At 45.8% G+C, this 72,089-nt stretch overlaps 2 protein-coding genes and 2 pseudogenes across 2 annotated transcripts; 3 read left to right on the top strand and 1 right to left on the bottom strand.

The window, feature by feature from the left end:
* The first annotated feature begins 19,982 nt into the window (after positions 1 to 19,982).
* LOC139262497 (ferritin heavy chain-like) lies at positions 19,983 to 22,616 on the top strand. The gene is made up of 4 exons (XM_070877676.1): positions 19,983 to 20,084; positions 20,908 to 21,054; positions 21,423 to 21,548; positions 22,569 to 22,616. The coding sequence occupies exons 1-4, from the start codon at positions 19,983 to 19,985 to the stop codon at positions 22,614 to 22,616; spliced, it is 423 nt and encodes a 140-aa protein (XP_070733777.1).
* Positions 22,617 to 29,800: 7,184 nt separating this feature from the next.
* On the top strand, positions 29,801 to 32,495 carry LOC139262172 (ferritin heavy chain, oocyte isoform-like; annotated as a pseudogene).
* A 5,047-nt stretch (positions 32,496 to 37,542) lies between these two features.
* Positions 37,543 to 39,728, top strand: LOC139262171 (ferritin heavy chain, oocyte isoform-like; annotated as a pseudogene).
* A 26,364-nt stretch (positions 39,729 to 66,092) lies between these two features.
* On the bottom strand, positions 66,093 to 69,952 carry LOC139262498 (ferritin heavy chain-like). The gene is made up of 5 exons (XM_070877678.1): positions 69,930 to 69,952; positions 68,262 to 68,370; positions 67,064 to 67,210; positions 66,538 to 66,660; positions 66,093 to 66,197 (listed from the first exon to the last, which is right to left on the bottom strand). Exons 1-5 carry the CDS (start codon positions 69,950 to 69,952, stop codon positions 66,093 to 66,095), a joined length of 507 nt encoding a protein of 168 aa, XP_070733779.1.
* Positions 69,953 to 72,089: the final 2,137 nt, after the last annotated feature.

Below are 72,089 nucleotides of genomic sequence, written 5' to 3' on the forward strand. Positions count from 1 at the left end.
CCAATGTCCCCAGCATCGAAGCACTGACCATGCTTGATCAGCTTCGTTGGGCGGGTCACATCGTACATATGCCTGACACGAGACTCCCAAAGCAACCGCTCTACTCGGAGCTTCATCACGGCAGGCAAGCTCCAGGTGGGCCGAGGGAATCCTTCAAGGACACCCTCAAAGCCTCTTTGATAAAGTGCAACATCCCCACCGGTACCTGGGAATCTCTGGCCTAAGACCGTCCTAAGTGGAGGAAGAGCATCCAGGAGGGCGCTGAGCACCTCAAGTCTCATCGCCGAGAGCAAGCAGAAACCAAGCGCTGACAGCGGAAGGAGCGTGCGTCAACCCAGGCTCCCCACATGCCTTTCCTTCAACCACCGTTTGCCCCACCTATGACAGAGACTATAGGTCCTGCATTGGTCTCTTCAGCCACCTGAGAAATCACTTTTAGAGTGGAAGCAAGTCATCCTCGACTCCGAGGAACTGCCTATGATGATGATGATGGTCTTAGAGCCAGACCAGGTAAGGACGGCAGATTTCCTTCGCTAATGGAGATTAGTGAACCAGGTGGGTTTTTATGACAATCCGCTAGTTTCATGATCACCAGTACTGAAACTTACTTTTTACTCCAGATTTATTTAATTAATTAACTGAAGTAAATTTCTGCCGCTCCCATGGTGGGATTTTGACTCTGGATCATTAGTCCAAGCCTCTGGATTACTTATTGTTATGTATGTAAACATTGTAACTGTGTAAAACTTGCCACCAGAGGGCGCAACTGTTGGAGGCCCAAGGGTCACCTGCACACCTCGTGCAAGGGAGTATCAAAGGTTGTCTGCCATGCTGCTTAGGCACTCTGGAGTTGTATTAAAGAGGTGAAGGTCACATCAGTTTTAGCTCACGGTACTCAGTCTTGTGGAGTTCTTCTACACTTAACAATTGGCGACGAGTAACAGATTACGAACTTTCACGCGGTCATGGCTGCTGTTGGTATTTTAGAGAGATTTGTAGAGAGAGATGATTGGGAAGCCTTCGTTGAGCGTCTCGACCAGTACTTCATGGCCAACGAGCTGGATGGGGATGATAAAGCGATCAAGTGCAGGGCAATTCTCCTCCCTGTGTGTGGGTCCACAATATACGGCCTCATCAAGAATCTGCTAGCACCGGAGAAACCAGCGGAGAAGACATGTACAGAGTTGTGTACGCTGGTTCGGAACCACATCAAACCGAAGGAGAGGGTCTTAATGGCCAGGTATTGCTTCTACACGCACCACAGCTCCGAGGGCCAGGACGTGGCGAGCTACGTCACTGACCTGAGACGCCTTGCGGGAACTTGTGAATTTGCTGGATTTTTGGGGGAAACTCTGTGGGATTTTTTTGTGCTTGGCATCGGCCACGAGGTCATTCTTTGCAAGCTGCTGTCTGCGGAATCCTTAGACCTGAGCAAGGCCATCACGATAGCCCAGGCATTCATATCCATGATCGATAATATCAGACAGATATCTGCCCAGCATTGTAGCTCACCGGCAAGTAGTGTGCATAAAATAATGTTGCTAGCAGGCAGAACTGCATAGGGCAAGGCCTACACGTCTGCAGTTGCAAGACCGAGGATGACTCAGAGTCCGCCATCGGGCGTGAATGCAAATCCATTAGCACCATGTTGGTGCTGCGGGGGTAATCATCAAGCCCATCAATGTTGATTCAAGCACTACATGTGCAAAGGCTGCGAGACAATGGGGCACCTCCAGCGAATGTGCAAGAGTGCTGCGACTCACCGTGGCAGAGACGGCAGAGGATGATCGATTCGGCACGGACCACGCGGAACAAACAAGAGAGGCAAATCAACCCGAGGAAGAAGTTTATGGGGTACACCCCACTTCATCTGACATTAGCATATCCTTCTATACCTTTCTCCCTCATGTGTGTATCTAGCTTCCCCTTAAATACATCTGTGCACTTTGCTTTCAGAGCTATTACTGTGGGTAGCTCAGTAAGCTAAATGCACCACTGCTGCTATAGACTTTCTGTTGAGCTGTGTGGGCAAAGAAGCAAGTAACTGCGATACAGACCAGCAATGTCTGAGCTCAAGGCCAGCATTTATTGCCCATCCCTAATTGCCCTTGATGGTGAACAGCCTTGTAGCACTGAGTGCCTTGCTGGGCCATTTTAGAGGGCAGTTGATAGTGAACCACTTTGCTGTGGGCCTGGAGTCACATATAGGCCAGACTGGGTAAGGACGGCAGATTTCTTTCCCTAAAGGAGATTGGAGAACAACATGGGTTTTAATGACAATCTGCTAGTTCCATGATCACCAGTACTGATACTAGCTTTTTATTCCAGATTTACTTAATTAATTAACTGAATTTAAATTCTGCAGCACCCGTGGTGGGATTTTGTCTCTGAATCATTAGTCAGGTTTCTGGATTACTTATCCAGTAACATAACCACTATCCTTCCGTACACCACGATTGGGCTTGGTTCTGGGACCCATCCCACCCCACCTCATGGTTGACTAACTTGTGAACACTCATTGACTAGGCTCCCACATGAATAAGGAATTGGGCAAGGAATATGTGTGGGACTGTACTCCAACAAAGTATAATCCTCCTGGAATGAGTAAATGTATTTCACTAAATGCATAAAGGGGAACACACAAGTCAAATCGATACTTCTCCTGAAACTTTCACACCCCCCATTCTCCGTCCCCGCCATGTCTGTTCCATCAATTTATAAATCCAATACCAGCAGCTCCTCCATAAATATATCCATTTGTATTTCGTCCCATTGTGCATTTCGTACTAAATAGCAATCATCCTTTCCAATCCTACTGAATATCTGTTTGTCCCCTTCTCGTCCATGAATGGATTCCAATATTGTTGATGCTGAAGCTCCAATAATCCAGTGTTTACAAGTTAATTTAGAAACTATGCCAAGAACTGCACTGGGTGCAATTAAATGTTCTCCTTTGGTCTATCCATGTTAATGTATTTTTTATTCTTTCTGGGCTGTGGGTGTCACTGGCAAGGATAGCATTTATTGCCCATCCCTAAATTCACTTGAGAAGATGGTGGTGAGCCACTTTCTTGAACCGCTGCAATCCTTGTGATGAAGGTACTCCCACAGTGCTGTTATAGAGGGAGTTCCATGATTTTTACCCAGTGTTGATGAAGGAATGGCGATATATTTCCATGTCAGGATGGTACTTAACTTGGAGGGGAAATTGCAGGTGATGGTGTTCCCTGCACCTGCTGCTCTTGTCCTTCTAGTTGGTGGAGGTCACGGATTGGTAAATGCTGCCAAAGAAGCCTTGGCCAGTTGATTCAGTACATCTTGTCGATGGTACACACTGCAGCCATGGTGAAGGCAGTGAATGTTGAAGATGGTGGATGGGATGCCAATCAAGTGGGCTGATTTATCCTGGATGCTGTCGAACTTCTTGAGTATTGTTCGAGCTGCACTCATCCAAGCAAGTTCAGATTATTCCATCACACTCCTGACTTGTGCCTTGCAGTTGGTGAAAAGGCTTTGGGGAGTCAGGAGGTGAGAAACTCGCTGCAGAATACCCGGCCTCTGACCCACTCTTGTTACCACAGTATTTATGAGAGTGGTCCATTTATGTTTCTGGTCAATGGTGACCCCCAGGTATTAATAGTAGGAGATTCGGCAATGGTAATGCTGTTGAAAGCAAGAGCAGGCGGTTAGACTCTCACTTGTTGGAGATAGTCATTGCCTGGCACTTGTGTGGCACAAATGTTACTTGCCACTTATCAGTCCAAGCCTGAATGTTGTCCAAGTCTTGCTGCATGTGGCGTGGACTGCTTCATTTTCTGAGGAGTTGCAAATCCAATTGAACACTGTGCAATCATCAGTGAACATCCCCACTTCTGACCTTATGATGAAGAGAAGGTCATTAATGAAGCAGCTGAAGATGGTTGGGCCTAGAACACTGCCCTGAGGAATTCCTGCAGCTATGCCCCGTGGCATAAACTTAGAATAAGGGGATGCCCATTTAAAACTGAGATGAGGACAAATTTCTTCTCTGAGTGTTGTAAGTCTGTAGAATTCACTGCCTCAGAGAGCTGTGGAAGCTAGATCATTGAAAAAATTTAAGACAGAGATAGAAATTTTCTTAACCAATAAGGGAATAAGGGGTTATGTGGTGTGGGCATGGAAGTGGACCTGAGTTCATGATCAGATCAGCCATGATCGTCTTGAATGGCGGAGCAGGCTCGAGGGGCCGTATGGCCTACTCCTGTTCCTATGTCTTATGTTTTTATGTTTTTATGTTCTTATGTCCTGTGGCTGAGATGATTGACCTCCAACAACCACAACCATCTTCCTTTGTGCAAGGTATGACTCCAGCCAGTGGAGAGTTTCCCCTCTGATTCCTATTGACTTCAATTTTACCAGGGCTACTTGATGCCACACTTGGTCAAATGTTCCCTTGATGTCAACGGCAATCACTCTCAACTTATCTTTGGAATTCAGCTCTTTTGTCCATGTTTGGATCAAGTCTGTAATGAGGTCTGTAGCTGAGTGGTCCTGGCCGAACCCAAACTGAGCATCTGTGAACAGATTATTGATAAGTAAGTGGCATTTGATAGCATTGTTAATGCCACCTTCCATCACTTTGCTGATGGTTGAGAATAGACTGATGGGGCAGTAATTGGCTGATTGGATTTAAGAACATAAGAACATAAGAAATAGGAACAGGATTAGACCATTTGGCCAATCGAGCCTGCTCCGCCATTCAATAAGGTCATGGCTGATCTGATCATGGACTATGCTCCACTTCCCTGCCCACTCCCCTAAACCTTTATTCCATTATCGCTCAAAAATCTGTCTAGCGCCACCTTAAATATATTAATGACCCAGCCTCCACAGCTCTCTGGGGCAGGGAATTCCACAGATTTACAACCCTCCAAGAGAAGAAATTTCTCCTCATCTCAGTTTTAAATGGGCGGCCCCTTATTCAGAGACTATTTCCCCTAGTTTTAGTTTCCCCTATGAGTGGAAATATAATCTCTGCATCCACCTTTTCGAGACCCCTCAGTATCTTATATGTTTCAATAAGATCACCTCTCATTCTTCTGAACTCCAATGTGTATTGGCCCAACCTACTTAACCTATCCTCATAAGTCAACCCCCTCATCTCTGGAATCAACCCAGTGAACCTATTCTGAACAGCCTCCAATGCAAGTATATCCTTCCTTAAATACGGAGACCAAAACTGTAGGCAGTACCCCAGGTGTGACCTCACCAATACCCTGTACAATTGTAGCAGGACTTCTCTGCTTTTATACTCTATCCCCCTTGCAATAAAGGCCAACATTCCATTTTGCCTTCCTGATTACTTGATGTACCTGCATACTAGCTTTTTGTGTTTCATGCTCAAGGACCCCCAGGTCTCTCTCTACTGCAGCATTTGCAATTTTTCTCCATTTAAATTATAATTTGCTTTTCTATTAATTCTGCCAAAGTGTTTATACTCCATCTGCCAAATTTTTTCCCATTCACTTAGCCAGTCTATATCCCCAGCATCAAAGCAGTGACCTCGCTCGATCAGCTCCGCTGGACAGGCTACATCGTTCGCATGTCTGACACGAGACTCTCAAAACAAGAGATCTACTCAGAGTTCTGACACAGCAAGTGAGCCTCAGGTGGGCAGAAGGAGCACTTCATGGACACAATCAAAGCTTCCCTGAAAAAGTGCAACATCCACATAGATACCTGAGAATCCCTGGCCCAAGACTGCCTGAAGTGGAGGAAAAGCATCTGAGAAGGCGCTGAAAACCTCGAATCTCTTCGCTGAGAGCAAGCTGAAGCCAAGCATTGACAGCAGAAAGAGTGCACGGCAACCCAGGCACCCCACCTCCTGTTCCTCCAATCACTGTCTGCCCTACCTGTCATGTATGTAACCTCTATGTAACACCACTGCAATACTGTATATACTTAAGCAATGCACACCTTGACCACAGGGGGTGAACTTGTGGGAGACACTCCTTACCTGGTCATCCAGGTATATAAAGGGAGGTCACACGCAGGGTCATGACTTCTTCTTGGACCTGTGAATAAAGGTTCAGGTCATAGAGTGACCTTGTCCATAGAATGTGCCTCGTGTGGGTTTTGTGCCATTGAGTAAGGACTTTACATTGGCGACGAGAAACGGGTATCAACGACCCACGAGAATGGCCACCGGTAGCACAGAAGAACGGTACTGTGTTGGTGAGGACTGGGACGATTTCATTGAGAGGCTGCAGCAAAGCTTTGTCATGAAAGAATGGCTGGGAGATGCAGTGGCCGACAAGTGAAGGGCGCATCAGCTGACCAGCTGCAGACCTAAGACTTACGCGCTCATGAAGGACCTACTAGCACCCGAAAAGTCGGCGGACAAAACCTTTGAAGAGCTCAGCAAACTAATCGGTGAGCACCTCAAACCGGAGAGCAGCATACACATGGCCCGACACAGATTCTATACCCACTGGCGTTGTGAAGGACAGAGCATACCGGACTTCGTTGCGGACCTCCGGCATTTGGCCAGCTTCTGTAAGTTCACAGATGCCTGCAGGGGGGAGATGGTAAGGGATTTCTTTATTGAGGGCATCGGTCATGCGGGGATTTTCCGAAAGTTAATTGAGACCAAGGACTTGACTTTGCAAGCGGTGGCATTGATGGCTCAGACTTTCATGGCAGGGGAGGAGGAAACCAAAATAACATACGGCACAATTCTGCCTCCAACGCGGCGGGGGATCAGGGAGTCAATATCATAAATGCGACTCAGAGCCCCGCAGGCAGGCAAGGGCAGTTCAACACACACCAGGCAACAATAGACCCCAGAGTAGGTTTTCACCAGAGACAATGGCAGGCTGAATGGACAATTACGCCATCACAGTGGACAATGCGGTCCAGGATGGGACCATTGACACCCACTAACATGGTACTCAAAGGGACAATCAGCGAGGAATGCCAGGTCATAGCTCCTTTGTTCACAACAATGGGAATCTCAGCTCATGCTGGAGGTGTGGGGGCAAACACTCTGCCAGGACTTGCAGGTTTCAACAATTTGTCTGCAGAAATTGCAACCTCAGTGGCCATTTAACTCGAATGTGCAGGAAGCCTGTAACCAGATTAATTTACAAGGCGGATTGACCAGAAGAGGATGACTCTTGGGGCAAATCAATGGATGCTGAAGTTCAGCGGGTTCATGTGGCAAACATTCACAGCTCATATACCAAAACGCCACCAATGATGATGAAGGTTTTATTAAACGGCATTCCTGTACGCATGGAGCTGGACATGGGGGCCAGCCAGTCACTCATGAGCGTTCAACAATTCAAAAAGCTATGGCCACTCAAAGCCAGTGGATCCAAACTAGAACGCATTGAGACACAACTACGGACGTATACCAAAATAAATCATTCCAGTACTAGGCAGTGCAATGTTGGCGGTCACACGCAATGGATCAGTGAACCGGCTGCTGCTCTGGAATGTCCCGGGCAATGGTCCCACACTGTTGGGAAGGTGCTGGTTAGCTGAGATGAACTGGAAATGGGGGGATGTGCATGCAATGTCATCTGTGGAGCGAAGTTCGTGCTCACAAGTCCTACAACAATTTGAGTCACTATTCCAACCTGGCGTCGGGACGTTCAAAGGTACCAAAGCCAGTGATACGCATCACCCCGGATGCCAGACCAGTATACCACAAAGCCAGAGCGGTTGATGTGAGAGATAATTGAGAGCGAATTGGACCGTTTGCTGAGAGAAGGCATCATCTTGCCTGTTGAATCAGCGACTGGGCAGCCCCATCGTTCCCGTCCTAAAAGCGGATGGTTCTGTCAGGATCTGTGGCGACTACAAGGCCACCATCAGTCGGGTGTCCCTACAAGACCAATACCCACTCCCGAGAGCGGAGGATCTTTTCACCACACTGGCAGGCGGCAAGCTGTTTACCTAGTTGGATCTCACTTCAGCCTACATGAACCAAGAACTGGCTGACGAATCTAAACTACTGACCACCATCACTACGCACAATGGACTGTTCGTTTACAACAGGTGCCAGTTTGGCATTCGATCAGCGGCCGCGATTTTTCAAAGAAACATGGAAAGCCTGCTTAAAAGCATTCCTGGAACAATTGTATTCCAGAACAACATCCTCATCACGGGTCGTGACACCGAGGAACATCTCCACAACCTAGAAGAGGTGCTACGCCGACTGGACCGGGTAGGCCTGCGACTCAAGAAGTCTAAATGTGTGTTTTTGGCTCCTGAGGTTGAGTTCCTGGGCAGGAGGGTTGCTGCAGATGGGTTTCGGCCCACCGAATCCAAAACAGAGGCGATTCGACGAGCACCCAGGCCCAGCAATACATTGGAGTTGCGTTCATTTCTGGGACTCTTGAACTATTTCGGGAACTTTCTGCCAAACTTAAGCTCGTTGTTGGAGCCGCTTCACGTGCTCCTGCATAAGGGTTGCGATCGGTTTTGGGGGAACTGTCAAGAATGGGCTTTCAATCGGGTGCGGAACCTACTTTGTTCAAATAAGTTATTGACCCTGTACAACCCCTGTAAGAAATTGGTTCTGACATGTGATGCATCAACCTATGGGGTTGGGTGCAGGTTGCAGCAGAGTAATGATGAGAGCCAACTACAACCAGTGGCTTATGCTCCCAGGTCGCTCTCTCAAGCAGAACAGGGATATGGGATGGTTGAGAAGGAGGCACTCGCGTGTATCTATGGTGTAAAAAAAATGGATCAGTACTTTTTTGGCAGGAGGTTCGAATTTGAAATGGACCACAAGCTGTTAACATCCCTATTGTCAGTCAGCAAGGCTATCAATGCCAATGCGTCAGCTCGCATACAGCGATGGGTACTCACGCTGGCTGCTTATGACTAATCCATCCGGCACCAGCCTGTCACCGAAAATTGCGCTGACGCGCTCAGCAGTCTTCCACTGGCCACCACCGAGGGGGCAGCGGAACAAAGCGCTGAGGTGGTCAGGCCGTTGATGCCTTTGACAGCGCAGGCTCCTCTATCACAGCCCGCCAGATCAAAATCTGGACAAGCAGAGATCCCCTCCTATCTCTGATTAAGAAATGTGTCCTGACTGGGGATTGGGCGCCCTCACATGGAGCATGCCCTGAGGAGGTCAGACCGTTTCACAGGCGGATAGATGAGCTCTCCATCCAAGCTGACTGTTACTACTACGGGTCAGCCGGGTAGTCATGCCCCAGAGGGGCAGGGAGGCATTCATCAGGGAACTCCACAGTGAGCATCCAGGCATCGTTCTGATGAAGGCCATTGCCCGGTCACATGTTTGGTGACCGGGAATTGATTCAGACCTGGAACACTGTGTTCGCAGGTGCACGACGTGTGCCCAGCTAGGTAATGAAACCAGGGAGGCCCCGCTCAGCCCATGGCCCTGGCCCACCAGGCCATGGTCACGTATTCATGTAGACTACGCAGGCCCATTCATGGGAAAAATGTTTCTCATTGTGGTAGATGCGTACTCAAAATGGATCGAGTGCATCATTTTGAATTCGTGCACGACATCCACCACTGTGGAGAATCTACGTGCGGTCTTTGCAACCCATGGCTTGCCGGACATCCTTGTTAGCGATAATGGCCCATATTTCATGAGCTACAAATTCCGGGAGTTCATGTCGTGCAATGGCATCAATCATGTCAGGACAGCACCGTTCAAACCGGCCTCCAATGGCCAGGCGGAACGTGCGGTCCAAATCATTAAACAAGGCATGCTCAGGATTCAAGGACCCTCCCTTCAACGCCACCTATCGCGCCTCCTGCTGGCCTATAGGTCCCGATCGCACTCGTTCATGGGGGTCCTGCCCGCAGAGCTACTTATGAAACGAACACTCAAAACTCGGTTGTCCCTCATTGACCCAGTCCTGACCGACATAGCTGAGGACAAGCAGCAGTCCCAAAACAAGTACCATGACCGAAATTCAAGGGGGAGATGTATAGAAATAAATGACCCGGTATTTGTCCTCAATCACGCCATGGAGCCCAAATGGCTTGAGGATATTTAATAGACAAAGAGGGGAACAGGTTCATCGTGGTTAAACTTAACAATGGGCAGATATGAAGTAAGCATCTGGACCAAGTAAAAAAAAGGTTCAGCATAGACACTGAGGAGCCCGAGGAAGATCATGAGATGGTGCTCACACCACCGCCAGTGAACGAGCAACAAGAACATTCAGCAGCATGCACAGTCCCGGCGGTCAGCCCGGATAGGCCAGAATCACCACAGGTGACAGACACTCACGGCAAGGCTCAACAATCAGAGCCACAACTGCGGTGCTCCACAAGGGAGCGTAGACCACCTGAAAGAATTAATCTATGATCCCAATAAGACTTTGGGGGGGAGGTGATGTCATGTATTTAACCTTCATGTAACACCATTGCAATACTGTATATACTTAAGCAATGCACACCTTGACCACAGGAGGTGAACTTGTGAGAGACACTCCTTACCAGGTCATCCAGGTATATAAAGGGAGGTCCCACGCAGGGTCATCACTTCTTGGTCCTGTGAATACAGGTTCAGATCATAGAGTGACCTTGTCCATAGAATGTACCTCGTGTGGGTTTTGTGCCATTGAGTAAGGACTTAACACTACCTGTGACAGAGATGGTAGGTCCCACATTGGACTCTTCAGTCACCTGAGAACTCATCTTTAGTGTGGAAGCAAGTCATCCTCAGCTCTGAGGGACTGCTTATGATGATGATGATGAGTCCAATTCATCCATAACCCCTTTGTTTAAGGACCTACATTGTCTCCAGTAGTCACAGTGATCTGAGTTTGGAAAATACAAAAGTTTGGATCTCGTTGGCAAGGCCGACAGTTATTGCCTATGCCTAGTTGCCCTGAGAAGGCGCTGGTGAGACTCCTTCTTGAACCATGTTCAGGTGGTCAATGGTTGAGAGACGAATTTAAGGAGCTAGGAGCTAAATTAAAAAGTAGAACCTCAAAAGTAGTAATCTCGGCATTGCTACCAGTGCCACGTGCTAGTCAGAGTAGGAATCGCAGGATAGCGCAGATGAATACGTGGCTTGAGCAGTGGTGCAGCAAGGAGGGATTCAAATTCCTGGGGCATTGGAACCGGTTCTGGGGGAGGTGGGACCAGTACAAACCGGACAGTCTGCACCTGGGCAGGACCGGAACCAATGTCCTAGGGGGAGTGTTTGCTAGTGCTGTTGGGGAGGAGTTAAACTAATATGGCAGGGGGATAGGAACCAATGCAGGGAGACAGAGGGAAACAAAAAGGAGACAAAAGCAAAAGACAGAAAGGAGATGAGGAAAAGTGGAGGGCAGAGAAAGCCAAGGCAAAGAATAAAAAGGGCCACTGTGCAGCAAAATTCTAAAAGGACAAAGGGTGTTAAAAAAAACAAGCCTGAAGGCTTTGTGTCTTAATGCAAGGAGTATCCGTAATAAGGTGGATGAATTAACTGTGCAAATTGATGTTAACAAATATGATGTGATTGGGATTACGGAGACGTGGCTCCAGGATGATCAGGGCTGGGAACTCAAATTTGTCTGCATTGTGCTTCGTCTGCCATGCATTTGCCCACTCACCTGGCCTGTCCGGGTCGCTCTGCAGCCTCGTGGCGTCCTCCTCGCAGCTCGCGCTGCCGCCCAGCTTGGTGTCGTCCGCAGGTTTGGAGATGCTGCATTTAGTCCCATCGTCTAAATCATTGATGTGCAGTGTGGACAGCTGGGGCCCCGGCGCGGAGCATTGCGGTACCCCACTGGTCACCGCCTGCCATTCTGGTCGGTACCCATTTACTCCTATAACGAGCATGGTGGATAGAGGTGTACCGATAGATGTGGTGTATTTAGATTTCCAAAGGCATTCGATAAGGTGCCACACAAAAAGTAACTGCAGAAGATAATGGTACGCGGAGTCAGAGGAAATGTATTGGCATGGATCGAGAATTGGCTGGCAAACAGAAAGCAGAGAGTCGGGATAAATGGGTCCTTTTTGGGTTGGAAATCGGTGGTTAGTGGTGTGCCACAGGGATCGGTGCTGGGACCACAACTGTTTACAATATACATAGATGACCTGGAAGAGGGGACAGAGTGTAGTGTAACAAAATTTGCAAATGACACTAGGATTAGTGGGAAAGCGGGTTGTGTAGAGGACACAGAGAGGCTGCAAAGAGATTTGGATAGGTTAAGCGAATGGGCTAAGGTTTGGCAGATGGAATACAATGTCGGAAAGTGTGAGGTTATCCACCTTGGGAAAATAACAGTAAAAGGGAATATTATTTGAATGGGGAGAAATTACAACATGCTGAGGTGCAGAGGGACCTGGGGGTCCTTGTGCATGAATCCCAAAAAGTTAGTTTGCAGGTGCAGCAGGTAATCAGGAAGGCGAATGGAATGTTGGCCTTCATTGCGAGAGGGATGGAGTACAAAAGCAGGGAGGTCCTGCTGCAACTGTATCGGGTATTGGTAAGGCCGCACTTGGAGTACTGCGTGCAGTTTTGGTCACCTTACTTAAGGAAGGATATACTGGCTTTGGAAGGGGTACAGAGACGATTCACTAGGCTGATTCCGGAGATGAGGGGGTTACCTTATGATGATAGATTGAGTAGATTGGGTCTTTACTTGTTGGAGTTCAGAAGAATGAGGGGTGATCTTACAGAAACATTTAAAATCATGAAAGGGATAGACAAGATAGAGGCAGAAAGGTTTTTTTTAACTGGTAGGGGAGACTAGAACTAGGGGGCACAGCCTCAAAATATGGGGGAGCCAATTTAAAACCGAGTTGAGAAGGAATTTCTTCTCCCAGAGGGTTGTGAATCTGTGGAATTCTCTGCCCAAGGAAGCAGTTGAGGCTATCTCATTGAATGTATTCAAGTCACAGATAGATAGATTTTTAACCAATAAGGGAATTAAGGGTTACGGAGAGAGGGCGGGTAAGTGGAGCTGAGTCCACGGCCAGATCAGCCATGATCTTATTGAATGGTGGAGCAGGCTCGAGGGATCCGATGGCCTACTCCTGTTCCTAATTCTTATGTTCTTATGTTCTTATGTTCTTATGTTCATCCAGGGGTATTCAACATTCAGGAAGCATAGAATAAAAGGAAAAGAAGATGGGGTAGCATTGCTGGTTAAGGAGGAGATTAATGCAATAGTTAGGAAGGACATTAGCTTGGATGATGTGGAATCTATATGGGTAGAGCTGCAGAACACCAAAGGGCAAAAAACGTTAGTGGGAGTTGTGTACAGGCCTCCAAACAGTAGTAGTGATGTTGGGTAGGGCATCAAACAGGAAATTAGGGGTGCATGCAATAAAGGTGCAGCAGTTATAATGGGTGACTTTAATATGCACATAGATTGGGCTAGCCAAACTGGAGGAGGATTACCTGGAGTGCATAAGGGATGGTTTTCTAGACCAATATGTCGAGGAACCAACTAGCGGGGAGGCCATCTTAGACTGGGTGTTGTGTAATGAGAGAGGATTAATTAGCAATCTCGTTGTGCGAGGCCCCTTGGGGAAGAGTGAACATAATATGGTGGAATTCTGCATTAGGATGGAGAATGAAACAGTTAATTCAGAGACCATGGTCCAGAACTTAAAGAAGGGTAACTTTGAAGGTATGAGGCGTGAATTGGCTAGGATAGATTGGCAAATGATACTTAAGGGGTTGACTGTGGATGGGCAATGGCAGACATTTAGAGTCCGCATGGATGAACTACAGCAATTGTACATTCCTGTCTGGCGTAAAAATAAAAAAGGGAAGGTGGCTCAACCGTGGCTATCAAGGGAAATCAGGGATAGTATTAAAGCCAAGGAAGTGGCATACAAATTGGCCAGAAATAGCAGCGAACCCGGGAAGAAATTTAGAACTCAGCAGAGGAGGACAAAGGGTTTGATTAGGGCAGGGAAAATGGAATACGAGAAGAAGCTTGCAGGGAACATTAAGACGGATTGCAAAAGTTTCTATGGATATGTAAAGAGAAAAAGGTTAGTAAAGACAAACGTAGGTCCCCTGCAGTGAGAATCAGGGGAAGTCATAACGGGGAACAAAGAAATGGCGGACCAATTGAACAAGTACTTTGGTTCGGTATTCACTAAGGAGGACACAAACAACCTTCCGGATATAAAAGGGGTCAGAAGGTCGAGTAAGGAGGAGGAACTGAGGGAAATCCTTATGAGTCGGGAAATTGTGTTGGGGAAATTGATGGGATTGAAGGCCGATAAATCCCCAGGGCCTGATGGACTACATCCCAGAGTACTTAAGGAGGTGGCCTTGGAAATAGCGGATGCATTGACAGTCATTTTCCAACATTCCATTGACTCTGGATCAGTTCCTATGTGGAGGTAGCCAATGTAACCCCACTTTTTAAAAAAGGAGGGAGAGAGAAAACAGGGAATTATAGACCGGTCAGCCTGACATCGGTAGTGGGTAAAATGATGGAATCAATTATTAAGGATGTCATAGCAGCGCATTTGGAAAGAGGTGACATGATAGGGTCCAAGTCAGCATGGATTTGTGAAAGGGAAATCATGCTTGACAAATCTTCTGGAATTTTTTGAGGATGTTTCTAGTAAAGTGGACAAGGGAGAACCAGTTGACGTGGTATATTTGGACTTTCAGAAGACTTTCGACAAGGTCCTACACCAGAGATTAATGTGCAAAGTTAAAGCACATGGGATTGGGGGTAGTGTGCTGACATGGATAGAGTACTGGTTGTCAGACAGGAAGCAAAGAGTAGGAGTAAATGGGTACTTTTCAGAATGGCAGGTAGTGACTAGTGGGGTACTGCAAGGTTCTGTGCTGGGGCCCCAGCTGTTTACACTATACATTAATGATTTAGACGAGGGGATTAAATGTAGTATCTCCAAATTTGCGGATGACACTAAGTTGGGTGGCAGTGTGAGCTGCGAGGAGGATGCTATGAGGTTGCAGAGCGACTTGGATAGTTTAGGTGAGTGGGCAAATGCATGGCAGATGAAGTACAATGTGGATAAATGTGAGGTTATCCACTTTGGTGGTAAAAACAGAGAGACAGACTATTTTCTGAATGGTGACAGATTAGGAAAAGGGGAGGTGCAATGAGACCTGGGTGTCATGGTACATCAGTCATTGAAGGTTGGCATGCAGGTACAGCAGGCGGTTACGAAAGCAAATGGCATGTTGGGCCTTCATAGCGATGGAATTTGAGTACAGGGGCAGGGAGGTGTTGCTACAGTTGTACAGGACCTTGGTGAGGCCACACCTGGAGTATTGTGTACAGTTTTGGTCTCCTAACCTGAGGAAGAACATTCTTGCTATTGAGGGAGTGCAGCGAAGGTGCAGACTGATTCCCGGGATGGTGGGACTGACCAATCAAGAAAGACTGGATCAACTGGGCTTATATTCACTGGAGTTCAGAAGAATGAGAGGGGACCTCATAGAAACGTTTAAAATTCTGATGGGTTTAGACAGGTTGGATGCAGGAAGAATGTTCCCAATGTTGGGGAAGTCCAGAACCAGGGGTCACAGTCTAAGGATAAGGGGTAAGCCACTTAGGACCGAGATGAGGAGAAACTTCTTCACCCAGAGAGTGGTGAACCTGTGGAATTCTCTACCACAGAAAGTTGTTGAGGCCAATTCACTAAATATATTCAAAAAGGAGTTAGATGAAGTCCTTACTATTAGGGGGATCAAGGGGTATGGCGAGAAAGCAGGAATGGGGTACTGAAGTTGCATGTTCAGCCATGAACTCATTGAATGGCGGTGTAGGCTAGAAGGGCCGAATGGCCTACTCCTGCACCTATTTTCTATGTTTCTATGTTTCTATGACTTGCTTGGTCACTACACAGGGCAGGTAGGAATGAACCACATTATTGTACAAATGGAGTCACATATAAGCCAGACTGGGTAAGGACGGCAGGTTTCTTTCCTAAAAGAAAATTTGTGCGCTAATTGGACTTTTACCACAATCCTAAAAGTTCATGGTTACTGATAGCAATTCGTTTTAAATTTTAAACTGAATCCAAATTGTCAAGGTGAGATATGATTTCCAGTAGTTCCTCCTATCGTTACCTGGCTGCTTTCTCCATCTCTTCAGCCTGTCTTCCCCTTGCTGTGCAGCACTTGGCCCAAGTTGCTGCTGTTTGTATCATTCTTGTTTTATATTTCCCAGCCTCTCTCTGTGCTCAGCTCTGACATGTGTTCCAGCCCGGACCCTACAGGCTTCAAAATGCTTCCAGTTTCAGTTGCTATCTTGGAAACCCCATAGGTCTCCCTTGCTGATTTCTAGTCTCTCACTAGAATGTTCTTGCTCTGCGTCCCATGACCTCCTGAATACTCTCTTCATGGAGTCCCATTGGCCTAGAACAATATTGCACTAGATCCCAACTTCCAAAGCTGTTACTTATTGGCCTAATGAAGAGTTGGATAATAGAGACAAGTATCTATCGGATAAACAATTGGAGACTTGGTCACGGTGTTTTGAGTTTCATCTGAGTTTTGTCCATCCTGAAATTCAGAGGTTATTCGCAACTTGCCTGTAACACATGAACACGGGCATGTCAGTCCATCTTTTCCCTACTTCTTCCTTCAATAGTGTTCCACCTTTGATGTGCTTTCTTAGCCTGTTGCTTCCTGTTGATCCCACAGTGTTCTGATCCGATGAGGAACGGAAGATATCCATGGAGCCCCAGCACCATCCTTCCCTGACCAGATTTGTGGAAACATCAGTAACTCTCAGCTCAGAAATATTTACTGGACATCGTGTTCTAACAGAAAACATTCACCACTCTCCTCGCCTCTTTCCATTTGTGCTTTTCCCATGGACAGTCAAACATCAAGAGAGATTAATCATTAGCAAACACAGGAAAAAACAGATATTCTCTTCACACCAGTGGGACAATGTCTACACAACCAAAACTATACACAGTGTTTCTCTCTCTCTTCCCACAATCCCCCCAATCCCTTCAGCTTGACACAAACGTCCTGCCCTTTAACCTCTGCGGATAGACCAGATTACCACAGCACATGTAAAATACATGGAATGTACTGGTACAAATAGGTGACTCCTCAGATATTTAAGACATTAAAGAAAACACACTCAGTTAACCAGCATTTCAAGTTTGCATAAATCTAATAATAGGATTGATGCAAAACCAATATAAAGGGACCTGGATAGGTGTGCTGCTGGTGGAAAATGGCATTTTATGTGGGAAAAAGCAAGAGAATGAGACTAGGGAAGGGAAATCAACAGTGGGAACATAAACTTAATTGTTCTAGGCCACAAGCCACCAACACGGTAGATGAGTCTGGGGATCTTGGAAGTGGATAGCGTGGAGATTTTACACATGATTGAGATAGATATAGATGGACTGGGTGACTGAGAACTTTTAGTATCAGGGATCAGTCAGATGGACTCAGTGGGGAGCACTCTCATTTCACAGTCACAAAATTATGGGTTCTAGTCCCACTCCAGAGAATTGAGCACAAAATCTCGGCTGACACGACAGTGCAGAAATGAGGGAATGCTGCACTGTTGGAGATGCCATCTTTTGGATGAGATGTTCAACTGAGGTTCCGTCTGCCCTCTCAGGTGGACAGAAAAGATCCCATGGTCCCATGGCACTATATCGAGGAAGAGCAGGGGAGTTATCCCCGATGTCCTGGCCAATATTTATTCCTCAACCAACATCACTGAAAATAGATTATGTGTTCATGATCACATTGCTATTTGTGGGACCTTGCTGTCTGCAAATTGGCTCTGCATTTCCTATAATAGTGACTGCACATCAAAACGTGCTTCATTGACTGTAAAGTGCTTTGGAACACCCTGAGATCATAAACGGCGCTATATAAATGCAAGGCTTTCTTTCTAGACTGCAGTCTATCTCATTACTTCTACATTTTCATGGTAATAAAACATGACCTGTACATCCCATGGTCCCCTCCACATCTAGCTGATGTGTGTATAGATGCTCACTAAACTTGGAAGTGATGGAGTATTTGAGAACTTGTGTTTGACACATTGATCACGAGCACTTTCCATTCACCTGACACACTGTTGGTTGCTTTGCAGACTCACTGAAGCACGGTTTTAGGTGGCAGGCAGACAAGAGGGCTGTGTTTGGCAAGGTGACCAGAGCCAGGGACCTACTGGATGGCGGAGGAGCGGGCTGGATGGCGCCAGAGGAGCTGGCATGGTGCCTATCCTGTGCTGACATCTGGCGCGTGGCCAATGCCATCGAGTCGCTAAAAGCAGCACTGCACCCTGACTCCGTTAGTTGTGTCGAGGAGGCCCAAGCACGTGGGGCGATCCCATCCGAACTGATCCCCGTCCTGACGGAATTCCTCATCAGCGGCAAGCCCCGAAACCTCCCTCGGGAACTGGCACCTCACAACTTGAGCCTCCTTCAGGAAATCCCCTCCGAGTCTTTCAGTTCTGCGCGGAGGGGATTCCTGTACGGGCTGCTCTGGCACACTCTCCACTTTGACATCCTCATCTGCCGTCCGGACGCGCCATGGCGCACCATCTTGCCACTGGTGGAGGCGGGGGTTCCCAATGGAGTGCTCTCTATGTCGGAGTCCTCCCTTTATTTATTGGGGACTTGGCGTGGAGGGTATTTATGGGGCAGTCCCGTACAATCGATTTTTAAGTCGGTTCATGGACTCCCAGGCCGCCTGTAATTTCTGCGGTCTGGAGGAATCCGTGTTCCATATCTATGATGAATGTATGATGTTGCAGCCCCTCTTTCAATATTTGAAAGGGCTGCTCTTCAAATTCGGTTGCTCGTCTGTGCAACGCTCCTGATCTTTGGCATCTGTGTGGCAGGGAGTGGGCAGGTCGAAAGGCCTCCTCATAGGACTGGTCCTGGGCATGGCCAAGGTGGCCATTAACCGGTCCAGGCAGCGGACGGTTGAGAGGGTCATTCAGCCTGACTGCCTGCCTCTCTTCCGCGGTTACATTCGAGTGAGGGGTGTCCCTGAAAATGGAGCAAGCGGTGTCCACCAATACGGTCGTGGCCTTCCGCGAGAGGTGGGCAGCGGAGTGACTGAATGCATCATCACCCCAGCAACCAATTTTAATTTGACCTTTTATTGTTTAGAAAGTTTTAATGGTTAATTTTTCGGTTCTAGTGCCCCTTTAAAGGAGGCACTTGATTTATTGTTTTACAAAAATAGTTGCAGACTCACTGATCTGTTTGAATGTTGCATCAAACCCGCAGATACCTGCAAATGACCAACCCACAAAACCATTCAGAACTATTGAAAAGATACTGACTCGCAAACAATAGAGGATGTCAAGGTGGCCATTATCTGGTCCGATCAGAGCGCGGTCGATGGGGTGATCTCTCCGTCTGCCTGCCTCCCTTCCGGGGCTATGTTCATACATAGGTGTCCCTGGAGAGGGAGCACGCGGTGTCTGCTGGTATGCTGGAGGCTTTCCGTGATCAGTGGGCACCAGGGGGACTGGAATGCAGCATGGATACAGGGAACTAAAAGGTTTTATGTTAGTATTGTCATAATTTGGACTTATTATATATTCCCACTGATAAAGAGGGCAATTATGATTTAAATTTTTCCGATAGCTGATTTAATCATCCCAATTAGAGCAGTGGGCCTATCTGCAAGTTGGCACAGGCTCGATGGGCCGAATGGCTTTCTTCCGTGCTGCAACCATTCAATGATTCTATGAATTGATTAGCCGAAAGAGCAGAGGATTCAATTAAACTTGTGATTCTGGATATTTGAACTGTGTTCAGGGCAATTGAGATCCTTATTGAGTTGTCAATCAATGATGCTCATTCTTCAAAGATCTGACTGGCTCTGGGAGTCCATCCCGCTCCTCCCTTTACTTCATTGGTGCTCTTAGAGGCTGCAACTTCTGATTGGACATTTATCTAGGCTGCCGCGCCCTGGATTATCCAGCAGTATAAATACAAAGGTTTGAGGTTTGCTAAATTTTAGTTTGGTACTTCATCAAAGTTTAGACTTCAAACATTAAAAAGAAAATAAGATGGCTTCTCAAGTGCGTCAGAACTACCACCAGGACTGTGAGAATGCTATCAACAAGCAGATCAACATGGAGCTCTATTCCTCCTATGTTTATCTCTCTATGGTGAATGTTGTATATTTGACCACTTCACAATGGCGGCTATGTAATGTGAATTGACTAAATTCTATGACTTCTGATAACTTCTATTCCTTGCTATCTGGTTCTCCTCTGAAATGCCTTGTCTAGTGTGGAAGGTGCCAACTTAATGCTGCTTGTGGTAGATTTGGTTCCTTGGGATGAATGTAGCCAGTAAAACTGGGCCAGTTTTTCTCCTCTTTTATACTATGTGAACTGTGTACTATGACCACATCTCCTACTTTAAGGGGTCTGCTTACAGTTCTAATAGTTCCCCTTAACTAGCCTGTAGAAAATATAGCTGGGTTAATAAACAATGATTGTGATTCTGGTGACCAGAAGGGTATAAATCTAGTAGTTCCTTCACTAATTTCCAGAGCTACAATGAATATTGGGTGCCAAGATGAAGGTTCCAATTTTGAGCATGTTCAATCAAAGCTGAATTGGTGATCATGGAATGATGCAGCACAGGAGGCCATTCAGTCCATTGTGCCTCGCTGACTGTTGGGTGGAGCGATACAACTTGTCCACTCCCTGCATGTTCCCATAGCCCTGTCCAGTATTTATCCAATTTTCTTTTGGCTGTTGGCATTTAATCTGCTTCCATCACCCTTTCATGCCCTGTATGCATCCTTAATAAAAAAAAAAATAGTAATTCCACTGGTTCTTTTGCAAATCACTAAGTTTCCAGATTGAGTTGTGAAATTATCCACTGTCTGTACTAGGTTAGCTAAGTTGGTAGTTGCCATTATAAGGCCCAGGATAGTGGTCTGCCATGCAATATCCAACTACTCTTCTGATCTCTCCGCAGTCCTTCTACTTTGACCGGGATGATGTTGCCCTGCGTCACTTTGCAGAGTTCTTCAAGGAGCAGTCACATGAGGAACGTGAGCATGCTGAGAAACTGATGAAATTCCAGAATCGGCGTGGAGGATGGATCATCTTGGCGGACATCAAGGTTGGATTTAATAAATGTGTGGCCTTCTGTCTGGCTCCCCTTGGACTGATTGGAACCAAACAATATGCAGGATAAACAAGCCATTTGGCCAAGCTGGTCTTTGCCGGTGTTTAAACTCCAGCGGGCTCATCCCACCTTGCTTCATCTCTCCGTCAGCATATTGTTCTATTCCTTTCTCCCCATGCACTTGCCTTGTTTCCCTTTTAAATTCCCCCTCCATATAGTTCCAGTGGTGATGATGGCCTAGGCCATCACATTGGTTCATGGTAATGTAGACTTTTTTGATTGTAGCCCTAATTTTGTTCCATACATTCTCATGTTTGTTTAATCCTGTGTAAGTGAACTGTTAAAATGTTGTTTCTTTCCAGAAACCAGAGCAGGATGAGTGGAGCAATGGTCTGGTTGTGATGCAGAGAGCTCTGCAGATGGAGAAGAATGTGAACCAGAGTCTGCTGGATCTGCACAAACTCTCCACTGAGAGGACAGACCCTCGTGTAAGTTTTTTTTTAAATGATGTGGGCTTAGGTTGAGGAAACTTGTCCTTGAGCCTAATTAAAAGTTCTCTGTGCACAATAGCTTTTGGTTGGTACTTTTTGTTTGTTGGGTGTTGGGGGTGGGGGAAGAGGAAGAGATGGGTAAAGTTGGCCTACTGTGGGCAGTAACTAGTAAATGTGTCCCAGGATCTGAGAACTTATTGTGCAGTAAGTTTAATCGAATGATCCAGTAATTCCATCAATCTCTATTGCATCACTTGACTATCCTCCAGTTCAAAGGATTAAAATCCAAACTCTGAAGGGGAAGCTGACATTCCTTGATATCTGCTGCTGCACATAACTAGTTTCCCTCTTTCAGTTGTGTGACTTCCTGGAGACCCACTACTTGGATGAACAAGTGAAGATGATCAAGCAGCTTGGAGATCACATCACCAACCTGAAGAGACTGGGAGCCCCTGAGAATGGCCTGGGAGAGTACCTGTTTGACAAGCTCTCCCTGGGGGAGAGTGACTAAACAAATTGGGATCAAGCTTATTGTGTTTAGTACTTCCAATTAATTGGGACCCCTGTGCTGTCGGGAATGATGGCTTGTGACTTGTACAAAGAGCTGTGAGACCTGGGCTCCTGATGATGTGAAATGTAACATAACTAAATAAACTGTTCAACATTGGACTGGATTTTGTCTCTTTTTTTTGTATGTTTGAGCAGTTACTTATTTTTTGATTAATGTAACTTGGCTTATATCAAAGCATTGCCTAAGGATTTAGTTTGAAATTTCATAATTAATGAGCCACGAGTCGGCCTGGGATTGTGTGCTGCTGTGATTGATAGCTAACTATTTACAAAATTGTGTTTGGCTCTCACTATCAAAAACTTTACATCTGCCTGTGTTTTCAGAATTGCACAGAAAAATACCATTTGGTCCAACTGGTCTATGCTGGTGGTTGTTTTGGATCTATTAGCATATCTTTCTATTCCTTTCTGCCTCCTGTGTTTATTTAACTTACCTTTTGCATTCAGCGTGAGAACTGCGGAAAGCTCAGTAAACTAAACGCACTGCTGCTATAGACTGCCTCTTCAACTATGCGGTACAAAGGGCAAGTGACTTCATACAGATCAGCAATGTCTGAGCTCAAGGCCAGCATTTATTTCTATCTCCAATTGCCCTTGAGCGTGAGTCACCTGGTACAACCTGAGTGGTTTGCTCGGGCAGTTAAGCGTCAACCACCTGGCTATGGGTCTGGAGTCACATATAGGCCTGCTAGCATAAGTCGGCAGATTTCCTTTCCTAAACATTACTCATATGGGTTTCATGATCACTGGTACTGATACTAGCTTTTATTTTTAGATGTTTTTATTTAACAAAATTTAAATTATGCAGCTGCCAGGGTAGGTTTTGTCTCTTTGATCAGTGGATATATCAAAATAGGATCCTTCTGGAAGGAGTAAATCTATGAAGAAAAACACCGACATTAAAATAGATACCTGTTCCATCAACTTATAACCCAATACTAGCAGCTCCTCTATATTTGCATTTAGTCCCGTTGTGCAATTCATACCAAACAACAATCATCCTTTCCAAATCCCCTTGGCTCTCCATTTGTCCCCTTCTCATCCTTCAATGGATTCAAATGTTGTTGATGCTGGGGCTGCAATATTTCAGTGGTTGCAAGTTATTTGAGCAACTTTGCTGAGAATTGTACTGGTTGCAATTATATTGAAATCTTTAGTCTATCCATGTTAACGTCTTTTTAAAAAAAAAAAAAAAAATTGTTGTGGGGTGTGGGCATCAGCAGAACGGCTAGCATTTATTGCCCCTCCCTAATTGCCCATGAAAACATGGTGGTAAGCCGCCACCTTGCAGTCCTGTGGTGAAGGTACACCCACAGTGCTGTTACGGAGGGAGTTCCATGATTTTGACCCAATGGCGATATATTTACAAGTCAGGATGGTGGGGAACTTGCAGGTGATAGTGTTCCCATGCACCTGCTGCCTGTGTCCTTCTAATTGGGAGAGCTCACGGGTTGGCAGGTGTTGCTGAAGAAGCCTTAATGAGTTGCTGCAGTGCATCCTGTCGATGGTACACACTGCAACCATGGTACGTCGGTGGTGGGGGCAATGAATTTTGGAGGTGATGGATGGGGTGCCAATCAAGTGGCCTGCTTTGTCAGGGATGGCGTTGAGCTTCTGGGGAATTGTTGGAGCTGCATTCATCTAGGCAAGTGGAGAGTATTTCATTGCACTCCTGACTTGTGCCTTGTCGATGGTGGAAAGGCTTTGGGTTATCAGGAGGTGAGACACTCAACACAAAATACCCAGACTCTGACCGGTCTTGTTGCCATTGTATTTATGTGGCTGGTCCAGTTAAATTTCTGGTCTTCAGTCCCACGCTACTGATCTTTGGGCATCCTGTGCGAAGACGAGTGGGTAGGTCGGAAGGCTTCCTTGTAGGACAGCTGCTGGGCATTGCTAAGGTGACCATTAACCGGTCCAGGCAGCAGGCGGTCGAGTGTGTTGTTCAGCCCTACTGCCTGCCTCTCTTCCATGGTTACATTCAAGTCAGGGTGTCCCTGGAGAGGGACCACGCGGTGTCCACCGGTATGCTCACGGCCTTCCGTGAGAGGTGGGCGCCAGAGGGACTGGAGTGCACCATCACCCCCAGGAACAGAGTTTATACTAGGTATGTCTAACCTCCTAATGCCCCATGGTTTAGTGAGTGTTAGTATTCTAGAATATGATGTCACAACAGGTCAATCTCTTGCACTATTCTGTAATATTTCTAGAGTATCATCAGCTACACAACAAACTTTGTTATATCCATTCAATAAAAGTATTACAACACAAATCAGATATTTATTTTTAAATAAACTTCCCCGCCACAAACTCCGTTCCCCAGCCACAGACTCCATCCCTCTTCCTGGCCACTAGCTGAGGCTGAACCACACTATCCAATTTGACCCTGAGCTGAGGTTTCAACTCCATATCCTCTCCGTGATGGACATGGCCCTTGATCATGTCTGTCCATTTCCCGCAGCTCTGCTCTCACCCCTTCCCACCCTCCCAGAACCACAATACTGTTCCCCTTGTCCACAACTTTTACCCCACCAGCCATCACATTCAATGGATAATCGTCCACCATTTCCGCCACTTACCATCCCCTCCCCTTTCAGCATTCCTAAGGGAACTCTTCCCTCCGTGACACCCTGGTCCACTCCTCAATCACCTCCAACACTCCCTCCCATTTCTGTAACACATTCCTGTGAAGGAGATGCAACACCTGCCCTTTTACCTCCTCCCATCCCACTGTTCAGATCCCCAAACACTCCTTCCAAGTAAAACAGCGATTTACTTGTACTTCATTTCAATTTAGTATACTCTATTCGCAGCTCACGATGTGGTCTCCTCTACACTGGGAAGAGCAAATGTAGATTGGTTGACCACTTTGCGAAATACCTCTGTTCAGTCCGTAATTGTGACCCAGATTTTCCAATCGTCTGTAAAGTTAATTCTCCATTCCACTCTCAATCTGACCTCTCTGTCCTCGGCCTCTTGCACTGTTCTAGTGAAGCTCAACATAAGCTCCTCAGCTTTCTATTAGGCACATTACAACCTTCTGGACTCAACATCGAGTTCAACAATTACAGATCATAACTTCTGTCCCTATTTTTTTCAGATGGCAGCTGTTGATGATCCTGCTGCACCCATTTACATCTTTTCTCTACCCATCTTTAGGTCCTTTACTTGTCCCATTGCCATCTACTTTTGCTTTGTACTATTATTCTTTTTGTCATTTAATCACTCCGGCCTTCCACCCTATCACAGACCTTCCCTTTTGTTCTTTCCTCCCCTCCCCCACCCCTTTCCCTGCCCCTGCACTTGCTTAAAATCTGTTACATCACTAACCTTTTCCAATTCTGGTGAAATGTCACCGACCTGAAACGTTAACTCTGTTTCTCTCTCCACAGATGCTGCCTGACCTGTTGAGTATTTCCAGCATTTTCTGTTTTTCTTTCAGTTTTCCAGCACCCGCAGTATTTTGCTTTTGTTCCTTTTCTTCTTTTAAGTAACTGAGCGCATTTTCGGATTAATGTTGTGTGACCTTGCATTAAACAAGAATGGCTTCTGCTGAGAAATAGGTTGTGATCTTGATCAAACCTGATTTGCTTGGGCATGTGGCTGTTTTAATCTCTTCCCCTCCAGAATATTGCCTTTGGTTCAGTGGTGGCCGAAGATGTTCATAGCTACAAGTCTAATCTTAGCCATTAACTGGTTTTAAAGTTGGGTGAACTGGAGAAAGAGATTTCAGTGTAATCTGGTCACAGTAAGACCTTGTCCCTCATGTTTGAACCACTTTGCCAAGGGCGTGCTGTTACAGTACAGAGTCTGCACCTTCTGAATAGACAACCCCCAAGAATTACTGCTGAGAGTTTTTCTATTTTGGGAACACCAGGAACGTGTTCGCTGAAACAGGTATCGATCCAAAGCGAAAGGAACGCTGGATGAGGCCTCACTAAATACACGTATCATATGGAAAGGAAGAATTGGTAACATAGTTAGATATCTTAATGTAAACTGCTAATCTATATACTACCAGCCTCTGTGAACTAGGCCAATGATCACGGAGAATGATTTAACATAGTGCAATTTTCTCTTCAAGTCATATTCATCCAAATGTAATTGTTGACTATAATGAACCAAAATAGTTAATTTGTAATTAATGGATATGAGTCTTTCCCATCAGTTATGAATTAACTAAACTGTTGTTTGAATTCAAATACCGGTGGTTACCAGGATGTAATAGGTGCGGAATTACCTCAGTCTCATTGCAGCCTTTAAACTGTCCTGACTCAAAGAGGGAAAGAGGAGATTCAGCCTTTGTTCAAGCTATATGTTTGGGGTACAATAGTGCAGTGGTTATGTTACTGGACTATTAATCCAGAGGCCTGGACCAATAATGTGAGTTTAAATCCCACCATCATTTGGATTCAGTTTAAAATGTAAAACAACCTGATATCAGTAACCATGGACTTTTCGGATTGTTGTAAAAATCCAACTGGCTCACTAATTTCCTTTTAGAGAAGGAGACCTGCCGTTCTCACCCAGTCTGGCTTATATGTGACTCCATTTGCACAGTAATGAGGTTGATTTTTACATAAGAACATAAGAAATAGGAACAGGAGTGGACCATATGGCCCCACGAGCCTGCTCCACCATTCAATAAGATCATGGCTGATCTGATCATGGACTCAGCTCCACTTTCCTGCCCGCTCCCCATAACCCCTTATCCACTTATCGTTTAAGAAACTGTCTATTTCTGTCTTAAGTTTATTCAATGTCCCAGCTTCCACAGCTCTCTGAGGCAGCAAATTCCTCAGATTTACAACTCTCTGAGAGAAGAAATTTCTCCTCATGTCAGTTTTAAATGGGCGGCCCCTTATTCTAAGATCATGCCCCCTAGTTCTAGTCTCCCCCATCAGTGGAAACATCCCTTCTGCATCCACCTTGTCAAGCCCCCTCATAATCTTATATGTTTCGAAAAGATCACCACTCATTCTTCTGAATTCCAATGAGTAGAGGCACAACCTTCTCAACCTTTCCTCACATGTCAACCCCCTCATCTCTGGAATCAACCTAGTGAACTGCCTCCAAAGCAAGTACACCCTTTCGTAAATATGGAAACCAAAACTGCACGCAGTATTCTAGGTGTGGCCTCAGCAATACCCTGTATAGCTGTAGTAAGACTTCCCTGCTTTTATACTCCATCCCCTTTGCAATAAAGGCCAAGATTCCATTGATCTTCCTAATCACGTGCTGTACCTGCATACTATCCTTTTGTGTTTCATGCACAAATATCCCCAGATCCCGCTATACTGAAGCACTTTGCAATCTTTTTCCATTTAAATAATATATTGCTCTTTGATTTTTCTCTGCCAAAGTACATGACCTCACACTTTCCAACATTATACTCCATCAGCCAAATGTTCCCCATTAACTTAGCCTGTCTATGTATTTTTGTGTCCTCCTCACACATTGCTTTTCCTCCCATCTTTGTATCGTCAGCAAACTTGGCTACATTACACTCAGTCCCTTCTTCCAAGTCGTTAATATAGATTGTAAATAGTTGGGGTCCCAGCACTGATCACTGCGACACCCCACTAGTTATTGATTGCCAACCAGAGAATGAACCATTTATCCCGACTCTCTGTTTTCTGTTCGTTAGCCAATCCTCTATGCATGCTAATATATTACCCCCAACCCTGTGAACTTTTATCTTGTGCAATAACCTTTTGTGTGGCACCTTATCAAATACCTTCTGGAATTCCAAATACTCCATATCCACTGGTTCCCCTTTATCCATCCTGTTTGTTACAGTCTCAAAGAATTCCAGCAAACGCTCTCTGAAGTGACCGAGCAAGGTGTCTCTCAACCATTGAGTACCTGAACATGGTTCAAAGAAGGAATCTCACCAGCACCTTCTCAGGGCAACTAGGGATGGGCAATGAATGTTGGCCTTGCCAGCGACATCCAAACTTGGGCATGTTCCAAACTCAGACGAAGTTCCAAGCAATGAGAACAAATCTCCAGTAGTTCCTCCTACAGTTACCTGGCTGCGTTCTCCATCTCTTCAGCCTGTCTTACCCTTGCTGTGCAGCACTTGGCTCAAGCTCCTGCTGTTTGTTTTATATTTCCCAACCTCTCTCTGCGCTCAGCTCTAACACGTGTTCTACTCTGGGAGATGAGAATGCGATCACCGGAGGCAGATAAATTGGAGATTTCACAGATGATTGAGTTAGTTATTGGTAGAGTGGGTAACTGAGAGCTTTTAGTTTTGGGGATCAGTCAGATGGACTCAGTGGGTAGCAGCCTCGTCTCTGAGTCAGAAGGTTGTGGGTTCAAGTCCGCACTCCAGAGATGTGAACACAGAATCTCGGCTGACACTACAGTGCTGTAACGAGGGAGTGCTGCTCTGTCGGAGTTGTCATTTTTCAGATGAGATGTTCAACCGTGGTCCTGACTGCCCTCTGAGCAGGACACAACAGATCCCATAGCAATACTTTGGAGAAGAACAGGGGAGTTATCCCTGGTGACCTGGCCAATATTTATTCCTCAACCAATGTCACTGAAAACAGATAATGTGGTCATGTTCACCTTGCTGTTTGTGGGGCCTTGCTGCGTCAAATTGGCTGCCATATTTCCTACATTACAACAGTCACTGTGCTTCAAAACGTAATTCATTGTGAAGCCTGAGATTGTGAAAGGCGCTATATAAATGCAAGTCTTCCTTTTTGGCCTGCAGTCTATTTCATTGCTTCTAAAATGTAATGATAAAAAACACGAACTGAACATTCTATGGTCCCTTCCACATTCTAGCTGATGTATGTACAGGTGCTCACTAAATTTGGAAGTGATGGAGTATCTGAGCACTCGTGTTTGACACATTGATCAGGAGCACTTTGAATTCATCTGACCCATTGCTGGTTCCTTTGCACACTCACTGATCTGTGTGGATGTTGCAGCAAATCCGCAGATACCTGCAAATGACCAACCCACAGAACCATCCAGAACTATTAAAAAGACATTAAATTGCAAACAACAGAGGATTCAATGAACCTTTCAAGGTGGCCATTAACTGGTCCAGATAGAGTACGGTCGATGGGGTGTTCTCTCCGTCTGCCTGCTTCCCTTCTGCGGCTATGTCCATGCCCGGGTGTCCCTGGAGAGGGAGCACGCGGTGTCTGCCGGTATGCTGGAGACTTTCCATGAACGGTGGACACCAGAGGGACTGGAGTGCAGCGTGGATACAGGGAACTAAATTATAATTTGAAAAGTGCTTGTTAGTTTTGTCATATCTGGAACTTATTGTTTATTAATCCTTATAAAGGGGACACATGGTTTAATTTTTTCCTAATTGATTAGCCTAAAAAGAGTAGAGGATTCCTTCAAACCTGTGGTTCTGAATATTTGAACTGTGTTTGAGGAAAATGAGGACAATTGAGATCCTCATTGAGTTGTCAGCCAATGATGCTCATTCTTCAAAGATCTGACTGGCTCTGGGAGTCCAGCTCCCCTCCTCCCTTTAGTTGATTGGTGCTCTGAGAGGCTGCAACTTCTGATTGGGTAATGAGGAATGTCACTCATCATCTAACCTGCCACACCCTGGATTATCCAGCAGTTTCAATACAGGAGTTTGCAGTTGGTTAAATCTTAGCTTGTTGCTTCAACAAACTTTAGATTTGGGAAAAAGAATCAAGATGGTTTCTCAAGTGCGTCAGAACTACCACCAGGATTGTGAGGATGCTGTCAAAAGCAGATCAACGTGGAGCTCTATTCCTCCTATGTTTATCTCTCTATGGTGTGTTTTGCCTTTTAGACTAATTCACAATGGAGACTATGTTATGTGAATTTATTAAATTGTGTTGTATCCAGTCCACTTATTGGGCCCAATTTTGGCCAACCCATTTTTACGGCGCACTGACCCATTATACGCTGGAAAGGGTGCCAAAAAACTCACTTGGTATCTTGGACCCTCAGCCGAGTGTCTTTGGTGTCCAGGAGCGGTGTCTATGGTGGAGTGTGGCGGGGGGGTGGTGAGTTAAAGCTCTGCACTGAAAACACTGCTGACAGCTGTCGCATGCGCAGTGGAGTCTGCGCACATGCTCCTTGTTCTCCCAGCGTGTCCTGCAAGCTGATAGCATGCCCTAATATCTTCCGCCCTGCCCCCCCACCAGCCGTGATCGAATGGTCGCCGCATCTGAGTGCAGCCCAGGTGCAGAACCCAATCTGAGATGCTGCCCACACCAGCCTTTCATCTTCCCAAAGCCCCCCCCCCCCCAGCTTTCCAATGCGTCTTTGCCGGCTGCCCCATCCCACGCCGAATAGCCTGCTGTACAGGCTGGCCCGCTACCTTTCCTGGCCCAAGCTAGAATTTACTTCAAATATTTAATTGTTGTTCAATTGTTTACCTGAATTCTTTATTTTTATTTCGTTATTTTAACTTCTTTTTATTTGTAATGTTTGGTGCTTGCGTGCAGGTCCTTACTTACTTACCTGTGCCGATTTCTTAACTGCCTGCAACGTTTTTCATAGCTGGCCACATACACTGACCTAAGTCTATTTTGGTTTAAATGTTAGCTGGCCAAAGAGCCATAAATGGCCAAAACTGGTGTCCGTGTCGAGGCTGCCCCCCACTTTGGGGGCAAAAAAAAATCGTACCTTACTAAGTTACTCTGGAGCAAGTTTATTGGGGAAAATCGGGTGTTTTAACTTGCGTCAGAAAAACCAACTTACTCCAAAAAAAATTGAAGTGAGTCATGGCCAAAAGTGGGCCCATTCTGAATATCCTGGGAACTTTTGAGCTTGAAGTGTATGTGGAGAATATTCTGCACTCCATTCATGGCATTCAGAATTTATATCCTCATTTTAAATCACTGCGGGTCTTTCTCTACCTTTGCAATGAGGGGATGTAATCTTAAAATGAGTTGGACCATGTAGGAGGGAAGTCAGGAAGTATTTGTTCCTGCAAGGATGGTGGAAATCTAGAATACATTCCTTTGCATCCAGCCTGCCCCCCACCCCAAACCCCCCTGTCCACATGTAAAAATCAAGGCTTTGATGCTGTGCTGTGGTTTTTCATTGGGTTAAAAGTTCAGTGTAATTGTGCACCCTTGAAAGAAAGCAAAATATTGAGGTTGAATTACTGTACATGATTCTGCAATATAATTCCAAACTACTCTTCTGATTCCCCCCCCCCATAGTCCTATTACTTTGACCGGGATGATGTTGCCCTGCGTCACTTTGCTGAGTTCTTCAAGGAGCAGTCACATGAGGAACGTGAGCATGCTGAGAAACTGATGGAATTCCAGAATCGCCGTGGAGGACGGATCATCTTGGCGGACATCAAGGTTGGATACAATAAAGGAGTGGCTTTCTGTCCGGCTCCCCTTAGACTGAATGTTCCAAATACATTGTAAAGCAATTATTTTCCATTTACAGGAGTCAGGCCATTTGGCCAAACTGGTCTTTGCTGCTGTTTATACTTCAGCGAGCCTCCTCCCATATTGCTTTATCTAACCCTATATCAGCATGTTATCGTTCTGTTCCTTTCTCCCCATGCACCTGCCTAGCTTTCCCTTAAATAATCTATGCTTTTTACTTGACCAATATGATTCCAGTGGTTGTTAGAATATAAAATTACTTTTAAGCTAACACATAGATTCATGTTAATGTATACTTTTCATTGCATCTCTAATTTCCTTCAATAATTTCTAATGTTTGCACTTGCAACAGATTAAACAATGTTTGAATTTTTTTTTCCAGAAACCAGAACAGGATGAGTGGAGGAATGGTCTGGAGGCGATGCAGAGAGCTCTGCAGATGGAGAAGAATGTGAACCAGAGTCTGCTGGATCTGCACAAACTCTCCACTGAGAGGACAGACCCTCATGTAAGTTCCTAATGATTTAATGTGGGCTTTTGGGTAAGTTGGAGGTTGTGGAACCTTGCTGTTTTGGTGCCTACTTATAAGATCTCCATGCTTAATAGCTTTGTGCAGGTGTCTTTTTTTTTTGTTTGGGAAGGGACTGTGGAAGTTGGCCGACTGAACAGTGACTAGTAAATGTGTCCCAGGATCTGAGCATCTATTGTGCAGCATGTTTAATGTAATGATGCTGTAATTCCATCAATCTCAATTGCACCACTTGACTATCCTCCAGTTCAAAGGATCAAAATCCAAACTCTGAAGGGGAAGTTGACAGTCCTTGATATCTGCTGCTGGACATAACTAGTTTCCTTCTTTCAGTTGTGTGACTTCCTGGAGACCCACTACTTGGATGAACAAGTGAAGATGATCAAGAAGCTTGGAGGTCACATCACCAACCTGAAGAGACTGGGAGCCCCTGAGAATGGCCTGGGAGAGTACCTGTTTGACAAGCACACCCTGGGAGAGTGACTAAACTGTCTGACTGGATCAAGCTTATTGTGTTTAGGACTTGTATGTATAATAACTGGGACCCCTATTCTGTAGGGAATGATGGCTTGTGATGTTGGACACTGATCTGTGAGACCGAGGCTCTTCGTGTGAAATGTAACATAACTGTAAATAAACTGTTCAACATTGGACTGGGTTTTGTCTCCTTGTATGTTTGAGTGGTTGTTAAATTAAAAATAACATGACTGACATCAGACAAGAATTACACTGAGTTGTGCAACAGTGTTATGGGTTTCAGTCATATGAAATTTGTTTTTCCTCTTGGATTTGAGTTGCATATTCAGACACTTGTTGCAGGGTGTGAAATGGACGAGGGTGTGTTCAAACCATTAAGAGCCACATGAGATATTGACTGAAGGACAAAGCATGGTCACAGGTAGGTTTTAAGGATTGTCTTATATAGGTTCAGAAATGGAATGGCAGAGCGTGGTATCTGGTCAGTGGATTAAAAATACCTGTTCCCACTAGTGAACATTCTCTCTGCCATTACATAACTGATAACTCCATACAACAAAATAAAAGTTGCCGTAACATGTGTTAAACACCGACAACGTTTCCCACTCAATCAGTCTTACCATTTCAGATCAGTGAAGAAAAAATCCTGGATTAGCATTCTATTTTAATAAGTGTATTGGCCCTGGAATTAACAGTTTGTATTCAGTCACTGCTGCAGATCCTGTTCAGTTGTTATTGCAGGTTGTTCAGTAACTGAACTCACCACTGCTGTTGTAGACTTCCTGCTATGCTTTGTAGGCAGAGCAGCAACTGCTGCACAGACCAGCAGTGTCCGAGTGCATTGAACCATGGGGACAACAATTGGGTGAGGAGGGAAAGCAATAATTATCAGCTTGCTGTCACAGCTTCATTGGTTAGTGTTGATAGCCTAGTGTGGTGGTTCTGGGACAGCTTCTCTTCCGGCCGCTCCGATCGTGATCGAATAACTTGGCAACCTGATCAATGCTCACATGAATAAGGTATTGAAGGACTGCCAGTGCAGTTGGACTCCATTTCCCACTGTTGTACTCTAACCCATTTCCCTCACTCGCAGATCCACGATGCAGTTCCCCTTGTCCTCACCTTCCCTACCACGAGCGTCCACATTCAACGAATCATCCTCTGCCTTTTCTGCCACCTCGCGCAATCCTACTCGCTAACACATCTTCCCTTTCCCTCCCCTTTCAGCATTGTGAAGTGACCTGTCAGGCCATTACACTCTGGTCCTCAATCACCCAAAAGACCCCCTCCCTTTCCCACGGTACATTCCCGTGAAAGTGCAGGAGATGCAACACCTGTCCTTTTACCTCATCTCTTCCCAATGTTCAGAGCACCAAAAACTCCATCCAGTTCAAACAGCGAATTAATTTTACTCCTTGCAATTTAGTGTACTGTTTACGCTGCTCACGATGCAGTCTCCTCTACATTGGGGAGACCAAATCCTCTTTTCTTCTTCGACAGTCCCTCCGAGTTGAGGATGACTTGCTTCCACACTCAAAATGAGTTCTCTGGTGACTGAAGAGTTCAAGGTGACATGTAAATTCTCAAACACAGGTGGGGCAGATGGTGGTGTGCTGGAACAAGGGGGTGGGTTGCCGTGCGCTCCTTCCGCTGTCGATGCTTGGCTTGAGCTTGCTCTCAGCGAGAAACTTGAGGTGTTCAGCGCCTTCCAGGATGTGTTTCCTCCACCTTGGGCAGTCTTGGGCCAGGCATTAGCAGGTGTCGATGAGAATGTTACACTTTTCAAGGAGGCTTTGAGGGTATCCTTGAAGCATTTCTTGTGCCAACCTGGGGCTCACTTTCCGTGTAGGAGCTCCAAGTGTTTTGGGAGTCTCGTGTCAGACATATGGACGATGTGTCCCGTCCAGCGGAGCTGATTAAGTGTGGTCACTGCTTCGATGCTGGGGATGTTGGCCTGAGTGAGGACACTGATGTTGATGTGCCTATCCTGCCAATGAATTTGCAGAATCTTGCGCATTCAACATTGGTGGTACTTCTCCAGTGTTTTGAGATGCCTGTACATAGTCCATGTCTCTGACAAACCCCAAGAATTACTGCTGCTAGTCTTTCTATTTTAGGAACACTAGGAACGTGTTCGCTGAAGCAGGTTCCGATCCAAAGCACAAGGAACGTCCGATGAGGCCTCACTAAATTTATCTATCGTGTGGAAAGGAAAAATTGGTAACATAATTGGGTATCTTATCGTAAACTGCTCATATATATACACTGGACATAACTACCAGCCTCTGGGAACTAGGCCAATGTTCATGGAGAATGAAAAAGGAGTCAGCTTTTTTTTCAAGCTGTATGTTAGGGATACAATTGTGCAGTGGTTATGTTACTGGACTAGTAATCCAGAGGCCTGGACCAATATTACACAGAATGTGAGTTCAAATCCCACCATCATTTGAATTCAGTTTAAAATTTAAAACAAACTGATATCAGTAACCATGGACTTTTAGGATTGTTGTAAAAATCCAATTGGCTCACTAATTTCCTTTTGGGAAGGAAACCTGCTATCCTTACCCAGTCTGGCTTACATGTGACTCTATTTGCAAAGTAATGTGGTTGATTCTTACCTGCCCTCTGAAGTGACCGAGAAAATCGTCTCTCAATCATTGAGCACCTGAACATGGTTCAAGAAGGAGTCTCACCAGCACCTTCTCAGGGCAACTAGGGATGGGCAATAAATGTCGGCCTTGCCAGCGACATCCAAACTTGGGCATGTTACAAACTCAGATGAAGCGCTAAGCAATGAGACCAAATCTCCAGCAGTTCCTCCTATAGTTACCTGGCTACTTTCTCCATCTCTTCAGCTTGTCTTCCCCTTGCTGTGCAGCACTTGGCTCAAGCTCCTGCTGTTTGTTTTAATTCTTTTTTAAAATTCCCAGCCCCTCTCTGCACTCAGCTCTAACACGTGTTCTAACATGGGAGATAAGAGTGGAAACACCGGAGGCAGATAACGTGGAGTTTTCACAGATGATTGAGGATCCTCATCTCTGAGTCAGAAGGTTGTGGGTTCAAGTCCTCACTCCAGAGACATGAGCACAGAATCTCGGCTGACACTACAGTGCAGTAATGAGAGTGCTGCACTGTCAGAGTTGTCGTCTTTCGGATGAGATGTAAAACCGTTGCCCCGTCTATCCTCCGAGCTGGACATAAATGATCCCGTGGCACTACTTTGAAGAGGAGCAGGGGAATTATCCCAGGTGACCTGGTCAATATTTATTCCTCAAACAATGTCACTGAAAACAGATAATGTGGTCATGTTCACCTTGCTGTTTGTGGAGCCTTGCTGTGTGCAAATTGGCTGCCACATTTCCTACATTACAACAGTGACTGTGCTTCAAAAAGTACTTCATTGGCTGTAAAGCACTCAGGGATATCCTGAGTTTGTGAAAGGCGCGATATAAACACACGTCTTTCTTTTTGGCCTGTAGTCTATTTCATTGTTTCCAAAATTTCATGATAAAAGACATGAACTAAACATGACATGGTCCCCTCCACAACTCTTTTGTGGGGAGACAAATAAACATTAAAACAAGTGCCCCCTAATCTGGGAAACCCTCCAGCCACTTTTCAACTGCCCTATTTTTTTTTTTGTTTCTTTTTATTACTTTTTTGGGGTTTTTTTGGGCAATAAAATCATAAAGTTTACAAGTGCCCCCTATAAAAGGGGAGGGGGAACACTACGGTCCCCTCCACAACTATTTTAATTGGAGACAAAATGAACCAGTTATGTCAAGTGCCCCCCGGGGACACTTCAAACATTTTTTTGTGTTTTTTTTATTTTTATTTTTATTTTTTTTACTTTTTTTGTTTTTTTTTTGTGATTTTTTTTGGGGCAATAAAATCATAAATTTTACAAGTGCCCCCTATAAAAGGGAGGGGGACACTATGGTCCCCATCCACAATTCTTTTGGAGTTAACAATAAACATGTAAATCATAAACTTTAAATTGTGCCCCCCGATCTGGGGGATACTCCAAACATTTCCCAAGGCCCTTTTTTTTTGTGTTTTTGTAAGTTTTTTTTTGGGCTGTAGAACCATAATGTACAAGTGCCCCTATAAAAGGGGAGGGGGACACTATGGTCCCCTTCACATTCTAGCTGATGTGTGTACAGGTGCTCACTAAACTTGGAAGTGATGGAGTATCTGAGTATTTGTGTTTGACACATTGATCACAAGCAATTTGCATTCATCTGACCCACTTTTGGTTGCTTTGCATGCTCACCGATCCGTTTGGATGTTGCATCAAACCCGCAGATACCTTCAAATGACCAACCCACTGAACCATCCAGAACTATTAAAAAGACACTGACTCGCAAACAACAGAGAATTCAATTAACCTTTCAAGGTGAACATTAACTGGTCCAGGCAGGGCACGTTCGATGGGGTGTTCTCTCCGTCTGCCTGCCTCTCTTCCGCGGCTATATCCGTGCCCGGGTATCCCTGGAGAGGGAGCACGCGGTGTCTGCTGGTATGCTGGAGGCTTTCCGTGACCGGTGGGTACCAGAGGGACTGGAGTGCAGCGTGGATACAGGGAACTAAATTATAAATTGAAAAGTGCTTATGTTAGTTTTGTCATGTTTGGAACTTATTGTTTATTCCCCCTTATAAAGGGGACACTTATGGTTTAAGTTTTTCCCAATGCCTAAAGAATAGAGGATTCATTGAAACCTGTGATTCTGGATATCTGAACTGTGGTTGAGGAAAGTTGGCACAATTCAGATCCTCATTAAGTTGTCAGCCAATGATATTCCTTCTTCAAAGATCTGACTGGCTCTGGGAGTCCATCTCCCCTCCTCCCATTCCTTGATTGGTGCTCTGAGAGGCTGCAAGTTCTGAGTGGGTATTGAGGACTATCACTCATCCTGCAGTGTGCCACACCCTGGGTTGTTCAGCAGTATAAATACTGGCATTTGCGGTTGGTTGAATTTCTACAGGTGTTTGAGGTTGGCTATGTTTCAGTTTGTTGCTTCCCCAAAGTTTAGATTTGTGAAAAAGAATCTAGATGGTTTCCCAAGTGTGTCAGAACTACCACCAGGGCTGTGAGGATGCTGTCAACAAGTAGATCAACATGGAGCTCTATTCCTCCTATGTTTATTTCTCTATGGTGAGTTTTGCATTTTAGAGCACTTCACAATGGAGACTATGTAATGTGAATTTACTAAATTCTGTGCTGTATCCAACCCACCTATTCTGAATATCTTGAATGTTCATGACTCACTTTCCTGGGCTCTTTTGAACTTGTTGAAGTTTATTTGGAATACATTCGGCACTCAATGCATGGAATTCAGAATTTGTATCCTCATTTTAAATCACTCCATGAACTTTCTCTACCTTGCCTTTTTTGCAATGAGTGGATGTAATAAAATTAGTCAGGCCATTTAGGAGGGAAGTCGGGAAGTATTCTTTCCTACAAGGATGTTGGAAATCTGGAACACTTTTTTTTCCTCTCTGTCTCTGTCTCTCTCTTCCACACACACCAAGGCTTTGATGCTGGGCCAAGGTTTTTCATTGGGTAAGGCTATCAAAAGATTGTTTCCATGAAAATGTCCATCAATGGCAGTCCCTTGGAATAGAGGAAGACTTGCTTCCACTCTTAAAATGAGTCCTTGGGTGGCTGAACAGTTCCAAAATGAGAACCACGAACTGTCACAGGTGGGACACATAGTTGTTGAGGGAAAGGGTGGGTAAGACTAGTTTGCTGTACGCTTTTTTTCGTTGCCTGCTCTTGGTGGTGAGACTCTAGGTGCTCAGCGCCCTCCCGGATGCCCTTCCACTTGGGGCGATCTCTGGCCAGGGATTCCCAGGTGTCAGTAGGGATGTTACAATTTTTCAGGGAGGCTTTGAGGGTGTTCCTGTAACGTTGCCTCTAACCACCTTTGGCTTGTTTGCCATTAAGGAGTTCCATGTTCAGTAAGGTTTTAAACCCTTGAAAGAAAGCAAAATATTGAGGTTGAAGTTATGTGCTGTACCCGTTTGCGATATAGTACTCTTCTGATCTCTCCATAGTCCTTCTACTTTGACCGGGATGATGTTGCCCTGCGTCACTTTGCTGAGTTCTTCAAGGAGCAGTCACATGAGGAACGTGAGCATGCTGAGAAACTGATGGAATTCCAGAATCAGCGTGGAGGCCGAATCATCTTGTCTGATATCAAGGTTTGGTTCAATAAAAGTGGCCTTCTGTCTGGCTCCCCTTAGACTGAATGTTCCCATATATGATAAAGCCATTATTTCCAATTTACAGCACCGGCCATTTGGCCAAGCTGGACTTTGCTGGTGTTTATACTCTACATGAGATTCCTCACATTTTGCTTTATCTCGCCCTGTCATCATATCATTCTTTTCTCTTCTCCCCATGCACTTGCATTGTTTCCCTTTAAATACATCCAAGCTGTTTGCCTTATCAATATAACTTGAGCAGTTGTGATAGCTTAATAGCAATTTTTTATTCTAACAAATGGTAAAGTAGACTTTTGATTGCACCTCAATTTCAGTTTAATCCATTGTAAGAGAACTTAGAACTTTCTTTCCAGAAACCAGAGCAGGATGAGTGGAGCAATGGTCTGGAGGTGATGCAGAGAGCTCTGCAGATGGAGAAGAATGTGAACCAGAGTCTGCTGGATCTGCACAAACTCTCCTCTGGGAGCACTGACCCTCACGTAAGTTCTTAATAATTTAATGTGGGCTTTTTGGTAAGTTAGAGTTTGTGGAACCTTGCTGTCCTTGGGCCTAATTCAAAGATCTCCATGCCTAATAGCTTTGTGTTGGTGTCTCTGTTTCTGTTTCTGTTTGGTGAGCAGTGGGAAGGGACAGGAGGCTGGCCTACTGTGGACAGTAACTAGTACATGTGTCCCAGTGACTTCAGGATCTGAGCACCTATTGTGCATTAAATTTAATCTAATACAGTAATGCCATCAATCTCAATTGCATCACTTGACTATCTTCCAGTTCAAGTGGATTAAAATCCAAATTCTCAAGGGACAGCTGCCATTCCTTGATGTCTGCTGCTGGACATAATTAGTTTCCCTCTTTCAGTTGTGTGACTTCCTGGAGACCCACTACTTGGATGAAAAAGTGAAGATGATCAAGAAGCTGGGAGATCACATCACCAACCTGAAGAGACTGGGAGCCCCTGAGAATGGCACGGGAGTGTACCTTTTTGACAAGCACACCCTGGGGGAGAGTGATTAAACTGACTGGTTCAAGCTTATTGTATTTGCCTACAGGACCGGGGTCCTAATTATATAATAATGGCTTATGACTTTGTACAAAGAGCTAAGATGTGAAATGTAACATAACTGTAAATGAACTGTTCAACATTGGACGGGGGTTTGTCTCCTTGTATGCGTGAGTGATTGCTTATCTTTCAATTAAGCAGAATTACACTGGGTTATGGAACAATGTTATGGGATTCAGTCAAATCAAGTTTGGTTTCCTCTGACATATCGAAGTATTGAGTTTGATTATTCAGAAATGTGTTGCAAGTCCTAAAATGTTCAAGGGGATATTAATGGTCTGAACACATCCATGAGATATTGACTGAGGGATAAAGCATGGTCAGAGGTAGTTTTTAGGGAGTGTCTTAAATAGGTTTAGAGCGAGAATGGCAGAACTTAGGCTTCAGGGTTGTATAAAAATAGTGTTCCCTCGAGTGAACATTCTCTTGGCTATTCCATAAATGAAAATTCAATGTAACAAAATACAAGTTGTTGTAACATGTTAAACATGGGCAGCATTTGCGAATAACCAGAGTTTCATTATTTCAGTCTATGGAAGAAAATGACCTGGATTTGTATTCTTGTTAATATTAGCCCTGGAATTCGCAGTTTATATTCAATATTTGTAGCAGATCCTGTTCAGTTATTATTGCAGTTTGTTCAGTAAATCAACTGACCAGTGCTGCTGTAGACTCTGTTAAGCTTTGTATGCAAAGCAGCAATTACTGCACAGACCAGTAATGTTTGAGTGCCAGGAACTACAATTGGGTGAGGAGGGAAACAGGTGGTATCAGCTTGCTGTCACAGCTTCATTGTTTAGTGTGGATACCCGAATGTGGTGGTTCTGGGACAGATTCTCTTCTGCCTGCTTCTCATTGTGACCGAATAACTTGCCAACCTGATCAATGCTCACATGAATAAGGTACTGAAGGAGTACCTGTGCAACTACACTTCAACAAAATATAACCCTGCTGGAAGGGAGAGTAAATGTATTTCTTCAAATGCCCAAAGCAATAGGGCCCAAGATTTTAAACACAAGGCTCTGGAAAAACATTTGCCCATCCTGAGCCCCCAATGCCAAATACCTGAATTCATCAACCCAATGTATCCAGTTGCATTTGCTCCCATTGTGCATTTCATGCCAAATAGCAATCATCCTGTCCAAATCACATTGGATCTCCATTTCATTGCTTCACCCGTGTGAATGGATTCAAATGTGAATGCTGAGCTCCAAGCCATCGTCAACACCATCACCGAGATGTATGAAAACATAGGCCTTAAACTAAACATCCGTAAGTTAAAGATCCTCCACCAACCTAACCCCGCCACACAGCACTGTCCCCGGTCATCAAAATCGACGGCACGGCCTGGAACAACATGGACCATTTTCCTTATCTCGCGAGCCTACTGTTAGCAAGGGCAGACATCGATGATGCGGTCCAACACCGGCTCCAGTGGACCAGCGCATCCTTCGGTCATCTGAGGAAAGGAATGTTTGAAGAGCAGGACTTCAAAACTGGCATCAGGCTTGTGGTCTACAGGGCTGTAATGATACCCACCCTCCTATGTGGTGCAGAGACGTGGATTATATACAGCAAACCAGCTCTAAACACTGGAGAAGTACCACCAGCACTGCCTCTGCAAGATCCTGCAAATCCATTTGGAGCAAAGACGCACCAACATCCGTGTTCTTGCTTCGGCCAACATCCCCCCGTATCGAAGCACTGATCACGCTCAATCAGCTCCGTTGGGCAGGTCACATTGTCCGCATGCCCAACACGAAACTCCCAAAGCAAGCGCTCTACTCGGAGCTTCGTCACAGCAGGTAAGCTCCAGGTGGGCAGAGGAAACGCTTCAAGGACACCCTGAGAGCCTACTTGATAAAGTGCAACATCCCCACCGGCACCTGGGAGTCCTTGGTCCAAGACCACCCAAAGTGGAGGAACAGCATCCGGGAGAGCGCTGAGCACCTCGAGTCTCATCGCAGAGAGCAAGCAGAAACCAAGCGCAGACAGCAGAAGGAGCATGTGTCAACCCAGGCTCCCCAGCCCCGCTTTCCTTCAACCACTGTCCGCCCTACCTGTGACAGAGACTGTAGGTCCCACATTGGTCTCTTCAGCCACCTGAGAACTCACTTTTAGAGTGGAAGCAAGTCATCCTCGTTTTTGACTCTGGATCATTAGTCCAGGCCTCTGGATTACTTATATAAGAACATATGAAATAAGAGCAAGAGTAGCTCATTTGGCCCCGCGAGTCTGCTCTGCCATTCAATAAGATCATGGCTGATCTGATCATGGCCTCAACTCCACTTCCCTGCCCTCTCCCCATAACCCTGGAATCTCTTATCGTTCAGAAATCTGTCGATATCCACCTTTCATATATTCAGGCTCCCGAGATATGGGAAGTGGTCCACATTGTCCAGGGCCGCGCCGTGGACATTGAAAACATGGGGGGCAATGCTGTGCGTTGAAAACATGGGGGGCATATCTTGGGAGCCTACTAAATAGATTTAGAGAGGGAATGCTAGAACTTGGGATCTAGACAGTGGAATAAAAAGTGTTCCCACTAGTAAACATTCTGTCTGTGTAAACAGAAATTACATCTTAATGCAACACAATACAAATTGCTGTAAAATGTGTTAAACATAGGGAACATTTTCCAGTAAATCAGAGTTTCACCAGTTCAGACGAGTACAGAAAAAGGCCTGGATTAATATCCTCTAGTGTATCGGCCCTGGAATTAGCTGCTGTAGATCCTGTTTTGTTGTTCAGTAACTGAACTGACCACTGCTGTTGTAGACTTTCTGTTAAGCTTTGTCAGCAGAGCAGCAACTGCTGTATAGACCAGCAATGTCCGAGTGCATTGAACCACGGGGACTACAATTGGGTGAGGAAGGAAAGCAACAGGTGGCATCAGCTTGCTGTCACAGCTTCATTGGATAGTGTGGATACCCATGTGGTGGTTCTGGGACAGATTCTCGTCTGCCTAATCCCACCTCATGTTTGAATAATTTGCCAACGTGCCCTGAGCTCGCATGAATAAGGGATACCTGTGTAACTGTACTCCGAACACATATTCTTCTGGAAGGAGTATATGTATTTCCTTACATGCGGCAAGTAAAAGGCCCAAGAAGTTAAACACAGACCTTTTGAAAAACATTTTCCCCACCGTCTGGACGGGGGTCAGTTCGGATGGGATCACCCCACGTGCTTGGGCCTCCTCGACACCTAACGGAGTCGGGGTGCAGTGCTGCTTTTAGCGACTCGATGATATTGGCCCAGGATAGGCACCATGCCAGCTCATCTGGTGCCATCCAGCCCGCTCCTCCGCCATCCAGTAGGTCCCTGGTCACCTTGCCAAACACAGCCCTGTTGTCCGCCTGCCACCTAAAACCGTGCTTCAGTGAGTCTGCAAAGCAACCAACAGTGTGTCAGGTGAATGATCACGCGCACTTTCCAATGTATCAAACACAAGTTCTCAGATACACCATCACTTCTTAGTTTATTGAATACCTATACACATCAGCTAGAATGTGGAGGAGACCATGGGATGTACAGTTCATATTTTTTTACCATGAAATTGTAGAAGCAATGAGAGAGACTGCAGTCCAGAAAGAAAGCCTTGCATTTATATAGCGCCATTCATGATCTCAGGATGTCCCAATGTGCTTTACAGCCAATGAAGTACTTTTTGAAGCAGTCACTGTTGTATGAAATGCGGAGCTAATTTGCACACAGCAAGGTCCCACAAACAGCAATGTGATCATGAATACACAATCTGTTTTCAGTAATGTTGGTTGAGGAATAAATATTGGCCAGGATATCGGGGATAACTCCCCTGCTCTTCCTTGCTATAGTGCCATGGGACCATGACATCTCTTCTGTCCACCTGAGGGCAGACGGAGCCTCGGTTGAACATCTCATCCAAAAGATGGCATCTCCGACAGTGTAGCACGCCTTCATTTCTGCACTGTCATGACAGCTGAGATTTTGTGCTCCATTCTCTGGAGTGGGGACTTGAACCCATAATTTCCTGACTGTGAGATGAGTGCTCCCCACTGAGTCCATCTGACTGATCCCTGATACTAAAAGTTCTCAGTCACCCAGTCCGCCGATATCTATCTCAATCATGTGTAAAATCTCCACGCTATCCGCTTGCGGGATCCCCAGACACGGCTACTGTGTTGGTGGCTTGTGGCCTAGAACTATTAAGTTTATGTTCCCACTATTGATTTCTCTACCCTAGTCTTAATCTCTTGCATTTCCACATTAAATGACAATTTCCACCAGCAGCACACCTATCCAGGTCCCTTTACATTTGGTTTGTCTCACCCCTATTGGATTCATGCAAACTTGAAATGATGGTTAACTGTGTGTTTTCTTTTAATGTCTTAAAAATCTGAGGAGGCACCTATTTGCACCAGTACATTCCATGTATTTTATATGTGCTGTGGTAATCTGGTCTATCCGCAGAGGTTAAAGGGCAGGACGTTTGTGTCAAGCTGAAGGGATTGGGGGGGATTGTGGGAAGAGAGAAACACTGTGTAGTGTTGGTTGTGTAGACATTGTCCCACTGGTGTGAAAGGTATATCTGTTTTTTCCTGTGTTTGGTAATCTCTCTTGAAGTTTGACTGTCCACGGGAAAAGCACAAATGGAAAGAGGCGAGGAGAGTGGTGAATGTTTTCTGTTGGAACACGATGTCCAGTAAACATTTCTGAGCTGAGTTACAGATGTTTCCACAAATCTGGTCAGGGAAGGATGGTGCTGGGACTCCATGGATATCTTCCGTTCCTCATCGGATCAGAACACTAGGATCAACAGGCTAAGAAAGCACATCAAAGGTGGAACACTATTGAAGGAAGAAGTAGGGAAAAGATGGACTGACACTCCCGTGTTCATGTGTTGCAGGCAAGTTGAGAATAACCTCTGAATTTCAGTGTGGACAAAACTCCGATAAAGCTCAAAACACTGTCCAAGTCTCCAATTGTTGATCCGATAGATACTTGTCTCTATTATCCAACTCTTCATTAGATCAATAAGTGACAGTTTTGGAAGTTGGGATCTAGTGCAATATTGTTCCAGGCCAATGGGACTCCATGAAGAGAGTATTCAGGAGGTCATGGGGTGCGGTGCAGAGCAAGAACATTCTAGTGAAAGACTCGAAATCAGCAAGGGAGACCTATGGGGGTTCCAAGATTGCAACTGAAACTGGAAGCATTTTGAAGCCTGTAGGGTCAGGGCTGGAACAAATGTTAGCTGAGCAGAGGCTGAGAAATATAAAACAAGAGTGAAACAAATAGCAGGAGCTTGAGCCAAGTGCTACACAGCAAGGGAAGACAGGTTGAAGAGATGGAGAAAGCAGCCAGGTAACTATAGGAGGAACTACTGCAGATCAAATCTCACCTTGACAATTTGGATTCAGTTTAAAATGTAAAACAACCTGATTGAGCGTGGTCAATGCTTTGATGCTGGGGATGTTGGCCTGAGTGAGAACACTGATGTTGGTGCGTCTGAAGATCGAGAAGAGCGTTGGTGCGATGACACAGCCGGGCTTGACCTCGGTTCGAACATGGAACGTTTCTGTGATGGATCCATTGGTCAGGATCACGGCTTGCATGTCATCGTGGAGCAGGTGGTAAACATTTGATGGCGGCCGAATCTGAGGAGGATGCTCCATAATCCCTCAGGGTTGACCGTGTCAAACGTTAGTGAGATCAAAGGCGGCCACGTACAAGGGTTGGTGCTGTTTCTTGCATTTCTCTTGTATCTGCCGCGCAGTGAAGATCATGTCCATTGTGCCCCTTAGTGGGCGGAATCTGCATTGCGACTCTGGGAGGAGCTCTTCAGCCACAGGGAGAAGGCGATTGAGGAGGATTCTTGCGATTACTTTCCCGGTGGTCGACAGCTGGGAGATTCCTCTGTAGTTACCGCAGTCAGACTTGTGACCTTTCCTGAAAATGGTCATGATTACAGTGTCTGATCTCCTGGCATGGAGTCCTCCTTCCAGATAAGAGATGAGATCAGGAATCCATGCCAGTAGTGCTTCTCCACAATGTTTAATGGTTCAGCGGGGATTCCATCTGATCCTGATGCTTTGTTGTTCTTCAGTTGTCGGATGGTCTTTTCAACCTCGTGACGGGCTTGGGTTGTGGTGGGTGGCATGCTGTGGGATGGAGTCAAGGACACTCACATCGAAGACAGAGTCTCGGTTAAGGAGCTCCTCGAAGTGCAGCTCCCAGCAGGCACTGACTGCCTCTCTGTCCTTGATGAGCAGCTCTCCATGTTCTTGGCCAGCAGTGGGGTAGGGCCTTGTGTGCTTGGGCCCTCTGTCATCTTGACTGCGTTGAAGAATCCTCTCGTCGTGGTTGTCAGCTTGCTGCTGGATTTCTTGTGCTTTCTCCACCCACCATCTGTTCTTTAGGTCGCGGGTTTTCTGTTCAACCTCGGCCTTCAGACTGCAGAGCTGTTTTCTTGCCCTCGCATTGTGTGGCAGCTTCCAGTCCAAAAATGCCTTGCGATTGTGGGATATTAGCTCCTGGATCTTGTCATTCTCATTGAACCAGTCTTGGTGTTTCCTAGTCAAGTGACTCAGTGTCTCTTCACAGGTGCTAATTATGGAGGCCTTGAAGGCAGAGCAGGCATTGTGGACTCTCTGGGTCACTGGGAGTCGTCAGGTTCGTAGCGAGGCGTTGGCTGAATAGGGATTTCTTAGCAGGATCTTTGAATGCTCCGGCGTTGATTTTCCTGCAGCATTGTTTCTGTTGCTGTCGCTTATTTGGGGCAATGTTGATGGTGATGACAGAATGAATTAGGCAGTGGTCCATCCAGCAATCGTTAGCTCCTGTCATGACGTGGGTAATGTGCATACTTTGTGGTCCCTTGCTCGGACGATGATGTAGTCTAGCAGATGCCAGCGCTTGGAGCGAGAGTGTTGCCATGAGGCTTTATATTTGTACTTCTGATGGAACAGGACATTGTTTATGATGGAGCTGTCTCCTAAGCATTTCATCAGGAGGAGGATGCCATTGGATTGTCTTTCCCTACACCCTCTCTGCTGATCTCACCTCCCCAGAGGTCTGTGTCCTTACTGACTCTGGTGTTAAAGTCACCAAGGAGGATTTGCTTGTCGCCCGTTGGGACTCGGGACAGGGATTGTTCGAGGCTGGAGTAGAATTCCTATTTGGTCTTGTCTGGAGCTTCCAGTGTTGGGGCATAGGCACGGAAGATCATAATTCACTAGTTCTGGGCTAGGGTGAGCCGAAGAGTCATGAGGTGTTCGTTTATCTTACGGGGGAATCCCTGAGATAGCCCACAAGCTCGTTTTTTACAATTAAGTCTATGCCATGGAGACAGCGTTCTGCTTCTGGTTTGCCTTTCTTTGTTCTTTTGAGCTGGCCTTCCCCTGCCCGCTGGGTCTGATGTTCCAGTTCCCGAACTTCTTTTAATGTGGAATGGCTGTTGCACACCAGTTAACACATGGGCTTGACAGAGCAAGGTCTTGGTCCCGTGACCAGGGGATCCGAGACAAATGGGACTCGGTGTGTATGTTAGGATATGGGTAGCAGAGTTTTCGATAAGCTTAAGTTCATGGAGCATGTAAGGCCGAAATGAGAGCATTGAAATAGTCAATTCTAGAGTTAAAAAGGTACAGATAAGGGTTTCAGCAGCAGCAGAGCTGAGGCAGTGGTGGAAACAGGTGCTGTTACATTGGGGGAAGTAGGCAGATTTGGTGATTGAGCAGATATGTGGTCGGAAGCTCAGCTCTGGTTCAAATAGCATAGCAAGTTATAAACTGTCTGGTTCAGCATGAAATAATGGCCTGGAAGAGGGATGGAGTCTGTGTCTAGGAACGGAGTTTGTGGCAGGGAAGTTTATTTTAAAAATAAATGCCTGATTCATGTGGGTAACATTTTTGTTAAGTCAATTAACAACGTTTTTTTGTGCCGTTCTAATCCTGAGCTGACTGCACTCTAGAAATATTACCAAATAGTGCAAGACATTGACCTATTGTGACATCATATTCTAGAATGCTAACACTCACTGAACCATGGGGCATTGGGAGGTTAGACATACCGAGTGTAAGAGACAAGATGGAAACATACCCAACTTTCTTGGATATTATCTCTTTCCTTGTTTTGTCCTCATTGGCCTATGTGGAAGAACATGAGGCTGAAGCAGCTGAGAAGACTATAGGGGCAAAGCAATCTGAGCTCAGATTGTGAAGAGAAAATGGAGCGTGCAAGTGATGACCGAGGAGGTGATTAAGACTGGAGAAAGGGGGTTTGGATTTGTTCCTCCGTGGTTCAATACTATTATTTGAAGCTCATCATGGATAAGGAGCGGTGGACCTCCTTGAGGGGATTGTGTCTAATCTGGCCGTGGACAGCAGGCTAAAATCCAGGCTGCATCTTTGATTACGATGTAAATCATTTTGATTTTTAGGAACTTTGAAAAACTACAAACCAGAAGCACTTCAAATTTAGGTTTGATGCTAATTTCCATGAGTTATGTTTAAACTGGTGGTGATATCCACAACCTCACTCTCCACTGATTGACTGACTGTGGGCACATTCCTCAGTTGCTGCGGCCCTTTATTGCTTCTTCCTCCCTGTATTGTGAATGAATACATTTGGAAGGGGAATTACAATCTAAGCCTCCATACATATATGACTGCATTTATTTTGAGTGGTGCTGACTGTGTCTTTTAGTTGGAGCAGTGTTACAAATCCACCTGTGTACATTCATCCAAATCCAGATCTCCCTATTGTAAACAGACCGATGGGGGACCTTTGTGTGTGTAAATTGGCTGCTACAAAACAGAGACTGAACTTCAAAAGAACTTCATTAGCTATGAAGTACGTTGGGCTGTTCTGATTTTAAAAAAGCATCATATAAATGCAAGATTTGATTAACCTTGGCTCAGTTGCTAACACTCTTGTCTCTGAGTCAATAGGTATCAGCACAGGGAATCAAAGGATATGGCGATCGGGCGGGACAGTGCAGTTGAAGATCAACCATGATCTTATTGAATGGTGAAGCAGGCTCAAAGTGCCATTGGGCATGCTCCTGCTCCTAATTTTGTTCTGTTATTAGCTTGAAGTGGGGGAAACATTGACCTGATATAATTTGCGATGCGTACGTAAACAGTTAACCATTAGCGCAGTTCTGAGCTCAGAGCGAGGAATACCTGCAGCTGAACCTCATCGTGTTCAGCATGTTAAATTTGTATAGAACCTTGGCTAGATAACACTTGGAGTCCTGTGCACAGTTCTGGTCTCCACAGAGTCATATAAGAGTAAAGCACAGAAGGAGGCCTTTCAATGAACAATAATTCATTTAGTCCAGTTCTTTCCCCATAAACCCTGCAATTTTTCTCCTTCAAGTAATTATCTAATTCCCTTTTGAAGGCAACTATTGAATCTGTTTCCATCACCCTACCAAGCCGTGCATTCTGAATCTTAATCATCAAGTTAAACATTTTTTCTTCATGTCGCCTCTGGTTTCTTTGCTAATCACCTTAATTCTGTGGCCTCTGATTATTGAAACAGTTTCTGTTAAGCGATCCCACAATCAATGGATCAGATCAAAGCTCTGCAGTCCTGCCACATTCACTCGTGAAAGGTGGTGGATCATTAAAGCACTAACGGGGGGAGGAGGAGGAGGAGGAGGAGGCTCCATGAATATCTGCATCCTCAAAGATGGCAGAGCCCAGCCTGCGAGTACAAAAGACAAGGCTGAGCCAGTTGCAGCCATCTTCTGCTAGAAGTGCCTCATGGATGATCCATCTCAGCTTTCTCCTGAGGTCCCCACCATCACAGAAGGCAGTCTTCAGCCAATTCAATTCACTTGACATGATATCAAGAAACAGCTGAATGCACTGGATATAGGAAAGACTATGGGCCCCGACAACATCTTGGCTGACCTGCTGAACACGTGCTCCAGAACTAACAACACCTCTAATCAAGCTGTTCCTGTACAGCTACAACACTGGCATCCACTCGACAATGTGGAAAACTGCCCTGGACTAACCTGTCCACAACAAGGAGGACAAATCCAATCCAGCCAATTATTGCCCCATTAGTCTACTGTCAACCATGAGCAATGTGATGGAAGGTGTCGTCGACAGTGTTATCAAATGCCACTTACTCACTAATAATCTGTTCACAGATGCTCAGTTTGGGTTTGGCCAGGACCACTCAGCTACAGACCTTATTACAGCCTTGGTCCAAACATGGACAAAAGAGCTGAATTCCAGAGATGAGGTGAGAGTGACTGCCCTTGACACCAAGGCAGCATTTGACTGAGTGTGGCATCATGGAGCCCTGGTAAAATTGAAGTCAATGGGAATCGGGGGGGGAAACTCCACTGACTGAAGTCATACCAGCACAAAGACAGGTGGTTTTGGTTGTTGGAGGTCAATCATCTCAGCCACAGTACATAGCTGCAAGAATTCCTCTGGGCAGTGTCCTAGGCCCAACCCTCTTCAGCTGCTTCATTAATGACCTTCCTTCCATCATAAGGTCAGAAGTGGGGATATTCGCTGATGATCGCAATGTTCAGTTGGATTTGCAGCTCTTCAGAAAATGAAGCAGTCTACGCCCACAGGCAGCAAGACTTGGACATCATTCAGGCTTGGGCTGATCAGTGGCAAGTAACATTTGCGCCACACAAGTGCCAGGCAATGACTATCTCCAACAAGTGAGAGTCTAACCACCTGGCCTTGCTTTCAACAGCATTACCATTGCCGAATCCCCCACTATTAATACCTGGGGCTCACCATTGACCAGAAACTCTCATAAATACTGTGGTAACAATAATGGGTCAGAAACCGGGTATCCTGCGGTGAGTGTCTCACCTCCTTGACTCCTCCTTTCCATCATCTGTAAGACACAAGTCAGGAGTCTGATGGAATACTCTGCACTTGCTTGGACAAGTGCAGCTCCAATAATACTCACGAAGCTTGACAGCATCCAGGACAAAGCAGCCCACTTGATTGGCATCCCATCCACCACCTTCAACATTCACTGCCTTCACTGTGGCTTCATTGTGTACCATCTCCAAGATGCACTGCAGCAACTGACCAAGGCTTCTTTTGCAGCATTTGTTAACCCACGACCTCCACCAACTAGAAGGAAAAGGGCAGCAGATGCATGGGAACACCATCACCTGCAATTTCCCCTTCAAGTTACGCACCATATACTTGGAAATATATCGCCATTCCTTCATCGGCACTGGGTCAAAATCATGTAACTCCCTCTATAACAGCACTATGGGATTATCTTCAATACAAGGACTGCAGCGGTTCAAGAAAGCAGCCCACCACCATCTTCTCAAGTGAAATTAGGGATGGGCAATAAATGCCATCCTTGCCAGAGACACCCGCAGAATAAAAAATACATTAACATAGAAACATAAAATAGGTGCAGGAGTAGGCCATTCGGCCCTTCGGGTCTGCACTGCCATTCAATGAGTGCATGGCTGAACATGCAACTTCAGTACCCCATTCCTGCTTTCTCGTCATACCCCTTAATCCCTCTAGTAGTAAGGACTATATCTAACTCTGTTTTGAATATATTTAATGAATTGGCCTCAACAACTTTCTGTGGTAGAGAATTCCACAGGTTCACCATTCTCTGGGTGAAGCAGTTTCTCCTTATCTTGGTCCTAAATGGCTTACCCCTTATCCTTAGACTGTGACCCCTGGTTCTGGACTTCCCCAACATTGGGAACATTCTTCCTGCATCTAACCTGTCTAAACCCATCAGAATTTTAAACGTTTCTATGAGATTCCCCTCTCATTCTTCTGAACTCCAGTGAATACAAGCCCAGTTGATCCAGTCTTTCTTGATATGTCAGTCCCGCCATCCCAGGAATCAGTCTGGTGAACCTTCGCTGCACTCCCTCAATAGCAAGAATGTCCTTCCTCAAATTAGGAGACCAAAACTGGACACAATACTCCAGGTGTGGCCTCACCAAAGCCCTGTACAACTGTAGCAACACCTCCCTGCCCCTGTACTCAAATCCCCTCGCTATGAAGGCCAACATGCCATTTGCTTTCTTAACCGCATGTCTGCATTTACTGTACCTGCATGCCAACCTTCAATGACTGATGTACCATGACACCCAGGTCTCGTTACACCTCCCCTTTTCCTAATCTGTCACCATTCAGATAATAGTCCATCTCTCTTTTTAACCACCAAAGTGGATAACCTCACATTTATCCACATTATACTTCATCTGCCATGCATTTGCCAACTCACCTAACCTATCCAAGTCACTCTGCAGCCTCATAGTATCCTCCTCGCAGCTTTTTATAAAGGGAACAAACTTGCTCTGTACCCTCAGGATCTCCTCCTTGAATGCTTCCCATTGCTCTGACACTGATTTACCATCAAGTAGCTATTTACAATCCACTTTGGCCAAATCCTATCTCAGCTCAGCAAAATTGGCTTTACCCCAATTGAGAACTTTTATTCCTGGTCCCCCTTTGTCCTTTTCCATAACAACCCGAAATCTTACTGATTTATGATAACCAGCACCAACATGCTCTCCCACTAATACCGCTTCCACCTGCCCCTCTTCATTTCCCAAAACCAAGGCCAGATCCATCCTCTCCCTTGTTGTGCTTGTTACATATTGGCTAAATAGGTTCTCCTGAATGCATTTTAGGAATTGCATTCCCTCTGCCATTCACACTACCCTTTTTTCCCAGTTAATATTAGGGTAGTTGAACTCCCCCACTATTACAGCTCTATAGTTTATGCACTTGCAGCAATTTGCCACATATTTGTTCTTCTATTTCCCTCTGACTGCTTGGGGGTCTACAGTACACGTCCAGTAGTGTGATCGCCCCTTTTTTGTTCTTTTAATTCAACCCACATGGCCTTGTTTGATGATCCCTCTAATATATCTTCCATTCTCAGAGCTATAATTGTTTTTTTAATCAAAACTGCCTTCCCCTCCATTTTAACCCCTCTCTATTCCATCTGAAAACCCTGTAACCAGGAATGTTGAGCTGCTATAGCTGCTCTTCTTTCAGTCATGCCTCAGTAATAGCTATAATATCGTGTGTCAATCTGTGCTCTCTGCTCATCTGTCTTATTTCCTATACTCCTCAGAACACTCTTTTTTTCTTCCCCCCCCCCCCTGCCGGGTCACTCTCCCTCCCCCTCTCCCCCCTGGGACACTCGCCCTCGGCCCCCTCTCCCCCCCCGGGACACTCTTCCTCGGCCCCTTTTCCCATTGGGACACTCTCCCTCGGCCCCCTCTCTCCTGGGACACTCTCCCTCCCCCCGGGACTCTCTCCCTCAGCCGCCGATCACTTGTATTTTTCATGGAAAGACTAAACGAGACAATTTAATTGCACCCTGTGCAGTTCTCAGCAAAGTTCCTAAATTAACTTGTAAACACTGGATTATTGGAGCTCCAGCATTGTTGGGGTAAAAGGAAGACTTCTCTTCCTCAGGATGGACACCCGATGTTTGGTATAGCGACCACAGAATCACTCAAACGAAACCTCGGTTAACCAGCTTTATTCAATCATGCAGGGAAAGGGTTCCCATGACCACTTCCCAGAACAACAGTTTGTAATGACAGTTATATTTTTTCTGAGGTGTGTGACTCTCCTACAAAACCATTGATTGGCCTACTGCTATCAGCGAAGTTACATTGATTTGTTGACTCTTATCAGACTAGCTCTGAGTGGTTCTTCCCCAGCCCCTGTCCATCTCCCAAAACATGTCACCTTTCTGGAATGTGTTATTCAATGGTACCATCTTTGCCTCAGTTTCTCATGATGTATAGATTAACTTTGTTTTCCAGGGTGGTGCCTCGTTAACCATCCCCCAAGAACTCTAGTCAGAACTACCAGTCATTACCATCCTGTTCCCATGCTATAATAATCTATGTTCCCAAAAATTTGTGTCCTTATTCTGCACTGAATATGTACACTTCCATGAGTCTGAATTAAGATTAATACAACAGATGGTTCATTGCTGCTTCCCTCGTCTTAACCCAATGTAAACGAGTGTATAATCGTGCTTTACATAAGCGAGTTTTACATAATCGGTCAATCATAATCCCTACTGGAATACTGAGAAACTCCTGATTCCTCAGAACTTCCTAATACTGATAAGCCCATTTAATCTGGACCATTTTACGATCTTCAGTATCCAATTTCGTGACCATCGGTCTGTCTCCACTCTAGTGACTGTTTTTTTTTATCCCCTGACAAAAATAGTCTGGAAGTGGCCCTAGAAATAGTGGATGCATTGGTGATCATTTTCCAACAGTCTATCGACTCTGGATCAGTTCCTATGGACTGGAGGGTAGCTAATGTAACAACACTTTTTAAAAACGGAAGGAGAGAGAAAACGGGGAATTGTAGCCTGACATCGGTAGTGGGGAAAAAGTTGGAATCAATTATTAAAGATGAAATAGCAGCGCATTTGGAAAGCAGTGGCAGGATCGGTCCAAGTCAGCATGGATTTATGAAAGGAAAATCATGCTTGACAAATCTTCATAGAATTTTTTGAGGATGTAATTAGTAGAGTGGACAAGGGAGAACCAGTGGATGTGGTTTATTTGGACTTTCCAAAAGCTTTTGACAAGGTCCCACACAAGAGATTGTTGTGCAAAATTAAAGCATATGGTATTGGGGGTAACGTATTGACGGAGATAGAGAACTGGTTGGCAGACAGGAAGCAGAGAGTCGGGATAAACTGGTCCTTTTCAGAATAGCAGGCAGTGACTAGTGGGGCGCCGCAGGGCTCAGTGCTGGGACCCCAGCTATTTACAATATACATCAATGATTTTGATGAAGGAATTGAGTGTAATATCTCCAAGTTTGCAGATGACACTAAGCTGGGTGGCGGTGTGAGCTGTGAATAGGATGCTAAGAGGCTGCAGGGTGCCTTGGACAGGTTAGGTGAGTGGGCAAATGCATGGCAGATGCAATATAGTGTGGATAAATGTGAGGTTATCCACTTTGGTGGCAAAAATGTGAAGGCAGAATATTTTCTAAATGGCGCAGATTAGGAAAAGGGGAGGTGCAACGAGATCTGGGTGTCATGGTACATCAGTCATTGAAAGTCGGCATGCAGGTACAGCAGGTGATGAAGCAGGCAAATGGCATGTTGGCCTTCATAGCGAGGGGATTTGAGTATAGGAGCAGGGAGGTCTTACTGCAGTTGTACAGGGCCTTAGTGAGGCCTCACCTGGAATATTGTGTTCAGTTTTGGTCTCCTAATCTGAGGAAGGACGTTCTTGCTACTGAGGGATTGCAGCAAAGGTTCACCAGACTGATTCCCGGGATGGCAGGACTGCCATATGAGAAGAGACTGGATTGACTGGGCCTGTATTCACTGGAGTTTAGAAGAATGAGAGAGGATCTCATGGAAACATATACAATTCTGATGAGACTGGACAGGTTAGATGCAGGAAGAATGTTCCCAAAGCTGGGAAAGTCCAGAACCAGGGGACATAGTCTAAGGATAAGGCGTAAGCCATTTAGGACTGAGATGTGGAGAAACTTCTTCACTCAGAGAGTTGTGAACCTGTGGAATTCTCTACCACAGAGAGTTGTTGATGCCAGTTCATTATATTCAAGAGGGAGTTAGATATGGCCCTTATCGCTAAAGGAATCAAGGGGTATGGAGAGAAAGCAGGAAAGGGGTGTTGAGGTGAATGATCAGCCACGGTCTTATTGAATGGTGGTGCAGGCTCAAAGGGCCGAATGGCCTACTCCTGCACTTATTTTCTATGTTTCTATCGACAACATTTGAATCCATTCATGGATGAGAAGGGGACAAACAGATATCCAGTAGGATTGGAAAGGATGATTGCCATTTGGTATGAAATGCACAATGGGACGAAATACAAATGGATACATTTATGGAGGAGCTGCTGGTATTGGGTTTATAAATTGATGGAACAGACATGGGGAAGGGGAAAACAGGAGGAAAAGTTTCAAGAGAAGTATCTATTCAGCTAATTAATTAAATAAATCTGGAATAAAAAGCTAGTGTCACTACTGGTGATCATGAAATGAGCAGATTGTCATAAAAACCCATGTGTTTCTCAAATCTCCTTTCGGGAAAGAAACCTGCCGTGCTTACCCAGTCTGGCCGATATGTGACTCCAGGGCCACAGCAAAGTGGTTGACTATCAACTGCCCTCTGAAATGGCCCAGCAAGGCACTCAGTGCTACAAGGCGGTTCACCTTCAAGGGCAATTAGAGATGGACAATAAATGCTGGCCTTGAGCTCAGACATTGCTGGTCTGTATGGCAGTTACTTGCTTCTTTGTCCAGGAAGTCTATAGCACCAGTGGTCTGTTTAGTTTACTGAGCTACCCGCAGTAATAACTCTGAATGCAAATAGCACAGATGTATTTAAGGGGAAGCTAGATAAACACATGAGGCAGAAAGGTATAGAAGGATATGCTGATAGGTCGAGATGAAGTGGAGTGGGAGAAGGCTCACATGGAGCATAAACCACAGCATAGCCCAGTTGGCCCGAATGGTCTTTTTCGGTGCTGTAAATTCGATATAATTCTTAAAACACGGGCACCTGTGAAGTTTTTCAAATCAAGTGAGCTGAAGACTTTGTCAGGAACAGGAAGTCTCAAATCCATCAGCCGCAAACCCAGGCCGACTCGTGGAATTGTGGCTCATCAATATATGAAACATTGTAACATCGATACCCGAAAAGTGCCTTTGAGAGTTGCAAAGACATTAACATGGAATGGCTGAAGATGGCAGTTTAATTGCAAAGAATACAGTTTTCAGCTAAATTCCTAAAACTAACTTGTAAACACTGGATTATTACAGCTGTAGCATTAACATTTGAATCCATTCATAGGGGAGAAATGCAGATCCAGTAGGATTTTGACAGGATGATTGCTATTTGATATGAAATGTAAAATGGGATTAAATACAAATGGATACATTGGGTTTGTGAATTGAGGCACAGTGTGGGGGAAATGTTTTTCCAAAGGTCTGTGTTTAACTTCTTGGGCCTTTTGCTTTGCGCATTTAAGGAAATACATTTCCTCCTTCCAGAAGGATATGTTGAGAGTAGTTACACAGGTATTCCTACAATACCTTATCCAATCCCTTATTCATGCGAGCCTAGGTCATGTTGGTAAATTATTCAACCATGAGGTAGGATTAAGCAGATGCGAATCTGTCCCAGAACCACCACACTCGGGTATCCACACTAAACAATAAAGCTGTGACAACAAGCTGATGCCACCTGTTGCCTTCCTTCCTCACCCAATTGTAGTCCCTAGGGTTCAATGCACTCAGACATTGCTGGTCTGTACAACAGTTGCTGCTCTGCCTGCAAAGCGTAACAGAAAGTCTACAGCAGCAGTGGTCAGTTCAGTTACAGAACAACCGCAATATTAACAGAACAGGATCTGGAGCAGCTAATTCCAGGACCGATACACTTATTCAATAGAATAGTAATCCAGGACTTTTTCTTCACTAGTCTGAAATGGTGAAACACTGATTTAGTGGAAAACGTTCCCTGTATTTAACACTGTAAGGGAAATAAATTCCACACCGAGTCCGAGAACAGTGAGGGAAACGTCACAGTTTATTCGTATGGAGCGCTCTGGGAGAAGTGGGGAAACTCCGTAGCTTCGCCACACCTTCTCTCCGAGTGAAGTTTCCAAGTTACAATTATACCTTTGGGGGCGGTCCTGCCCCCTTACACCATTGTCCAATTATCTAACATTTTTGTAACATCTTACCCTATATGGTAATGCTATGACAATCTATCTTTATGTTGTGGTAAGTCAAAGGTTAACTAGCATACGTACACACAAGTGGGGTTAGTTTCCTCGCATCAGCAGAAAAACAAGGAACTATCTTCCTGTTATTAGTACAAGCGATATACATCTGTTTGCCTTTCCAACCGCCCATTGTCTTACTTCCCCTATCTCCATGACTCAGGGTCACCGGACTGGAGACTACACATGCCTTCTGCTTAAGTATACATTTCTTACTTGACCACACTCCCTGTCGCATAATTCATCAGAGAAAGACAGGGGAGCTGGCTACTCATTATAAAAGTTACAAAGGTTATAGGTTAAGAAATTTCTCTCCAACAGTCCCTCCTTTTGATCTTTTCCCATCTTATGCGGATAAGAACAATCCAATCCTACATTCGGACTGTCTCGTCGTCTTGTGCCAGGATTCTTGGGCAAGCCTGGAGTTGGTGGTACTACTGAAAATGGAGGAGCAGCTTCTGATATGTTGCGGGTGGAAGTTGGGTTGTTGTATCGTTGATGCGGGTCCCGGCAGCTATGGGTATCGCAGTACACAACTTGGACATACATATTTTAATCATCATTACCACGAGGTACAAGGCCAGGCATATGCCCACAATCAAAATCAGACCCTGTACAATATTTTGTCTCAATTTAGACATCCATCCCCCCAGCCAGCCAACTGCACCATCCGGGGTGGTTAGCTTCCTCACTTCTCTCCTTATATGGTCGGCTAGGTTGGTTATATTCTCCGAATTATCGGGTATATAAGTGCAACATTCAGCCCCAATCAATGCGCAAGTGCCTCCGTTCTGGGCCAATACGTAATCTAGGGCCATTCGGTTCTGAAGTACGGTAGTACGTATGGCTACCATTTCAGCTGTTATGCTCTCCATCGCCTCGGCAGTGTCGTTAGCTATTTGTTCCAGAACCCTCTCTACATTTCTTAGTTCGTCCATGGTGCGCCCTATCCCGTATGGGAACATCACAACTCCAAAGAGTCTTTTTACCGGGGTAATCGCTCGTCTTCATCGACCTGGTGTACGCACCTCTGCCAGGGTACGTACCTGTCTGACAAAGGGGACCACATATCCCAAATAACAGGACCCTGTCCATCGCCTGGGTAACCAGGGATATGCCCTATGCCCTCACAAAAAATATGTGCCGTTATATGCTGCCATTTCATATATTGTGTCGGGGTCCCAAGACTGGGCCCACAGACCTCCTGTTTTATTCGGAAGGCGTGAGAGGATAGTGACCCGTGTGCCGGTTGTGATATTGAGGTTGTGTGGGCAATCGCTGTACCCTATGACATGTCCCCTTCCGCTGGTGTCGTTTCGGGTTAAACATATGGTCCCGGTTGGTCTCCCGAGGTATTGGTCAGGACTAGGTATAGGGTTTCCCTTTTATGGTCATAGGGTGGTTGGTACCATCCCTGGAACGTTTGACTAATGGGGTACCCAGCACTCTCCCACTCGGTGACGTCCCCGTGGTTGTCCACACGGTAGCGGTATGATGGTCCTCCTCCCATCCGTGATCCCTCTCTTGACCCGCCTTTCATCCTTTGTTCTTGCATTGGCCCCCCTCCTCCCGTGCCATTCTGGCTCAGAAGCCACTTGACAGTCTCAGTTAGGGTCAGGGGAACGGGGCGCAAAGTAATTCCCCCTTTGGAATGTATAGGGATATGCGAGCACACCTAGCAACTAGAAAAGTTACCATTTTGCGCCTAAACATAAGACATATACAGAAAGGTGTTTACATGGAGTTCTCGCTTCTGTCTCGCTTCCCACGTGCTGCAGTTGACGCACACCAAGGCTATTATACAGACTGCGGCAAACAGTTTCATCTTACCACACTATATTAACAAATAGTCAAAGGCAAAATGGCCATATATGTTGCTAATAGTATCTCTATTGACCTGTGGGCGAATCAAAGAATAGTGGATACTACAGGCATTAGTTTTTCGGCTCAAAAACCTTAAGCTGAGTCCAGTGTTTCCACTGCCCCCGTCCTCTCATGTCGACGCAGGCACATGTATCTCTGCTAATCATAATCTCGTATGGTCCTATCCATTTTGGTGCAAAGCCAGGCTTCCCAGGGATGACCTTTACCATTACGCGGGTCCCTGCCTGGGGCACATCTGGGAGGGCGGTGGATTCTAATTTCTCGTCCTGTCGGAGCTGCTTATCCCTGACCTGCGTTCTCATCTCCTTAAGACTGTTGCTCATTTCCAGGACGTACCTCCTGATCCTATCCCTTAAGGGCTCCACATCAATCACTCCTGTGACGATCCCTTCTGGGAGTTGCATTGCTCTACCCGTCATTAGCTCATAGGGGGACAGCCCAGTCATCCTGTTTGGGATCGCTCTTAACTTCATTAGAATGAGGGGCAACACGTCAACCCAGGTCCTCCCGGTTTCTCAGATTGCCTTTGCAATCGCCACCTTGAAGGTTCGATTCATCCGTTCTACCATTCCCGAGCTCTGGGGATGATATGGGATGTGGAATTTCTGTCTTATCCCCATCAGTTTACATACTGCCTTTATCACCCCTCCTGTGAAGTGGGTGCCCTGATCCGAATCTATTTGCACCCATCTGGGTATGATCTCGGCCAGTATCCTGGCCACTGTAGTGGGCGTACAATTTTGTGTGGGGAACGCTTCCACCCACCGAGTGAATTGATCAATTACCACCAAGCAGTATCTTTTCCCCCGCGAGTCCGGCAGTGGCCCGATGAAATCTATCTGTATATTTTCCCATGGCCCCCTTGGTCTCGGTTGATGGGCCATCCGTATCCTAACCGTCTTGCCAGGGTTATGTTGCGCATATGTTATACAGCGCTGACAGTGTTTGGCTATATCCCGGCCCATTCCAGGCCACCACCATTCGCGCGTGAGTAGCTCCGTCATGGATCCTCTGCCCAGATGTGCCACACCGTGGTATAGGTCCAACAAAGTGTGCTTAATACAATTTGGGGCTATGACCTTCCCCTCTTTCCTCCACACTGAGTCTTTAACCGGGGCGCCTCCCATCGCCTTCACTCTTCCCGCTCCTCGGGGGAGGTATCCGCGTGAAGTTGGACTATGTCCACCTTCTCATGCGCCACACTACCCACTCCCTCTGTTCTCTCCTCTAAATCTTGTTCCAGCGCCCTTTGTGCGGCAGCATCCGCTGCCTGATTACCCTCTTGTTCCGGGGATCTGACCTTCTGATGGGCCTGAACCTTTATTACGGCTGCCTGTAATGGCTCATCTGTTGCTTTTAATAACTCCTGGACCCTCCCCTGGTGCTGGATTGGTTCCACTCCTGTTGAACCCGCTTCTTCCCCAGGCTACCATGTAGTCGTGAACTATGCCGAATGCGTATCGGCTGTTGGTGTATATATTAACTGTCTTCCCCTTAGCTAACTTCAGGGCCTCTGTGAGGGCCACGATTTTGGCAATCTGCGGCGAAAGTCCCCCCTCTAGCCGTCCCGATGCGATGGTCTGCAGCCTGTCATCTACTACCGCCCACCCCGTTCTGGGCGTCCCCTCCACGTACTCTCGAGACCTGTCCACGTAGAGGGTCATCTGTGCTCCCAGCAGGGGTTCATCCGCGAGGCGGCCCTCGGCGGCCTCATCCTCTGCCTCGTTACATTCATGTGGTTCCCCATCCGCAAGGAGGCCCTCCGCTGGGTTTCCTCCCGTATCCCTTATGATCACTATGGATTGATCTACTGGCAGCAGGACCGCCTCCCACCATGCTCTGCGCATATTGGAGACCGATTTCAACCGCCCGGTATTCAGCCTTTCTACCAAGGTGTGTCTCGTGTGCAGGACACTATCCCCAGTCATCACGGTGGGTTCACTGACTTTCACTGCCCATGCGGCACAATCGAGGGCGGCCACGCATTTTGACAGTCTGCCTACTACGGGTGACTGTTATGTGGAATAATACGCCACCGGCCGCTTCTGGTCCCCATGCTGTTGCGCGACTACCGCCGCATAAAACCCTCCTTCGTTTTCACAATAAATGTAGAAGGGCTTCCCCATGTCGGGCAGTCCCAGTCCCGGAGCAGAGGTCAGGACTTGTTTGAGTCGCCCATATGCCTCCTCTTGTTCTGTTCCCCATTCTATGGGTGCGGTGGCGCGCTTTCCGCCTTTTACCAATCTTTGGATTGGCTCTACTATTTCGGCGAACCCTGGGACGAAATTCCTACTATATTTAAACAGTTCTAATACCTTCCTGACTCCTCGCACTGAGATTTGTTGGGGCATTGTCTCGCTCGCCACCTTCCGATCACTAGGCATGGTCCTGATTCCTTGGGATATTTCCTGTTCTAGGTACGTCACAGTTTCCTGGCCAATCTGAGCCTTCTTGGGGTTTACTTTAAAACCTCCATTGCTCAGAGCTTCCAGGACTGCAATAAGTGCTGCCTGGTGGCCTTCCGAGTCCTCAGACGCTATCAATAGGTCATCCACATACTGCAATAGTGTGCTAAGGTAGTGAATCAAGTCTATGGTCTCCAGCATTGAGTCCATGACCCGGTGAAAGATTGCTGGACTATTGTGAAATCCCTGCAGCAGTCAGGTCCAGGTATACTGTCTCCCACCCACCATAAAGGCCAGTTTCTCCTGTGACTCCTGGTCCAGGGGAAGGGACCAGAATCCATTTGCAATGTCCAGCACCGTGAATATCCTATGCCGTGGGCTCAGGCCATTCAAAATGGTAGCCGGGCTAGCCACTATGGGATGTAATTTAGGAGTAACTTTGTTCAGGGCAGTGTAAACAATAGTGAGACAGTAGGACCCGTCGCCAGGTTTTACGACCGGCCACACCGGAGAGTTTGTGGTACTCTCCGTTTCCTGGAGTATCCCTTTGTGACGAGCTCAGACACGATTCTTAATATGGCTTCCGCCGCTTCTGGCTTGATTGGGTACTGTCGGTGCGCCTGATGCTCAGGTCCTGCAATATGGATTGGTGTCATATTTACCCGCCCCGTGTCCTGTTTTGTTTTTGCCCAGACCTCTAATGCCTCACATATTATCCCATATATCCCCAGCTCCTGTTTCCAATTTCAGACCCTTAGGGCGGCGCTACCTATCGTTGCAATGTTTCGTAAGGCGATGGACGAGTTATTTTTTCGTCCGTCAGCCTCTGGCCAAATTATTTTATTGTGTCTGGCGTCTACCAGCAATCTAAATTCCCTCATCAGGTCTACTCCCAAGATAGTTCCCTCATTATTTTTATATACCCAAAACTGGGCTAACAAGAGTTTATTCTCCAGTTCCACCACCTGCATCTCGCTTTTGAACGCCGGAATTTGTTCCCCCCCCAGTCCCACTATGTAAATCTTATGCCGAGTCAAGGGCAGGCGTAGGTTTGTGATTGAGACGGCGGCTCCAGTGTCCACTAGCATTTCACACGGCCGGCCCCCTACTAGTGCACACACAAACATCCGCTCGTCTCCTCGCCCACGGGCCGGGGCCGTCGCCGTCGCCCGTCAGCGAGTCCCCTTGGTCTTTAGGTAGTCTAGGAACTGGTTATATTCCTCGGCTCCTACTTTATTGCGCAAGGTGTTGCCGGACGTTCCTGAGCTCTTTCCTTCCTTCCAACAATTCTCCTCTACATGGCCTTTCTTATTGCAATATGTACATAATTTGGCAGAGTGGCAGTCTCGTGCCATGTGACCCAACCTTCCACATTGGAAACATGGCCCACCCCCCTTGGAGTTGATCCCTGCCACCCCCACCCGCTCCTGTTTCACCACTGTGGGCTTGTCCTCATGATCCTGAGCATCTACCGAACATGGCCAGCGGACAACCTCATTGTATACATTGAGAGTCATTACTCCCAACTTTATTACCGCTTGGTGTTTAGCGGACAACCCATCTTTATACAGCTGAACGAAGGGCGGACCGGTCAGTTGCGGGTCGGGCTGTCCGGACGACTCCTTATAGGCCTCAAATAATCGTTCCCCGAATTCACTACTCCCCTCACCCTTCCTTTGCTTACATGTCATGATTTCTCCCCAATTAACCCGAGGATTGCCTAGGGCGGTTTGGAGCGCTGTTTTAAAGAGGAGGAACGCAGCAACCTGCTAGGCGCGAGTAGTGTCACCGCCGTTGCCCATCCTCCGTCCGACATCCCAGCGCCCTGTAGCTTCCTCCACTTGTCTCGTGGACAACTGGCGTGTACTATGGCGTGAATGTCACGGGGGTGTAGGTCGTGTAGGTCCCATAACATGTCTAATTTTACACAATAAGTCTCGTTGTTCGACCTGGCCTTCAAGGGTCCCAATTGGGTCATGACTATTTGTTTTTCAGCCGGGCTAAATGGCCAAAATTTAGAGGTAGGGGTTACCGCCATCCCTCCCTCTTCCGCCCCCGTTTCAGAGGGGCGGCTTTCGCCTCCTTGGTATCTGAGTTGTCCCCTGCTGGTGGGGCAGTTGGACTAACTTCTTCTCCCGCCTGATACCCAGGTGGCCCTTCGCCTCCGATTTTGCCCGCTGTTACATTAAACCCTAAAAACCGGGGAGGATTGTACATTTCCAAATGTTTTTCCAACTCCCATATTTCACTTATTTTTTTTTCCTGTCAGTTTAGCGCTTAATTCTACACATTGTCATTTTATTCTCCACCGCATCAGTCAATTTGACCAACTGGTGCACCAACAAAACAGCAGCTTTCTTCATTTTTTTTTTTGCTTCTGTGTTTCCCACCACTCCCGTTGTTCGTGTACCTTCTTTGCTGGGTCCCAACCTTCCTTTTGCATTCTATCAATGCCGTTTGGTCGACTAGGTACAGTCTGGTCAGGGACCCCGGGGGGCCCCACTCAGTTTCCTTACCGGACATCGCTGTCTTACTACTGTCAGCGGTCCGTTCAGGACTTGCAGTCTCTATCGTCAGAGGTGTTTCAACACACTTGCAATTCATTAAAAATAGCCCCTCCGCGACCCACTCCGATCTTTTCCAGCTGCACCCGCAATGTACTACAACCACATTAATTGTTCTAGACACTACCTCCAATGTCCCGACCTGTGTGACTCAGTCGCAAAGAGATTAGTCCCGACTTCACTCACTGTTCCATTTTTCCGACGCCACTTTGTCCTCTCTATGTTCCCTTCGACCTTAATCCTTGGCCTGCACATGGGGCATTCGCCCTCTTAATTCCAGCTCAAGTTAGGTGACTGAGATAGTTTGTGACAATCGAGGTGGCGGCGAAGACTCGTTTCTTTCACACATCACTCATACCAAGCTAACTTAGACTAACCTGTAGCTCAATTGTGGTTTTTCTCACCGTTCATGGACATTTTGTTCTTTGGTGAATCCCGAGGCTCAATTGACTGGACGGTCAAACCTTGACTACTCATCCCTCTCCACCGGCTAGGCAACCCGAAGCAACCGTATTCACGCTGCTCGCAGCGCCAAAGCTGTAAGGGAAATAAATTCCACACCGAGTCCAAGAACAGTAAGGGAAACACCAGAGTTTATTTGGACAGAGCGCTCTGGGAGAAGTGGGGAAATTCCATAGCTTCGCCACACCTTCTCTGAGCGAAGTTTCCAAGTTACAATTATACCTTTGGGGGCTATCCCACCCCCTTACAAAAATGTTAAACAATTGGACAATGGTGTAACATCTTGCCCTATATGGTAATGCTATGACAATCTATCTTTACATTGTGGCAAGTCAAAGGTTAACTAGCATACACACACACACACACGTGGGGTTAATTTTCTCACAGCAGAAAAACAAGGAACTATCTTCCTGTTATTAGTACAAGTGATATACATCTGTTTGCCTTTCCACCCACCCATTGTCTTACTTCCCCTATCTCCATGACTCAGGGTCACCTGACTTGAGACTACATATGCCTTCTGCTTAAGTATACATTTCTTACTTGACCACTCTCCTTGTCCCATAATTCATCAGAGAAAGACTGGGGCGCTGGCTACACATTATAAAAATTACAAAAGGTTATAGGTTAAGAAATTTCTCTCCAACAACACATGTTATAGCAATTTGTATTTTGTTGCATTAAGATGTAATTTCTGTTTAGGCAGATAGAATGCTCACTAGCAGGAACAGGTATTTTTATTCAACTGTTTAGATCCCAAGTTCTAATATTCCCTCTCTAAACCTATTTAATACACTCCCTAAAACCAACCTGTGACCATGCTTTGTCTCAGTCAGTAATGGCCTGAATTTACATTTGAAAAATTTAGACCTTGCAACAGGCATCTGAATATCTAACTCAATACATCACTATTACACCAGAGGAAAAAAACACTTCGGACTGAATCCCATAACACTGTTGCCCAACTCAGTGTAATTCTTGTTTGATTTAAACTACATTATATTAATTTAAAAATAAGCAATGATTCAACTATAGAAAGAAACAATCCAGTCCAATGTTGAACTGTTTATTTACAGATGTGACATTTTGCATCCAGGTCTCAGCTCTTTGTACAAAGTCACAAGCCATCATTCCCTACAAGACAGGGGGATAACTTATATAAATAAGAGTAACAAACAAAATGCTTGATCCCATCAGTCAGTTTAGTTGCTCTCCCCCAGGGTGTGCTTGTCAAAACAGGTACTCTCCCAGTCTCTTCAGGTTGATGTGATCCCCAAGCTTCATGATCATCTTCACTTGTTCATCCAAATAGTGGGTCTCCAGGAAGTCACACAACTGAAAGAGGGAAACTAGTTATGTCCAGCAGCAGATATCAAGGAATGTCAGCTTCCCCTTCAGAGTCTGCATTTTAATCCTTTTGAACAAGAGGATAGTCAAACAGTACAATTGAGATTGATGGAATTACTGCACCATTAGATTAAACTTACTGCACAATAGATGCTCAGATCCTGGGATCACAGACATATCTAGTCACTGTCCACAGTAGGCTAACTTCCCCCAAATGCAGACCGATAAGACCAACAAAGCTATTAGGCATGGAGAGCTTTTTATTAGGCCCAAGGTACCACAACATTCATCTTACCCAACAGCCCACATTAAATCATTAACAACTTACATAAGGGTCAGTGCTCCCAGTGGAGAGTTTGTGCAGATCCAGCAGACTCTGGTTCACATTCTTCATCTGCAGAGCTCTCTGCATCACCTCCAGACCATTGCTCCACTCATCCTGCTCTGGTTTCTGAAAGTACGTACATGCTCACAGTTCACTTACAATAGATTAAACAAATTAGAAAGTATTGAAGGAAATTAGTGGTGCAAAAGTCCACTTTACCATGAACCGGTGTGTTAGAATATAAAATTGACATTAAGCTATCATAACATTAGTCATATTGATGAGGCAAATTGCATAAGTGTATTTAAGGGGGAAGCTGGGCAAGTGTATGGAGAGAAAGGAATAGGATGATATGCTGAGGGGTTGAGATGAAGCAAAGAGGGAGGAGGCTCGCTGGAGTATAAACACCAGCAAAGACCAGCTTGGTCAAATGGTTTGTGTTGTAAATTGGAAGCAATTGCTTTAGCACATAGAGAACAATCAGTCTAAGGGGAGTTAGACAGAAGGCCACTCCTTTATAGAATCCAACCTTGATGTCAGACAAGATGATCAGTCCTCCACGCCGATTCTGGAATTCCATCAGTTTCTCAGTATGCTCACATTTCTCATGTGACTGCTCCTTGAAAAACTCCACAAAGTGACGCAGGGCAACATCATCCCGGTCAAAGTAGAAGGACTATGGAGAGATCAGTACAGTAGTTGGGTAATGCATGGCAGACCCAGAATCATGTGCGCAGTACATAACTTCAAGCTCAATTTTGCTTGCTTTCTTTCAAGGGTTCAAAGTCTCACTGAACCTGTATATACAGGCATCTCAATTATCTGGGTCCCTTGGGGATTGGTCTATGCCAGTTAAACGATTTCTCCTTCGAGCAAGTTGACATTAGTTCATGCTTACAGTACTGCAGGTGTGCTCTAATCAATAGCTGTAGCATCTCTTCTAATGCTTGAATTCTAGTCCTCGAGATCTAAAGAGCATTAGGCTTGTTGATTACATCCTGTAACTGCTAGTGGCATTTTAATGAATTATGAGAGGCAATGGAAGTGTGGGAGTAGTAGTGGGAGCCGAGGCAGGGTGGAGTGCTTAAAAGTGAGGCTCAACAGGCAACATTTGAAAGGAACATCAGCGTTTCAGTGACGTTGGCAGAGCGCACACGTGGAATTTTAAATGCTGTTATAACGGTTTCCCATTGCATCCGTGTGCGGATAAAGCGAGAGTTGCCTGTACATACATTGTTATGGAGACAATCGTTTGATTCCTTTACCCAATGGAAAGCCACAGACCAGTATCAAAGCCTTGATTTTCCGGAGGTAGGTGGGTGGGAGAAATAAAGTATTCCAGATAACCTTGGCAGATCATCAAAACCATTTTTTTATTAAACTATTCAAGTGGAGGGTGGGGGTGGTGAAATGGGAAACATTGTTGCAGATTTCTTCCACGCTTGCAGGAAAAGGATACTACTTGATTTCCCTCTAAAATGTCCTATTACATCCCCTCATTGCGTAGGGAAAGTCCATGGAATGATTTAGAATGAGGATACAAATTCTGAAATCAATGTATTGAGTGCAGAATGTATTCCAAATAAACTTCAACAACAAGCTCAAAAAAGCCCAGGAAAGTGAGTCATTCAAGATACTCAGAATAGGTGGGCTGGATACAACACAGAATTTAGTAAATTCACATTACATAGACCACTTCACAATGGAGACTAAAATACAAAACTCACCATAGAGAGATAAACATAGGAGGTATAGAGCTCCATGTTGATCTGCTTGTTGACAGCATCCTCACAATCCTGGTGGTAGTTCTGACACACTTGAGAAAGCAACTGGATTCTTTAATACAAATCAAAAATTTGTTGAAACAACAAACTGAGATTGAACCAACCTCAAACTCCTGTATTTATACTGCTGGATAATCCAGGGCGTGGCAACCTAGATAATGAGTGATGGTCCTCAATATCCAATCAAAAGTTGCTGCCTCTCAGAGCACCAATAAAGTAATGGGAGGAGTGGGATGCACTCTCAGAGCCAGTCAGATCTTTGAAGAATGAGCATCATTGGCTGACAACTCAATGAGGATCTCAATTGTCCTAACTTTCCTCAAGCACAGTTCAGATATTCAGAATCACAGGTTCAGAGTTGGATCCTCTACTCTTTAGACCAATCAATTGGGAAAAACTTGAATTACAAGTACCCCCTTTATAAAGCAGAATAAGCAATAAATTTAAATATGACAAAACTAACATAAGCACTTTTCCAAATTATAATTTAGTTCCCTGTATCCACACTGCACTCCGGTCCCTCTGGCCCATCAGTCACAGAAAGCCTCAAGCATACCGGGAGACACCGCGTGCTCCCTCTCCAGGGACACCCGGGCACGGACATAGCCGTAGAAGAGAGGCAGGCAGACGGAGAGAACACCCCATCGACCGTGCTCTGTCTGGACCAGTTAATGGCCACCTTGAAAGGTTCATTGAATCCTCTGTTGTTTGCGACTCAGTGTCTTTTTAATAGTTCTGGATGGTTCAGTGTGTGTATGAGGATCACCATCGTTCATTGGGTTGGTCATGGGCAAGTATCTGTGGGTTTGATGTAACATCTAAACATAGTGATTATGTTATAGGACTAGTAATCCAGAGGCCTGGACTAATGATCCAGAGACATGAGTAAAAGTCCCACCATGGCAGCTGGGGAATTTAAATTCAGTTAATTAAATAAAAATCCGTGATAAAAAGCAGTAATAAAATCCGTAATGTTGAGCTATCGGATTGTCGTAAAATCCCATCTGGTTCACTGATGTCCTTTAGGGAAGGAAATCTGCCGTCCTTACCTGGTCTGGCCTATATATGACTCTAAACACACAGCAACGTGGTTGACTATTAATTGCCCTCCGAAATGGCGTAGCAAGCCACTCAGTTTTAACAAACCGCTATGAGAAACAATAATAAGAATAAAGCAGGACAAGCCACCCGGCATCCACCTCGACATACCCAGCCCAGTCGACCCTGCAAATTTCTCTGCACTAACCTCTGGGGAATTGTGCCAAAATTGGGAGAGGAGTCCCACAGACTAGTCAAGCAACAACCTGACATAGTCATACTCACAAAATCATACCTTTCACCAATGTCCCAGATTCCTCCATCACCATCCCTGGGTATGTCCTGTCCTACCGGTAGGACAGACTCACCAGAGGTGTCGGCACAGTGGTACACAATCAGGAAGGAGTGGCCCTAGGAGTCCTCAACATTGGCTCTGGATGGCATGAAGTCTCATGTGTTCAGGTCAAGCCTGGGTATAGCTGAGAGACATAGCTCCCAGATTGGGCCTGCGACAGGTGGTGAGAGAACCAACAGAAGGGAAAAACCTATTTGACGTCGTGCTCACCAATCTACCTTTCGCAGATGCATCTGTCCATTACAGTATTGGTAACGGTCCAGACAGATAGTACGTGTGGAGAAGAAGTTCCATCTTCACACTGAGGACACCCCCCCATTATTCTGTGTGGCACTACCACCGTGCTAAATGCGATAAATTCAGAATAGATCTAGCGGCTCAAAATCCATGAGGCACTGTGGGTCATCAGCAGCCGCAGAATTGTATTGCACCGCAATCTGTAACATAATGGCCCGGCCTATCGTTCACTCATTACCATCAAGCCAACGGACCTAAGGTGGTTCAAGGAGGAGTGCAGAAGAGAATGCCAGGAACAGCACAAGTTGTACCTAAATAGAGGTGCCAACCTGGGGAAGCTGCTACACAGGACTGCATGCTAAACAACAGAAGCAGCATCCAATAGACAGAGCTAAGCAATCCCACAATCAACAGATCAGAGCAAATTTCTGCAGTCCTGCCACATCCAGTCGTGAATAGTGGTGGACCATTAAACAACTAACGGGCGGAGGAGGCTCCATGAATATCCCTGTCTTCAATGATGGCGGAGCCCAGCTCGTCAGTGCAAAAGACACGGCTGAAGTGTTTGCAACCATCTTCAGTCAGAATTGCCTCATGGATGATCCATCTCAGCCTCCTCCTACAGTCCCCAACATCACAGAAGCCAGTCTTCAGCCAATTCAATTCGCATCACTTAATATCCAGAAACGGCTGAGTGCATTGGATACAGAAAAGACTATGGGCTCCGACAACGTTCTGGTTGTCGTGCTGAAGACTTGTGCTCCAGAACTAACCTTGCCTCTTGCTATGCTGTTCCACTACAGCTACAACAGTGACATCCACCCGACAAAGTGGAAACTGCCCAGGTATGTCCTGTCCACAAAAATCAGAACAAAGCAAATCTGGCCAATTACCGCCCCATCAGTCTAGCCCCAATCATCAGCAAAGTGATGCAAGGTGTCATAGACTGTGCTAACAAGTGCGACTTACTCTCTAATAACCCACTCACAGATGTTCAGTTTGTGTTCGGCCAGGAATACTCATCTGCAGAACTCATTACAGCTTTGGTTCAAACATGGACAAAAGAGCAGAATTCCAGGTGAGGTGAGAGTGAGTGTCCTTGACATCAAGACAGCATTTGACCATGTTTGGCATCAAAGAGCCCTGGTAAAATTGAAGTCAATGGGAATCAGGGGGAAAACTCTCCACAGGCTGGAGTCATATCTAGCTGCATGGAAGATGGTTGTGGTTGTTGGAGGTCAATTATCTCAGCCACAAGAGATCGCTTCAGGTGTTCCACAGGGCAGTGTGCTAGGCCCAACCAGCTTCAACTGCTTCATTAATGAATATTCCTCCTTCATAAGGTCAGAAGTGGGATGTTTGCTGATGATTGCATAGTATTCAGTTCCATTTCCAACTCCTCAGAAAATGAAGCAGTCCATGGAAATGCAGCAAGACCTGGATGACATTCAGTGTGGGGCTGATGAGTGAAAAGTATCATTTGCGTCACACAAGGTTCAGGCAATGACTATCTCCAACAAGCGAGAGTCTAACCGCCTGCCCTTAACATTGAAGAGCATTACAATCACAGAATCGCACATCATCAACACCTGGGAATCACCATTGTCCAGAAACTTAACTGGACCAGTCATATAAATACTGTCGTAACAAGAGCGGGTCAGAGGTTGGGAATTCTGCTGCGTGTCTCACCTTCTGACTCTCCAAAGCCTTTCCACCATCTACAAGGCACAAGTCAAGAATGTGATGGAATACTCTCCAATTACCTGGATGAGTATAGCTCCTACAAAACTCAAAAAGCGCGACACCATCCATGACAAAGTCGCCCACTTGACTGTTACCTCATCCACCTCATTCAACATTGACTGCCTCCACCATCAGCATATCATGGCTGCAGTGTGTACCATCTACAAGATGCACTGCAGCAACTCGCCAAGGTTTCTTCAGCAGCACCTGCCAACCTGTGAGCTCTAGTAACTAGAAGGACAAGGGCAGCAGGCACATGGGAACACCATGTTCCCATCCAAGTTACACACCATCCTGACTTGGAAATGTAACGCCATTCCTTCATCGTCGCTGGGACAAAATCAGGGAACTCCCTCCCTAACAGCACTGTAGGAGTATCTTCACCACAAGAACTGCAG

Source organism: Pristiophorus japonicus, chromosome 4 (assembly GCF_044704955.1).
Source record: "Pristiophorus japonicus isolate sPriJap1 chromosome 4, sPriJap1.hap1, whole genome shotgun sequence".
Classification (NCBI taxonomy): domain Eukaryota; kingdom Metazoa; phylum Chordata; class Chondrichthyes; family Pristiophoridae; genus Pristiophorus; species Pristiophorus japonicus.

What these genes read in the sequence shown, in the direction of transcription:
- LOC139262498 (XM_070877678.1), bottom strand. Translation starts at nt 69,952, where the DNA reads ATGGACAGATGCATCTGCGAAAG. An exon ending in CCTATGTTTATCTCTCTATG is followed by an intron (nt 67,211 to 68,261) that starts GTGAGTTTTGTA and finishes ATCTCTCCATAG; the next exon opens with TCCTTCTACTTTGACCGGGA. An exon ending in CTGGGAGCACTGACCCTTAT is followed by an intron (nt 66,198 to 66,537) that starts GTAAGTTGTTAA and finishes TCCCTCTTTCAG; the next exon opens with TTGTGTGACTTCCTGGAGAC.
- LOC139262497 (XM_070877676.1), top strand. Translation starts at nt 19,983, where the DNA reads ATGGCTTCTCAAGTGCGTCAGAACTACCACCAGGACTGTGAGAATGCT. An exon ending in TCATCTTGGCGGACATCAAG is followed by an intron (nt 21,055 to 21,422) that starts GTTGGATTTAAT and finishes GTTTCTTTCCAG; the next exon opens with AAACCAGAGCAGGATGAGTG. An exon ending in CTGAGAGGACAGACCCTCGT is followed by an intron (nt 21,549 to 22,568) that starts GTAAGTTTTTTT and finishes TTTTGCATTCAG; the next exon opens with CGTGAGAACTGCGGAAAGCT.